The 52,622-nt window shown below is 41.1% G+C and overlaps 1 protein-coding gene across 1 annotated transcript; it reads right to left on the bottom strand.

The window, feature by feature from the left end:
- Window positions 1-16,269: 16,269 nt before the first annotated feature.
- vegfab (vascular endothelial growth factor Ab) lies at window positions 16,270-29,274 on the bottom strand. The gene is made up of 7 exons (XM_070925541.1): window positions 28,692-29,274; window positions 26,705-26,747; window positions 25,527-25,723; window positions 24,664-24,740; window positions 22,347-22,379; window positions 17,742-17,885; window positions 16,270-17,177 (listed from the first exon to the last, which is right to left on the bottom strand). Exons 1-7 carry the CDS (start codon window positions 28,743-28,745, stop codon window positions 17,156-17,158), a joined length of 570 nt encoding a protein of 189 aa, XP_070781642.1. The 5' UTR covers window positions 28,746-29,274; the 3' UTR covers window positions 16,270-17,155.
- Window positions 29,275-52,622: the final 23,348 nt, after the last annotated feature.

Here is a 52,622-nt window from a genome sequence, read left to right as displayed (position 1 = left end):
CAGGTACACAGTCAGATTTGCTTTATCTTGCTGCCTCTTATTCCTTTTCGGTGACTGCAGCTCACCCGAAGAAGTGGAAGCACACTGATGAATAATTTGCAAGATTGTAACACGTTATCAAGGCCGTTGCACTCTGGTACACTGTTCAATTATTGCCTTAACTTGCCTGCGACCTCAGATCAAAAAAACAATATGAGGCCAGGCTGTGTTAGAAATACCTATAATAAGTACCTTAAAGTGTCAATAAGAAGATTGACGTTACGCAATTTTTAAAAATACATTTTTAAATAGTTTTGTCATTTAAATTTTACTGGGTATATGCGTTGACATGACCTCCAAGGTCATTTGCATTTGCCCCATGACCACTGGGGGGCGGTAGGGTATTGCCTGACCCATGATGGGGGATCTGGTCCCCAATAACTCAGGTGCTTTCCCCTCAAAGCTACATGTCCGCTGACTGACTGACCTAAAGCTTCATGAAGGAATGGCATTTGGAGTCACGTCAGTTTTAGCTGACCTTCTCTCCAATGCCCTGCGCTTATGAATCACACTGGAAACTCAATCCATTAAAGCTGTTTAGAGATCATTTTGCCTTCTCTTCCCCTCTGCCATACTGTTGTTGTGATGATCGAAAGGGTATGGTGGTGTGGGAAATGATTGTTTCCTGGAAAGTCAGCGCTCGCTCGCCTCTAATTTGGCTTTTCTGGTCAGAGGGTACATTAGGTCAAACACACAAAGAGGAAAAGGGCGGCAAAGGACACAAATGAAAAGCTGAGATTTAGAAAACTGGAGAGACAGCATGTGTAGATCATAGTCTTCATCCTAGGAGTCCATAAATCACCTGCGGTTGACCCTCTGACCCTGTTGCAACACACCGACACCTCTTCCACTTCCACTGGTTGCTGTTCAGTCCAGCAGTAGCCACGGGGGGAAACATTTTTTCCTCAAAAGGAAATCTCTGATAAGCCCTAATCTCTCACCTTGATATTTTATGCCACCCAACAGCCCATTCTCTCCCCCTCTAGCACTTTGAAGTCCTGAAAAGCAGCCATTGTTTATTTCAGAGCGGGGCGGGAAAAAAAATCTGCTGATCTGCCGCTCATGTGAACGATATGGAAATTTGGGACATGGGAATTTGAGTTTGAGAATGCCACAAAAGGGAATAATAGCTTGGAAATGTGTGACTTTCATGACATGATTTGTGGTGGCATGAATGGAAATATTGTTGTGGGAGGATTTATTGTTGGTTGTGTGTGGGAATTTAAAAACCGGGGGGCTGAGAGAGAGAGAAAATATGATAGATTTCATTTTTTATCTGATGCTGAGTTTCCTGCTGTTATGGTTTGCTTGCTGTGTATGCATGAATACACACACACGCACGCACGTGTGCTTACAGTATGTTTACAATCAGTTTAACATACAGTATACATACAGTTTAACACCAAGTAGCTGGATAGAACAACAGCTTTGTTTTCAACATCTATGGAAAATATGACCACGGCAACTCACAAAACTACCTAATTACGGCCAGTGTCAAATATTTGACTTTGTCATTACAACCACCTGTCTCTCACAGACACACACACACACTCATACTTGTTTTTGTCACATAGGAGGACGCTGCATTGAGTTATGTTAATTCCCCGGAGACTTTGGTTTTGGTTTATTATCATTGGTTTAACATATCAGACTTTGTCAAGGAAGTTTTGGATTTATTTCCATCCTTGTTCCTGGAATTCCCACAGTTCATCAGCCTTTATCAAGACGAAGACGGGTCTGACATTACGATATATTCGAAACTAAGAACAAGAAAACAGTCATATCAACAAGTGATAAAATCTTTTCCAAAAGCAAAAGTATAAAAGACACCCAAAAGCGTTAAATTATATCATAAAGACAGTCATTGTGAAACAAAGATCAATGAAGTACAAGACAGATTATAGAGAGTATATGAAGATCTCAACATATATATATAAAGGAGTACTATCTAGTAGTAGTACAGATTTATGTTTACTACACTGGATCTGGTGTTATGACTGTATGGCTTCCCCCTATTCTTAAGATAATTGTATAAACCACAAAACCACTGTGGGGACCTGCTATTTGTCCCCAAAAGGGAGGTGAGTCCCCATAACGTTGTCTTGACTTGTGGATTGGTCTTGCACTTACCACATATAAGCCATTAGTGTAGACAGAAGCTGAAGCTAAATAGATGAAACACAAACATTACACAATCAAAAGTAAATCACATGCATGACATAGCTTCATATGTATGTCCTACATCCTCCTACTGAGGTAGTAACACATCAGAGAAGATGCCAGTTACAGTGGTGATGATGATGATGACCACTGAACTTTACAGCCTGAGCCAACTCCATTACCGAGAACCTGGTGGATATTTTAGACGGCAACTCTCACCACTGCAGAATGTAGATAAACACATACCATTTAAGTTCCCTGTCATAATCCTACAGTCAACAAACCTTCCCTGGCAACACTGCCCCGCCAGTTTACAATGCTAAGTCACAATTACAGTACCCCTAATTACTGGGTTACCTCTGTGTATGCATGTGTGTCGGCATATGCGTGTGTGAGAGCACATATCTGTGTTTCTGCCTGGCCAGGCCAGTGTCTGCAGGAGAAAGTGGGTTGAGGATGTGGGTGGGGTGGGGGGGTAGGTGGAATCCCTCAGCTGCATTACTGCATGGTTCTCCTCAACCTATAAAAAAGTATTCTGACCAGAAAGTCTCAAAAATAGTGTACATGCTGCTGCACACAAATAGAGTAGATGGAGACACATTCTTAGAGTGGAGCTGAAAATCAATACAAGGTGAAGAAATGACACAGCAGAGATGAGGAACGTTTAAAAATGTTATATAGCCTACTGTAGCCCTCTTTCTAAGAAACAGCTTCTTGCTCTCACTCCACATTCCCTGCCACAATTCTGAGTTATATTTGGCCTGTGCTGCGCCGCTCTGCCTTTCTTTGTAACTGGCCTTTTCCTGCTGCCTCACCAAGGAGATGCAGAGAGAAACAAGTCTCACAGCCACGCTAGCAGCTGTGTGAGGCTGCACTTACCACAGTGATTTGATTTGAGCTAAATGCTAACATGCTCGCAGTGACGACGCTAACGCGCGGGAGTTGGTCATAAACTGTAATGGACAAATTTGAATTTTGACCTGACGATGGCGCTAGATGAAAAGTTAGTCACTTCAAACCACAAATGTCAATCTCATGGTGGCACTAAAGGAAAAGTGAGGCGATCACCAAAGTCAGTAGACTTAACGACGATGAATGTCTGCTCAAAAAATTAATGGCAATCCATCCAATGGTTGTTTAGATAAGTCAAAGTTGTGGATCAACCACCAATGTGGACAGACTGACACTATCATCTGTACAGCCATGTCGTTAGAGTGGCTAAACAGCAGGAAGCTTTGTGACTCTGCAGGCCAGATTTACACTGACGTCTAATTCAATGCACAGTTTCAAAAATAGGAGGTTGTAGGTAGAACAGTAATGGAGAGAGTGTGGAAAAGAGTGAGCACAGAGGGCAAGAGAAGGATGGAGAAATTGAATTATTGCTCAACGAGTACAAGTGGGGTGGAGACATTATGTGATAAATGAATCGATAAAGAACAGAACAACAGCGGAAAATGACAGGACAAAAGAGCAATAAAGGAAACAGCTAAACAGAGAAGTCCTAGCAGGAAGTGGGTTAAAGGAGGAACAAATCTGGGGGGAGCCAAAACAAAAAAGGATGTGGTTTTAGTGTATCATTGAGAGGAACAGGAAAGAAAATTAACAAAGAGGGAACCAAAGTAATGGTGACGATTCAATTTCATGGTCCTGCTCTTATCTCTTCTCTTCCTCATGACCTTTTACTGTATATTCCCTCTTAATGTTGCCACTCCCAGTGACATTTTGTGGCACACACTTATGGAGCCAAGGCCATAAAATGTGCGTGTTTAAATCTTGCTCTGCGTGCCAGGAAAACAATGTAAATGAAAATGTATGCATTTGCAAACGCTGGTATTGCACAACAAACACGCTTCCAATTTGTCACACATAAATGCAGAGCGGGTATGTTGCACACATGCTTGTCCTACACTTACACATATATTACACGCACTCAATCACACGCATATATGCACCATACACAGAGGCTGTCGATGGCTGCCGTAGTTGGAAGGGCTGAGGCACACATCGTCACTGCCAAGAAACGTCTGGTTCCCCCGGTGCCGCTTTCTTCTGAAACCCGAGAAGCAACATTGACATTATCTATGGGCAGAAGTGTTGGAAAGGAGTGACAGGGGGGTTGCAGAAAAACCAAAGCAGTAACACCTGTCCAACACTAGACTGTAGATCAACCTGTGTGCACCTCTGTCATACAGTTGCCTCTGACAGTAGATGTACCAGCTCCTTCTTACACTGTCAGAAACCTCTGGGGAACTGCCTCCCTGTGAATCCTGGCCTTACAATTGACTTCATGGTGGGGTTGATAAGCTACAAGCCACGACCTGTGGCTCACCCACCTTGGCCTCCAGAAAGCCCCTGGTTTGTAGTTGTGTGGTCGGCGTCCCTTAAGCTGCCAATTGGGAACACATGCCATTCCTAAGAACTCTGCGGGACTGGGGGATCTGGTGACAGCGGCTCTTGGCTTACAGATAGTCGATGCTAAAATGAGATACACTTATGGGCAGGCAAGTGGAGTGGGTGGGGGCAGGGGTGTGGGTATGAGAGGGAAAGGGGAAAAGGAGACATAGTGGGCAGAAGAAAGAGAAAATAGTAATGTGGGGCTGCGATGTCAATAGCCATGTTTCCATTCAATTGTCAACTGAATTTTAAGCAAAAAGAAATGCGAATAAGGCGCGTTTCCATCAACTGGTTTGGAGCGAAAAAACTAGCCTTGTTGCAAAACGTAGTTTTATCAGAAGTTGGCTGTATATGTTAGGCTTTACACATGGCTGTAATCTGCCAGCAAACAGAGTAGAAGAAGTAGAGGTTGCGAACCGGAAACAAAACTAATCGTCTTGGCCATCTAACCCATCTACGGGAGGTCCTCAGGAATTTGTTTCTATTGGGCAAGTTTTAATTGTTCTTTTGTGTCAGTTTGTGTTGGCCATGTTTCAGGAAGACAAATGAATGCATAATGGTTCAGCGGCCATGTGAGTTAAATGTTTGCTACATCAGAACTTATTCGGCAACAGCGTTTCCATATCCCATTTAGCGCGTCGACTCTTTTTCGACAAAGGCAAAAACCACCTCAAGCGAGTGTAAAAGCTTTTCGAGGAACACATTTGAGGAAGATTTATCGAATTTTCTTACTTCTTTCTTTGCTTTTCTAATGTGCATAAAAGGGTTAGGGTTAGGGTTGGGGTTAGGGTTAGTTTATGGAAACACAACTAATTACTTATGTTTGTCCCTCCTTTCTTCACTTCTTGCTTTACTAAATCCATTGCACTCTTACCTTTTCTATACTATCACCCTGGCATAGAAAGAGTTAATGGTAGGCTACTGGCTTTCATCTCCACTTGATTGAACATTGTTTATACAGTCTGTGTACACACTGCAGGAAGTGAAATCCCATTAGGGCTTGCCTGCTTCTTGATAGGTTGGTTACATTCACAGCACCTGACATGCATTCATAATGGGAGAGCTTGTTATCACTGAAAATGCCTTGTGAAGTTCACATAGGTACACCTAACTGTACAAGGGTAATCTATATATATATATATATACTCCCTAAGGTTGAAATGAAGAGGAGCTGGCATGCTGAATGTAGAACATTGACTTTAATGAATACTGCATGGGTTATACAATATGTTTCACTCTTCAGCAGGAGTTTATATTTGAGGCAGTGTTTCATTCCTTTCTAACTTTTCCCTGAATTTGATAAATATTTGATTTAGTCTTGGAAACTTGTGTGAGTGTGTGTATGTATGGTCAGTGAGTGTGTGTGTGTATGTGTATGTGTATGTGTGTGTGTGTGTGTGTGTGTGTATGTGTGTGTGTGTGCGCGCGTGTGTCCTCTTATCTGTCTGTCCTTGAGCTTGAGCCTGCCAGACAAACCTGGGTGAGCCTGCAAACAGCGAGTACAGAAGCAGTCATGCTTTTCCAAAGTAAGAATTCGGCAGTATTTCTTGGATATATTTACCACCTATATCCAGGTGAAATCCGAATGTTGAATAGAGATCTTTCACTGCGCTTGGCTGCCGAATATAGCAGGCTTTTAAAATGAAGGGCTACTACGACTGTAATACAAGGGTTCCAAACTGTTTCAAAAATAAAACCTTTTTCCTGATCTTACAACCCTGTGGTTTAAGGTTTGGTTGGGTTAAGGCTCCAAAACAACTTGTTTAGGGAAAGATCATGGTTTGGATTAAAATGACTTCAATAAGGTTAGGGGACATTCATCGTCATGGTTACAATAATAACCACTTGGTTATGGTCGGTGAATGACCACATGACCGTGGTAATGGTTAAAAGCAACCAACGTTCACTGTAGGTAGGAAACAGAAAACGAACAGTGGTCTCCAACGTTTGATTGATCCATCCAACCACCCAGACTGCCTCCCTCTGTAGACTTCCTCTGTGGCTCTATAACAATATCAAGAGTCATAATTACTATGGCTGCTAGAGGGCTTCGTCACGTAAACATATGTTTTTGGGCATTTGCTGAAACAACTGATGTTTTCGTTTTTCTTGGGAAGACAGTCTCAGTAATAGTTACTTATTTGTGTCATGCCCAGATAGACATTTGGACTTCCAAGGCACCAAGGCACCAAAAAGACTGTTGCAGTGATGAAAAAACATTTTCCACAAAGAACATTGCTTTTTACATATAGCATTACATTGTAACAAATAACTATCTTTCACTCAAGATCTATAAATAAAAAATGCCACAACAAGGATCCCTGGTCGGAAGATCACAGCTCAAGGCTTTTATGATCTTCTAACCAGAAGGAATCACCAGAGACGAGAGACATTTTATTAGAAAGTATCGTCTTTAAATCATCATACAATGAGCAATAAAACACAAAATGGACTTTAAGTGTGTTTCGACGCACCTGGAAAAGCAAACATGAAATATTCAAAATATTGCAAAAAGGTTTTTATACTTGGCTGAGGTGGAAAAGTTGGTGCATCGATGAAAGCAAAATGCAACAAAGTGCTATGGGAACAAAAAATGGCATCAGATGACAACATCAGATGTGTGGAGCGATGAGGAGACTGTGACCTTCCTCAAATTAAACATAAAAGCCATATTTCTGTCACGTTTTCCACATCGTTTGATGTTTGAGCTCTTAAATTATGTTATCTAGTTGTGCTCTCTTAACGCCACCAACTGTTTAACTTGATGAACTAACTCCTAATATTCACTCAACAGTAGTGGATGGATGGATGGATTAATTCGCATTTTCTTTTGCAGATTTTCTGCCTACCTGTTTCCATCGCTAATGACAGTGTTCCTTTCTTGTTGGCTGGCAGGTATCAAACATAGCTTGAGTTTTCAGTTATCAGCGCTGTTAAACTACAGGAAATCCTAGCAACAGAACTGTTTCTCCATGCTAGGTTTCCAGTTAACTCACGGGTGAAGCAGATCTAATCGTGTTAAACTGTCCAAGTCCGGTGATGCAACAGTTTACTCTGCAATGCAGCCAATTCCCCCAGTGATGTAACAGTTGGTCGCATGCTGCAACAGTTCACTTGGTGAAGCAGCACAGCGGTTGGGCCTGTGATACAGCTGTTTGTGCTGTGTTGCAGCAGTGTGTTTAGTTGTACATCAGGTCCCTTCTGGAATCGTTGCATGGCGCAGTGGTTCCTGTGATGCAGGTGTGTGTTTTGTGAGGCAGCAGCTTACATCGTGTGGCTGCTGAGAGCGATGGGGTGAGATTTCCTGAACACGTTTGGCAGTAGCTATCAATCCACGTATGTGAAAATCCTTAAATATGGCACAGTAAGCAGATTACACCTAATCTACTTAGGGTTTTAGATTATTACCCTAATGTATAGGCAATATACTGTATGATCACAATATGAGACGTAATGCGACAAGGTCACACACTATGTCAGTCCATTAAAAATCAACAGAGCTTGACGAAGGAGGAGGAGGAGATCCCTCTCATCGGATAGACCGACACACAATAGATGTTGTGTGTACAGACTAGACCAAAATAGTAAAAGTACAGTATGGACAATCATGATGACAAAATTATAGATTGTAAACATATATACACAAACAAATGACTGACTATTGGCCTCACGCTAAAAAAATAGAGACCTGGACCAGATCTTACATTTGAACATGAATGAGAATGCCATGTTTCATTTTTAGATGTCATTACTTCAATCAGACACTTAACATAACTTGAACTCACCATTTCCCCCCACATGCAATTTAGTCGACTGGCAAGGGTCAGCAAAGTGAAAGTAATCACATGTAAATGATTTAAGTGGTCAGAAATAGGCGGATTTCACAGAGAACATGCAGGGAATGTCTTAATCTCACTTTTTACTGGCCCCTCAAACTGCTAATCCCTCAGAAATATCTACAGCTCCTGGACACCGTGTCTCTGTGCTACACATTACCAACAATTAGCCATGGCTAATTAGCAGCACCACTGGTCAGCGTGTACAATAAAACAATGAGGCATGGCTGAGTGGCATGTGGCTTCATGCTGTTATACACATTATGGTGACTCTGATTTTTAAAAGCAGCCATTAATCATGGATAGCTAATGTATAGTAGCATAACACTTTTCTGAAGCCGGAAACTGACTTTATTGCTCATATCATGTTGCAAATGCCTATGTGTGCATATGTGTCCAGAACATAGACACAGGCCTTTTTTCACTATACTGTTTAAATCTTAAACCTATTTTAACACAAGGAATACCATCACATATAAGTGATTAATCAAAATAAATAATAGTGTGTCTCTGAATCAGAGGACAATGTATAAAGTTTTTCCTCATTATTTGAAAAACGTTTTAATTTATTTACCACGGTTCCCAACCTTTTTGTCTGATATACCCACAAAGCCCCTCCAGATGCGCTCAAGTACCCCTCACCATTTGACGTGTTGAATGTGCGTGTGTCAAAAGTGGATGTTGTTTAACTCTACCACTTACATAAACTGTTTATCTGTTACGTTTAGCTAACTATTTCAAACATTTATCCATTACATTGATTTCATTATTTCAAAAGTTTATCTATTTCTTTTAGTGTAGCTAACTATTTCAGCTATTTCATCCATTTCTTTTACTATTTCAACTGTGTATCCATTACTTTTAGCTAACGATTTGACGTTTTTATCCATTACGTTTATCTAACTATTTCAAGTGCTTATACATTACCTTTAGCTTAGCATTTAACGTTGTTGTTTTGTTTTTTTTTTTCAAATTAGCTGAGCTACCCCACAATCTTTCCATGTACTCTAGCAACTGCAGAAGTATATCCTGGGGTAAAAGTAAGCCGGTTTGAGAATCACTGTTTTAACCCAACAATGAACTACATACCAGCACAGTGAGTGAACTATCGGTGAAATGTTATCCAGTGAGAACAGTACGCGAGAGGGACAGGAGTTTGGCTCATCATGGGAAAAGTCAAGGAGACACTGCACAGCATGTTTATTGTCTTGGGCGCTGATGCCAGTGAAATGTTCTGGTCAAAGTTTGTTGTGGTCATTCAGAAGAGAAGAAAAAAAAAGATCCCTGCGTCTGCCCTGAGGGAGTGAGATGAGAGAACTGAGTCATAGAGGAGAAAGAGCAAGAAGTGCAGGAAAAAAGTAGAAAAGGAGGGAGAGGTTGACAAAGAGTAGGCATCAACTTTGACCGAGCGACTGCAGCAAAAGCTCAACTCCTGTGACGTGGCAGTATCGAAAACACTGTCAAACACAACCGAAAATCTGGAAAATGCAACCTCTTTTAAGAGAAAGAAAATAGATGGCACCGGTATTAGGGAGAAGGTAATCCAAATGAAAGATAAGAGATACACATCACATCATTTGTCATTTCTATGGCTCTTCAGAGCACCTTGTGAAGGAGTCGACATACAGGTCAAATGTTATGGAGGGTAGAGATGCTAGATTTACAGTGTATGGGGGAGAGAGAACAAAATGTTTACATTGTGGAGGGGTCTGCAGTATGGAACTGTATGGGTGTATTTATACAGGCCTGTTATGTACATTTTCTTATTTAAAACAAAGTCAAGCAAACTTTTATTTATTGTAGAGTCATCTATTCAGAAATGAGCAATCTGCACTTAAAATACTGTGGAAAGGATGAATATATAGGCTGCTGCTTTTTAATGTTTCCAAATTTGTAGATTAACAAAATAACATAATAAATATACACACTATTTGTTGAAGTTCAGTTACAGTAGTGCCAATAATAAAAAGCAAAATGTAGCAGAATTGCATAGGTGTTATTGTATTTTAGGATATTACAGTTCTACTTGAATTCAACTGGAGAGTACATAGCAGAGGGATGTCAGATGGATGTCAGGTTTGACATAATGGGATTCTGATAAATGGTCTTTAAAGGCCTTTTACAACCTAACAAATTAACACTGAGTAAGACAGATAAGAAGTCAAACAATAACTTGCATGCACGCACATGCACAGAGATGCCGTCAGAACTATCGTTTGGACTTTGGGATTATAAGAGTCAAGTTTCACTATCAGATCATTCTTTTAGCCACCGTCAACAAAAACCTCCTCATTTGCCAGCATCCATGAACCCTTTAATCACTGGTTTTCTTTTGGGTGAATGAAAGAATAAATCAGTGTGGCTCTTTAACTTAATCCTTAAAATTTCATGCTTTTTCAAGTCAGCTTCCTCCCCTGCTTTCCGAGTGATTTGTGGTTGATCAGGAGTTGGATAGTTCTGCCAAATTTTAACACTGAGCCCTTGTGGATTCTCTAACAAGGCCGGGCCTGTCTAATACAAAAACACAACACAAATCCAGCTCCTTTCTGCCTGATCTGCGGTAATTCCCCCCAGCTCACATCACTTCCGCACTTGCAGATCTTGCAGATATACACAGCAGAAGTATTTTAAACTACAATGCCTTCAAATTACTTTACAAAACAGCTGGAAAGTGGCATTGCAAGTGCCTTACAATTGGGGTTCAAACATACTTGGCCTATTGTTCCTGAAAGAGCATTTCCATAAGGAGACGTGGGTTCCTGGCCGAGAGTTAGATGCGAAGATTGATTCCACTCTCGAATCTGTCCATTAAATATTGCTGGTTGCCTCCAGACTCCAGGAAGTCATTGCATGCTCATGCTGGCAAAAATAGATTTGTATCGTGCACTGAAGCTGCAAGCAAGACTTGAATATAGGACACAAAGAAAGAGAGACAAACAAAGTGAGAGAGAGAAATTTAGTACAAAGGAGTTCTTTTGGTGTCCAGCTGATCAATAAACTATCATTGGCGAGTGCATGAGAACATACACACATAAATACACACACACGCGAACGCGAGCACACTCGGACCTACCTGGTGAATGGTAATGCTGTGGTAATGAGTGCAAGCTGGACTACACCCATGTGACGGGTGAATGGGTGCAGCCAGGCTGGCAAAACCACAATCGACCAGCCGACTTCTGTGCTACAGAAATGTCGTGCAGATGTAGCATGTTTCAAGATGTTTTACATGTCTGCAAATCTGCTGTTAAATAGTTTCCCTTGGCACAGAGTTTTACAGCCGTTTTGAATGGGACAGGAGAAAGCGTAACGTTACACCCTCGCATATCAGTTTCTCTATCACTCCTTTTATTTTTCTTTCATTCACACTCACACAATCAGATGAACAAGGAGACACTGCATCACTGTGAGTCCACCTCCCTCCCTTCCTGCACCTTATTCCTTCTCAATCATGCTCTGCTCCATCCCACTTTTATCCTCTTTACTTCTCCCCCTTCAGCTCAATTAGTCTCTTTTCCACCCTGCTCCACTGATCCCTCTTTAAACTGATTTCAGCCTCATTCCCATTCCCTCCCTCCGTCCCTCTCCGGTTCCCTGCCTCATGACTCACGGAGGATATTTTTCAGTGTCACAATCAGTCGGAAACTTGGGTAAATATAGATCAGAAGCCTTAAAGACGTAGTACGTGTGAGTGAGCACATATCGCGCCTGACTACACTGTGGACACCCATCAGGGAGGGATTTTTTTGCCGAGTCGTGATTTCTCTCGGTTTACATGAGCAGTGTGAGGTGATTTACCTGCCTGGGAGCACGTTCGCCCGCCTCAGGTCTTAAAGCTGGCAGGATTTAATCATACCTGCTTCCATTGTTCTACATTTCCACTCAGTCCCTCTGCTCTTAGAGTGTTCTCGAATCTGTGTCAGCTTGGACCTCAATCTTTATTACGTTTCTCAGTCAGAGACATTGTGTCTTTGTACATCTGGATTTGTACCTTATATTAGAAAAATACCTGTGAATTGTGCATTGTGACTTACATCCCTTTTGTTTGGTAAAAGAAACACACCTTTAAGGGAGACGAAGTGCTAAAAGAAGAGTGAATATTACATTCGCTACACAAACACGACTCCAAAAGAATGCTAATGTTGCTCCGATTTTGCTGAGTGTGTAAGTAGGCAAATGTTTGCTAACAGCTTCACCATCTTAGCTTTGTAAGGTGCTAATGTGTCAGTGATACAGCTTATTTCCGCTGCCTTCAAGTGGCCAAAAAAATCAGTTAATGCAGGTGTAAAGATTTTATATTTCACAATCTGGTCTTATCGCTCTAATTTTGGCCAGTAGACCTCATACCATTGTTCTTGCTGATGTAACAATTTGCTGGAAACAGTTTTACAACAGTCCAATGAGGCCTAATTAATATGAACCTCAGGCAGCTTTTGAAGAGTCCAACCTTAACCAATATTATATTACTAATGTCTTTCAGATTGCAGAACTACTTTTGGGTTCAACTCTTTGACTTTGGATGTTACCTGGCTTACACAATTGAGTCCTGCAGAATGAGAAGTCGTGATGGTTTAAATAAAGGAAAACATTCCCAATAAAAGTCTGTAATATGGTTGTAAATTTCAATTCAAGAGAAAGTTAGAAAAAACTGTGATGCGGTGTCACGATGACAGGACCAACAGTATCTCTTATCTTGTGGTTCTGTAGTTGCGTTAGTCACTCTCATTCTGTAATGTTTTGCAACTTGTTTAAATTTAAAGAAGGCAGAGTTGCATCATCAGCAAACAGCATATGGCTGCAGATTACATTCAAGTCTTTTCAATTAAACTTTTGCCAGATAAGAACAAAGACTCTGATAAATCCTATTCTATGTATAATCTACCACATGTGACAAGAAACTGTCCAACGTCCAAATGGGAGTTTAGGAGTGATAAGACTCTTTTAAATTGGAATTGAAAGGAAAGGGAAGCAGCCTTCCTACACAAACACACAAAGTTAAGTTAATATACAAGTATATTTGCCACTGCAATCTCTGATATGAATGATGAATGATTTTCTCTTTACTCTTAAAGGGTCAGAATATTTTAAAGGTTACATAAAATAAGGATTAATGTACTTCTTAGTTTCCCATAATAACACTCAACTGTTCTCTGGGCTTGAAGAATCACGTTATATATTTATACGTTAGAGAAATAACCCCTTTAAATATTGTGAAAGGCAAATTAATTCAGGGGAGTGTGTTGATGTTGGATTTTCTTTAACCGTTAATTAACTAAAATGACAGATTGTGTGTCTTAAAGCCTCCTCAAAATATATGTATACCTTTTTGTTGGCATCACACAACAAAAACAATGAGTAATTGCCCCCCTTTGATGCTTTCTGCACGTCAGATCCTAAAACATCCCAAACAGTCCAAACTGATGTTAAATCAACACAGTTTAGCTAGCGGGCTAGACGGGCTGCAAGCTTGCTTGCTGGGTTCTGGGTTCTTGGTAAATCACAGATTAGACGGTTTATAACATTCTTCGGGGTGTTTTACCCAGTGAAGGGGGCCCCACAATTTACAGGGATTATATGGTGTGCTTTATATTTAGGTATGCACATAAAGAGCATGAGTCAGGGAGAGCAGGGCAGAGCATTAGCGCCATGCAGGAGCTAATCCAGCAGGAAGCAGCAAGCAATGGGGATAAGAGGGAGCCAGTTTCAAAACAAACACGGCCAAAGATCCAAAAACCTCCACTTAATCTACATCTCATAGGGGTTAGATTTGGTCCGGGGGCCTCGAGATCAGCTACTTCTACAGTGTCAGAGAACAAATCACTAATCCCATGCTCTAGTAGCTAAAACTACTCTTTGTCCTCCCTGGTGGACTAAAGGAGGACAGGTGACGTGATAATCTGGTAAAGCAGAACAGAAAAGTAGCCTGTTTCCATAAGGAGGTTACTGGTATCGCGTCTGTGGTAAAATACATGCACAATGTGGGACCGTGGAAAAAACAGGTCTAGTGAGATGGCAGGTGCTCCAGCCCATGTACTGAAATTGGAAACATGTTCCAGGGACCTTTGTTCCAGGTACTGTTTCTGAGTTCCTAAAAAGGTTCTTGGGTTCCTAGAAAGGTTCTTGAGGTGGAACTGTGCAGTATTATAGTAGTATATAACACTATGAGGAAGGATTTTACACTTAGTCTTGAAAGTCATTATGGCAACAATCATTTTATACTCCATCTTGACAATTGTAATCTACCAGGATGTTTTTTCTAGATGATGTTGCGGCCAAACTCGAACCAAGTTCAACTTTTCTGCTGTAGCAAATGTGTTTTTATGCTTGAACCTTATGCGTCAGCACCTTCTCTGCATCAACGCAGTGGTTTCATTGTTGAATTTTTTCCAACAGTACAAATCTCGGTAATGTAATTGAATGAAATACAAAATTTACCCTAAGGTTAATGAGCATTCAATGTGGATAGAATTATGTGTTTTTATGCAATTATGGGCAGAGATGTCCTACCCATATTCTTAACCTAACTTTAACCACACCAAGCCGTTACTTAAATCCAACTATCTCTTACGTTAAAAACAGTATAACAGTTTTAAACTTGATCTTCAGTCTCATATGTAAACATAGCATTTAAAAAAATAACCAAGCCTTCCAATGGTAGCCAATCACAGGTGCTTTGGCCCATAATCGTGTAGGAAAACATTTGAAGAAATTTAAAACATTTTCATGCATCTTTTGTTAGTTAACCGTTACCAAAACCTAGTTCCCTTTTTCTTCTCAGAAACTGTTGTCATTTTCTCCAGCACTCCTGAATGGTTATCTAGAGTTCCATTTAACAGATGAAATTACTGCACACTGCTTCAAAGTGCCACTTTATTCATAAGGCTGAATATCTGTCTGTCTTGTCATGAAAAGCGTGCAGGAATTTCTTATTTCTCTGTAGGGATTCTTGCTAGACGTGTGAGCATCAACTTGACGCACAAAAACATGGAATACTCATGTTGCCTAATGAAATCTCTTGAAAACACAGCATTCACAACACAGCAACCTTTTCCTTATTTTATATAAAAACAATATAATTTGAAAATAAATATGCTTTACTGTTTTACATAGACACAGAAAACATGTTAATAGAGTAGAAGAGACAAAAAGAACTAATAATGAGGGCTCTAAGACTGATGGCAGAAAGGATGCAGATTGTTATCCAAATTTAAAACGGTGGTGGGGTTGTGGTGGTGTATGCTGAGCTGCTAGCAGTAGTTTATTTGTATTTGCATCTTGCAGGACGGACAAAAACACAGGCCTGCTACTTATTTAAATACTAACACCTACACACAGGTGTGCACACCGGCAAATGCACGTGAATACACACTCATACGCGCACATGTACACAAACACACAGATATACACATGTTAAAGGTCTACACAGCACCCACACCCTTAGATAAGAGGGGTTGAAAGATCCAGAGGAGACGTCATGAGTACACCAGTACAAATGATCCATTTAGGGAATGTTAACAAATCACTTTTGATTTGTTTTTCTTGTTTTTTCTTGTTTCTTGTTTCATAGAAAAGCACAGAGAGTCTCCATGCTGAGAGTAGCCATCAGTGACCTTACACATGGGGGGGGGGGGGGGGGGGGGGGGTAGCTACAGGTACATAACACTGCATATATAAATAGACCAAATTAAATATGGGTAAAAGACTGAATACTGAAAAATACTCTATAACATTATAAATTATCTAGAATGGACTATGGCATAAAGGGATATTAAGTATGTACAAGTTCAGAGAAGAAGACATGTAATCAATGGATTCTGTATTCGAGTTCAACAACTAACAAAACTACTTTAACAATCCCCTCTCCTGAAAAAGGAAACAAAAATAATTTAAAAAGCACTCGAAAAGATTTCTCAGTACATTTTGTGAGGCACAGTTTTTTCAAATGGAATCAAACTACAGTATAGGATGTTTTCAGTGGTTTTCATGTAGGACATAGCGAAACATGAGATGCTATATTGATAACCGGTATCCCTTTAAAAGTATATGGCACTCCAGAGTCTCTTCTCCAGCAAGCTGATCACAACTGTGACATCGTTAAAAGTCCACGTCAGTCCTGCAATGTCCTCACGGGAAAGGAAGCGAGACAGATTCAAGATTTCCATCAGCTGTCCTGGCTGTCCTGCTGTTGTACTCCAAAAGCAAAAGCAGACATAGGCCGACGAAAATCCATCCATCATTTTTGAAAGGAGAGCGCTCCCATGTCGTCTTCGGCCTCACCCGCTGTTTTAGCAGTTAAATATATCTTAGATTGAGAGGTTTTGCAATTTATGATTGACACACAACCACAGTAGACTCATATCCAGTGAAGTAATTGCATACAATGAATTGACAACAAGACTACACCTGCACTGCAAGCCTGTTAGAAATGCAAAACCACATGGCGGCTATTTGCTTTTTGTCAAATGATGGGTTTAGTTATTTGTTTCTGTAGCAGCATAACAATTCTGTACTCTTTTTTTCTTTTATCATGGTCTATATACACACACACAGATATACAGTGGGAGGAAACTTCAGTTCAGTCTTTCTTTTTTTGTTCTCTCTCAGTCAGTCCAAGGGGAATGCTTTCCACAGAAAAGAAGAGCTTACGGTTCAAAGGTCAAAGTGCTGTGCTGTGAAATATCTCTACAATATTCCTTCATCTTGTACATCTGGTGCTCCCACCTCTCTCATCTCCTTGGCTTGTCACATCTAAACAAGAAGAGAACAATAAACAGTTACAAGAAGAAGAAACTTTGCAGCAAATAGGGAAAAGTGTTTTCAGTTCATTAGCATTTATTTATTCTCTGTTTTTGGTCTCCACCAACTCCTGACGGAAATATCTGGCTCTTTAGATGCTAAATGCTCCACATTTTTTTAGTTTGGCCCATTTCCCATCCGCTAACATGGAGGGGGCGGGGTTTATGACCTACACTGCAGCCAGCCACTGAGGGGCGATCAAGATGTTTTGGCTTCACTTTTGGGGAGCTGTCATGTCGTTCATCTTTATATACAGTCTGTGGTCTAGATAAATGGGCTGAACCACACAAAAATACTGTTGAGCAAAGTTATGTTGTATTTTTTAATGTCTATATCCATCCAATCTTTGCTTGGGACAATTTTGCTTTTATCATTGCAGATAGACTGTCGAGATGTGACAGGAAACAGTCTTAGACCCTTGGCCACCAGGTCACTGCAAGGCTGGGGAGATTTTTTTTACTTCTGAAACAGAACTTATGGTTTTCTTCTTTGCCTCTCGTAACCAACAGCACTTACTTGCAGGTCCTCTCGTTGAGCTCTTGCTGGCGTTCTTTACAGTATTCGTCTGTGTGTTTGCAGGAGCACCGGCAGGTTGCAGGATCCTGCACGAACAAACGCTTTCTCCTCTCTGAGCAGTGATCACAACATGGCTCACAAACACTGGACAGAGACAGACAGACAGACAGACATAGGTGGGGAGGAAGAGGGAGAGAGGCAAATTATCACAGTGTACAATTACCGGCCATAAGAAATGCCGCCCTTACGCCAACCCTTTCGTATGCTCCAGTTTGCTCGGCCAAGCCACTGCCCAACAAGTTGTACTGCATGTGACAGTTGGGTAGTATTGCACACAAGTTCCCACAGAGCAGGCAAATATTCAAGCAGTAAAATTACCCTCCCCCACGCCCCCCAGACCCTCCCTCGTTGATTGGACCACTCGCAAATGCCTTGTGCGTGATAGACATGCAGGGAACGCAACACAGAACGACACATATTGGCTTTGACAGCACACCTCTCGCTCTCACTCTTACAAATGGTCAACTCTTGATAAAGAAGACTCAAGGGTCTGCTTGGTGCTGCATTAAGAAATATTTCATTTTATTGAGTGAAAACTGAAGACTATGTTTCCCACAGAGAGACATTAGATTCAGAACAGAGGCTGAAAGTGGTTTGGATGACATTTCTTACAGATGAAGGCTCAGATTGACATCTCAATATACAAATTACAAATGAACACACAGACATGTATTCGTTCACAGTTTGAGCACTGAAGAAACATTTTAAAATAAAATGTGGCTGCTTTTGTATAGTTTCAGAAACAAAAGCAGGCAAACGAAGACACAAAACAGTACTTGCTAAACAATTTACTCGTTTACAAATCCCCCCTAGCAAAAAAAAAAGAAGAAAAAAGGCAATTGATAGCCATCACTCATATCTTTACATTACATAAAAAGTACCAGCATTATGCATGGGACAGCAGAACCTGTTTGTAAAGATGAAAAGAACAAAGAGTGGAAAGGAGACGGGTACGAGACACAGCAAAGCGGCACAGACTCAACACTGAACACAGGACCGTGATTACAATCCTGGTGATCCCAGCACAGATACCAGAACAGTGTGAGCCGGTCTGCAAAAGCCATGCTGGTGGAGCTGTGATCTGTTTCAGCACAAGGTTCAAGTTACAGCTAACAAGCCGATCTGTTTATTCCAGCTTCTTTAAACATGTCCATTATCAATCACAAAACTAGCTATCTGACAAGATGTTAGGAGCAACTTGTACCTCAAGTTTCTACTGTTTTTCATGATAAGCTACTGTATTTCATCCAATCCACCGTCCCAGTCTCATCCATAGAGGGGGGGGGGGGGGGGGGTTGGGATGGGATGAGATGGGTTATGGTTCATTTCTAGAGAGGTGGGATATAGCAAGTCTGCTGTACTTCCCTGGTTATCGCTGTTATGTAAAGTTTTGCTAAAGCTACGTTAGCAAAACACGTTAGCAAACAAGGCAGTTTATACACTGATATTCTGAGTATGTGGAGCATGACTGACGAGACAAAGTTAGGACAATGCACGGAAGCAACATGCTAACTGATGTGGCTAACGGGCAAATTAAATGGTGCAAATTAAAAGGGGCAAAGGAGTTCCTCCCAAATGAGCTTAATTATGAGAAGCGCAACACTCAGGTGCAGGTAGGTGGAGAAGGCGGAGCTGACATACGCATCGTGAATTGTTTTGTCGCGGTTTTTCTTTCGTTTTCTCTTTTGGCCTTTACCCTTGCCTTTCCGGGATTTTCTGCAAGAGAAAGAGGACAACAACGCAGAGAGATGCCTGAGAGACTAAACTGGTGATTGCTAAAAATCCAACATTGATTAATAGCAATCGTTTTTTAATTTCTATGAATCAAAGAGCCAAACAATATGTCATTCAAAACAGATTATTGTTGAATTTGATTATTGTTAGTCACTGACTTGTTTGGGATGATAATTTATATCATCATATTATGAGAAAGGCATCAGACAGTGTTCACAGGAGTGTATGTGATATGTCTAAAATGTACAATTTCCCATGTTTGTCAGAGAAGGATGACATGAATTCAAAGATTGCAGCAAAAGGACTTGACTGTTGAAATTGACTAAAAAATACGTTTTTAAATGAAGAAGCAACCAATGAAATGTGTCCTGATTTGTAATGGCACGCCCACTGTAATTGGCTTACTGAAGGGGGTTTCCACACATCCTGTAGTTTGTGAATGTTAGGAATATCAAATGTACCATGTAAAAACCCGCTTTCTTGTCCAACTGGGGTTAAAAAAATTGTTTTTGTAAAACAGTACAATGTCTTTGCAGACTGTGTGAGCGATTAATAGTTTGGCTCAGCTGGCTGTTCTGAAATTTCCCAGATGGATTGAGAACAATGAACTTGGACTTCACCAAAACTGCATCTTTCAACCGATCTGGGTCAACTCTTTATGACTGATTCAGCTTGTTTCAGACCACAGCACAATGAGAACAAGCTTGTGAAGCATACACCTGGAGTTTCACAGGTGCAGGCTGGATTAAAATATCGGGGTGTGTGTTCAAATACAAGCTGGGTTGCACAAGCCTTTGCTGTATAAGACGTATAAAACTTTACAGAAAACTAGTCAAATAGTCAAATAGAAATGCAACAATTTTGTGACATGTCTCTATGGACATTGATGGCAATGGTAAAAAAAAGCTCCTTTTACCTCACCATGATTAGTTTCTGGCCCGAGCTGGGGTGCAGGAATGACATGTTCAGCAATTATTATTTGTGCACAGCACATCATAGGGTCAGACCTAGCCCCATTTGTGACCTCGGCACTCATACGTTAATCTGGGATTCGGTCACATATAGTGCTCCCTTTGCAAATCCTTAAGGAAAAGTCAAGTCATTTTTTTTTACCTGTTATCAAGCAGCAGCTTGCATCTTTAAAGGTATTTCTGTGATCACATAGATGTCAGCTTTCCACTTGGAAAGAAAATCCAGTATTTCTACAGACTGTGCTGTTCTGGTCTTCTTCTTTGCTGGAACGTACATTAAGTTTGCTATGCAGGCCGTGGAAGGAGCCGGCTCAGTCTGAGGAAATATTGGATTTCAATGTTGGTTTTGCCCTGGGCAAATAGAAACCGCTACTGGATAACAGGTAAAAAGACTATAACAGACTAAGAAGAGTCTACAATTTAAGAACAGTCTTGCAGCTCTCTGAGGCTATACTTGGGCACAGAGGTGATTTGAGCTAAATGCTAACACCAGCATCGTAACATGTTCACAATGACAATGCTAACACGTTAATGTTTCTCAGGTATATTGTTCACGATGTTCACCATCTAAGTTTAGTGTGTTAGCATGCTAACATTTGCTAATTAGCATTAAACACAAGTATAGCTGAAGCTGCTGGAAATGTCATTAGTTTTGCAGGTATTTAGTCATAAACCAAAGACATTTTGACCAAATGATGGAGCTGAAAGGCCAGGGGGATCAGTCATTACAATTCATCCTCTCCAGACAATGAATGTGTTGACCAGACTTCATAAGCTGATGTGTCATAGCTGAGATCACAAATGGTGCTAGGTCAGACCCAGCTGGGATTGGTAAATGTAAGAATTTCCTCTTTTGGTTGTTTGGACATCAGGTCCAGTTTCACAGTGGATGTTGACAATTAACAAGTTTCACAACCTCAGCAGGATGACTCACCCTAACAGACCCGGAAGACCTGTCACTACTGAGAGGTCAGCGGCCAATGTTAAAACTAACATGAAAGTATGAAAGCATCAGAAACAGGAGTTGAATGACCCTAAGACCATCACTTTGAAAGACGCACGCCAACAAAGCCGGACTCATAAACAGTTAAAACAAGGTTAAAGAGGAGGTCTCAAAACTAGCCCTTATCTATATGACAGACGACCTGACATAAATCCAAAATACAACCAACAACCACCCTGCAATAGAAAGATATTAACGACTGTTCACAGAAAGAGGATTAAAGAGTTTTCATGACCCTTAGCACACTGACTTCTGTTGCATGGGAAGGGGAGAACACTTAAGCAGGGACCATAAACACAAAAGTTTAACAGGTCTTCAAAAACACTGTTATCTATATCAGAGCAGCCAGTAACAGGAGTAACAGAAGTCAATTGGATGTAAACAGTAAAGAAGAGAGGAGAGGAATGTAAAGATGAGATAGAAAAGGGAGGGAAGGTGTAAAGGACAGGTATAGGGAGGGCAATGACCTTGTGAAGTATCACTCATTCACCTGAATGGATTTAGCTGGTATTCCCCGTGTTTATCACCTGAGAGCTGCATGTTAATCTCATGTAGTCACTTGTCTGCTGGAATTTTAATGAAATATTATCGTTGTGGGGTGTTTTGTGTGTTTGAGTGTGTCTATGTGGAAGGAAATGGAGAGACAGAGGAAAAGGAAGTGAGAAAAGCAATTAAGCAAGAAAGAGCATGTGGGGTAATGTCAGCAAGGCTGAGAGTCGCAGAAGACTGAGAGCGGGAGTCTGTTTGCAGAGGAAAACAGGAAAAAGATCAAATCTCAAATCCCCATTGTTTCCCCAAAAAAACCCAATCTCCACGCAGAAAGAGTGCTGTACTCACTTTTCTTTCTTTTCTTTCACTTCTTTCTTTAACCTGGAAGGCAGGAACAAAACAACATGACATTAGATCACAGCACGCCATTGTTTCCTGGTAAACAGATATATATCAAGATCATCAGAGACCAGAGGCTCATTATCAGCATGTGCTGGCCTCCATCAATCTTTTCAAATCATGTTACGTCATCGTCCTTTACCAGAAACTGCGATAAAACTGGCTTTCACTTTCAAAGCTTGCTTAGCAAATGAACCAGATTTTTTGGGAAATAATGTAGTGTACACACTCAATAGACAGGCGCACACAGGGGTGTGTTCACTGATGGATACACACACATACAAACATGACTACAATAGCAGGTTGTCAGGCTTGTTTCATTTCTCGTCCATGTGACGACTCCTGCAGATAACAGGAGTGTGGAGCAATACATTTGCTGGCAACAGTTTGCAAAATATGTTAGGAAACAGTGTTTCATTCAAACACGGCCAAGTTACTATTTGAAAGACAATAACTGTAGATCCCCTGACCTGAAATCTGTTTGAAAGGACTCAGGTCCTTTACTTACTAAAGTAAAAGTAGCAATACTTTACTAGCAAAAGTACTGAATTCAATTATTCTTTAAGTAAAAGTACAGTAGCTTTAACAACAAGCATTAAAAGTACAAGTACTAAATAGGCAGAATGACCCTTTAAAGAATGTTAAATTGGATTATTGTTACTCATGCACTGATGTAGATGGTTTAATGAATAATCCTTAAAATGTTCATGCAACCAAACCCCGTTTTCGATACGATTTGATACCATTATATAGTGGTTTTCATTGTTAGTGGCGGAGTCCGCCATTCCCAGGAAATGATGCAGCATGTGGTCCAGCGCTACTGTGTGTAATTGTATCTCACTGACATCAGTCTCACTGTTTACTGTTCACTCTCCTGCAGCTGTATCAGAGCTATATTAAGTTATTGCTAATTGCAGTACTAGCAGTAATACAAGTACCTCAAAATTCTACTTCCAACACTTGAGTTAACATACAGCACTGGTTAAAAGTCACACACTTTGGTAGTGACTTGGCCTTCTGTTAACAGCACTTGAAGCCTGTATACCATTTCCAGAACAGCACAGTGGAGTCAAAACTTTAACACAGTGCTAAATAGATTGATCACAGCCTTTAAACTTTTATAGAGGTGCCTTAAATGTTTATAGCTACATCTAAATGTTTTACAGTTAGGCACTGTGTCATCACAGACAGCAGTGAAAGTGGCATTTCGTCACAGCCCCTGGCTCTACAGTCAGACTGGTACAGCCTCACTGAGGCCAGTGGGACAAATATATTTCAGATTTGATGGCTCAGAAAAGAAAGTGACAATAAGTGACAACAGAGCTTGGTTCCCTGCCAGTAGTCCTCCCTACAATGTTTGCTTTATAGATTTCCCGTAAACGTGGAAGGATGATGCCTGTCCCCTCTGTGTTGTTGTATCCTTGTTTTCAAGTTCATGTCACACAGCTCAAATCTCAGCCACCATAATGATCTGATTCTGACAAAACATCAGGAAGGGATGCACCTCACCACTGCAGCTTTCAACAGAGGCCCAAGAGCAAAGAAAACGTGGCATACTTGTTAATGATTGGCCCGGACAGTGACATGATCATTTGTGGAAGATGATATGAAGACGAAGTGTTTTACTTTTGGGGAACCGTCCAATTCTGTCGCGCCAGGCGAGAGAAAACTTTATAACATGTCACTAATTCAATCCACATGTGGTTGCAACACTTATCTCTGACTTTACAACAGGCTTTAACTGATTACATCAGCTGCCTATCAAAACAAAAAGACAGAGCAAAAAACTGACCCATAAAAGGTAGAACTCATTGTACCCCATGTCTAACCAGAGGAAGTTACCTTATTGTGAGTAGAGGCCACAAAGAGGACACGCAGTACTTATCTAAGAGATCAATAACTAAAGCTATCACACCTATGTAGTTCCAGGAATGACCACTACGTGCCACAGAGGGAAAACAAAGGATTAGGTAGCAGTGTACTCACACAAATGTATCTCCTTTACTTGGGCAATGTGATGGAAGGAGGATAAACTAAAGCAATATGGAGGATGTCTGATGGGATGTGCTTGAACCTGCTCAGGTCTTTTCAAGATTAGTGAAGTAAAAGGAGCAAAGATAAGGTGTGAATCCACCTGATATGCATCTGTTAAATGTGTCAGAAAGCATGAGGTGTTTGGTAGACCTCTGCTCTGCTACACAAATGTACAGTAGTTAGTATTTCGTTTACAATGTGTGTGTTGCAGTGTGTGGTCGGGGTTTCTTACCTACACTCACATGCGCTGTGTTCTGTAAAACTCATGAAAATATCATTTTGTTGCCTTTGGGGTTTTATTCTTTTAATCTGTAAAAAAGAAAAAAAAGAGAAATTGTCAGAGATTTAAATGAAATATACATTCATTCCTAAACTTCTTGTTCTCAACTCTCAAGGATCAAAGAAAGCTCAGAAAAGTCACCGTGGACAGAGGGGTTAAAGAGGTTCTGTTTTGATGTTAAACCAAGAGCAAGAGGGTCGACATGCATTAAGTTTCAGGTGAAACGATTTCAGTTTCACATCTAAACGTAAAGTTAAGTCAAATTAACATGTGAAACAAGTCTTTTAATGACGTCATCTTGTCGCGCCCTCTTCTTCTGCAGTGGTTTAATGGCACCCGACTGGAGGATTAGCACCTAAAACTGCTTATCTCAATATGCCCAATTCCTTGTATTTGCATAACAGTACTGGATGGAAACATGCGTTAATTTGCATTTTCTTTTGCTGGTTTCTGGAAATTCTGTTTAAATTGGGACACATCTGGATGGAAACTTGACTAACTGAAAGAAATGAGAAGGCTGGCTCTCGATGGAGCAGGGATGAGCATTTAAAAAGGGGCAAGTATAGTGTTGATTTCTGCCCAAAGGTCACACCTGAGCAGCCTTTGAGCAAACAGCAGGGGCACTGGATTGACAAGAAGGGCACTTATGTTAACCAGAAGGGCACTTGGAGGGCTCTGGGCCAATCAGAGCGACACTTATGGCACAGACATATAAATAAGGGTTTAAAATTGGTCATTTTAGAAGAAAACCTCCAACCCCTGTGAACCCCACCGCCCAAAACACCCAAAGTATTGCATTTGTAAATGCTGCTGACCTCCATTGTAATGTTATAGCTGGATGTGGGCATGCACTGCAGCATCTCATCGTTGCAGCAGCCGGCGCAGCGCGTCAACACCACGCAGGACGGGATGAAGATGTGCTCCACCTCCTCCGGATACTCCTGCAGAATCTCCACCAGCAGCTCCCGAGGCTGACACAAACTCTTGTTGTACACCTCCATTAAAGGGATCACTGGGAGACAGAGTCACAGAGTGCAGGGGTTACAAAATGGCAGCGGAGCTCTAGTCTAAACCACTGACTCTTGAATACTACAGTGCAGTAACAATAACACACACCTAAAAGGAGACGTGGATTAACAAAAAAACGCCGGCAGGCTCACAAGGGAAAGAAACACACATACATGCACACACACGTTTACTTATTATTATTCCATTGAGAAGCACTTGGTTTATACAAGTAAAGATTTACCTACATTTACGCACACACTCGCAATTTCCCATTGGAATTAACTCTATCTGTATCTATTTATCTATCTCGACCCCATTGGCTGCATCAAATAACTGCTTTTTATAGCTCTACTTCTGCCCCATTGTGATTCAGTTCACCTACAGCTTTACAATAAGAGCCAATAGTCTGCTTTTTCACCTTCAGTCTACTTCCCCTCCTCTGCCTCTGTCTTTGCAGGAGTTCTGCTCTTGAGAAAGATATTAGCACACAGGCAGGCAACACCTCCAAAATATCACTCCGAGCCTAAAACAACCCCAGCCTGACAGTCCTCTGGGAAGCCAAACCAAATACACTGCGTCTGAACAATATCATGAGAGTTCAGCTTCTGATTGTCCAAATTAGATTGGGCAACGCTGGGATTGTGCAAAATGAAATTGTGGGCCAAGAGGGTGAAATTCCATTCTATAAAAGACTCTGGTCACCATAACATTTCCCCAGCTTAACCTCAAACAAGAAGGAATGCTGCACAGGATGAAAACGTCCAAGTGTTGAGATTTAGGGGTGAAACGGCTCTCATTTACTAAAATGGAGAGTTTCGGGGGGAGAAATCTGGACAGGGTCAAGCTATGCAGTTGTCCACCAGGAGGCGATAATTTCCCTTTAATGTCAAGGTGCACCTCAAACCATCCCTTTTCTATTTGGCTGTGTGCCAGCCAGGGAGCCCAGTGCAGACTGTATTCCCACGGTGCCCTGTGGGACACCTACCGTCATGCGGACCTCTTTCTGTTTCCTTCGGTATGTGGGCACTCTGCAAGGAGAGGGGAAAAAAAGCCAAATGTTAGTAACAGTAGATTGTGCAAGAGCTCAGAAAAAACACTGCCCAAGCTTATCCACAGTTGCGCAAAAAATATATTTACATTTTGACATTTCTGTTGACCACTGACAGAATTTGAAAACCACATTATGTATCTTATCTTGAAGCTAGCCTATACACAATATAGAGTGCAATGAGAGACAAATGTTCATACTATGTCTTCTGTAAGCATTGAAAAAATAACATTAAGATAGTTTTTAAGAGCATGGATCTTCGACTACAACACATCTGTGAACGTGTTCATCAATGTCACACTTTTGAGGAGTTCAGCCAAGAGTTATTAACAAAAACATTTAATTAAGTTACTTCCTTAATGAAGTTCCCTGTATGATAATGATAATATAGTTCGTTATATGTGGTGTATGAAGCCTTATATGGCCAAATATTGGACCAGAGGTACAATGTGCCAAACGAGCTGACCTAAATTCAACCACATCAGCTACGTGACAAAACTTCATCGCCGGTTTTGTTTCAGCGACCAAATCTTTAATGTGTGCCTCCGCTGCCTCTTGGCAACGCGGATTAATAACAGTTGCCATTAAAACCGGTAAGAACTTCAGCCTGCTACTTTCCCTCGCAGGGGTTGCTGTCACCACACCAGTCGGATCACAAAGGATTTTTGGCAACTTTCCATCCGCGCGCGCATTACGCACAACTTTCTCTCGCCTCCACAGGCGCGCGCAACTCGCGCAATATCTCGCCAATATTGCGTGAGACCCAGTCCTGTAGCGCCGGCTTGTATTCAGTGAGAAACTTCTTTTCATTCTTTACAGAAAAGTTTTTTTTAAAAAGGGTCTGGCTGTGTGGGTGCCGCAGTCTCCACCCCTTCTGGTGGCGTGAGAGGGTCCAACCTTGTGGGCTGAGAGACCCCAGCCCTCCAAAACACTATATACTGTATTATTAATGGATGGGTGTCAAGCTGCGAACACCGGCCCCTAAACCGAGTGATGATAGGCCGACTGATCATGAGCAGCTGAGACAGCGTCCTGATCATGTTCAGCGTTGATTGGGTGGCTTAGCTGTCATTAAATCTACCAGTTAGTTAAATAAACACTTAAATTGACTCTGGATGGCTGATATTTCATTAACTCAGGGGTGAGATGCTCGAGGGGGAACGAGGTTAACAACATAAAACACCCCTGCTTCCTTTAAACTAACCTATTAGAAATAATCCTTCAAAGTCCAATCATGTCGCTGGAAAATATGCAGCCTCCTGTTGAAGTGCTGTGTTGCTGCATTTCTTTCTTTCACCTTGAAACCTTTGCTCAATGCCTCCCTGGGCACACTGCACTTGATTAATGATTATATAGAAAACGATTTACAGTGCGCTCTCAAACAGCCATTAAAATTCCCGAGTCAGCCTGATTCATTTGTGAAGTAATACTTGTTTTGTTTGTTTGTGAGAGTGTGAAAGGTGGTATTTCTTCTTACTGAGGCGGGCTAACCACGGGAGTAGCCTCGGTGCCAGGAGTGAACCTGCTCACATGTCCTAATTCAGAATGAATGCCACTGCGCCTTTAAAGCGTAATAATATCTCCAAGGTGGTTTTTTAGAGCAGGCCTGCAATCACCCAGCGTCAAACTTCACAACATGATTTAAAAATCATCACATATGCCGCATTTGCGACAGAAAAAGCGCACCACCCACGAGCGTGTGGGCTAGGTTTATATAGTGTCGGCTTTGCGTAATGTCTGTTTAAATCTCCCCAAAGCCACTAAACATTTCAGCTTGTTTAAACACGAGCGGTGACCTAGCCAGGGGAAAGACAAGGACGAGCTACACATTAATGACCAGTGGCTACAATTCGCAAATGGAGGTCGATTGGTGTTATGTTTTTTTGTTGTTGTCCAGTTGGCTCTCTGGGAACACTCGACTCACCTTGACAGCTGACAGCGTCAAAAATAATAGTGTCAAACTGTCAATAAAGTTCATGGTGTTGGAAATCCAATCGAAAGGCAGGCGACGTTTTAAAATTCAAGGGGCCAATGTGGCGATGGGTTCTCAAACAACAGCAAGTACAACAACAACACGAGTGGACCGGCTAAAACTTCTCTAAATAAGGGGCAGGGGGTTGTAGTGGCAAATCCATGTTGGTCCCGGGGTCGGAGCATACAATCCTTTGCGCATAACTTCTTCCGTCTCAACTGTTGCCAATGATCTTCAAGATATCCAGAAACACGAGAATCCAAGACGCATAACGCCTCACATTGTTCCGCAGCAGACCTTTATTTTCTTGCAAGGGAATAGCAATCCACATTACAAAAATAATCCCATGCTTGTTGCGCCAGCCGTCTCCAAGTGTCTGTCCATTGGAAACTTGTACTCCTATGTGCAACTTGAACCCATGGACGTTCAGTGAAAAGGAAAACCGCGCTGACAGACAGATACTCGTCCCACAAAACTTTATGTGCTCTGGGTTTTTTTTTTTAATTCTTCTGTCACTGCGCAGAGGAGTCGGCTGTCTCCGTGAAGACAGAACGCGTCCACCCCTGTCTCGGTCTCTCCATACTGTGGCTGTAGTGGCGACTACTAGCCGCGGTCCGGGGACGCGGATGATTGGTGGACCATTAAAACGGGGTAGGTGTGTCCTCTATGGGCTGATATAGCCTACAGCCCTGCGCGCTCCTCTGAAGTCTTTTTCAAAAGTTTCACCTATTAAACGTCGTCTCATGTGACCACATCAGCAGCAAGCTATTAAAAACGCAGAGCTCAGTTCAGAAGTGCCTGTCTATTTTCATTTTTTTTATTTGAGAAAAATAAAAGGAATGAGGACATCCCGGTATTGTGATATTTTATACTCGTGTCGCCGGCTGAAATATCATCCCGTTTCCAAGCTTTTAATCCATTTCAGCTCCACACTGCTTCTGCGCAGCTTTAAACGCCCTATCGAAGATGCACAAGCTAATAATATACATCAGCTGCACTATGGGTTGTTATTGTTGTTACTTTGTATACAGACGTCTTTAAATACAGGCTATATAACTCGGTCTTTGTGAGGAAATTAGCGGTGAACACATTTTAGCGCACGGATACTACAGACACTGTGACCTTGGATCCTCCTCTTGTGTGATTTTCAGTTTCCTTTGCGATAAAATATTGTATAAAAAAGGGTCAAATGTGTGTGTTAACTCTGGCTAAGGTGAGGTGAAGCCACACCTTCGTATTTTCTAGTCTTGTGGCTACTCGGGGTTGTGTGTGCCCGGACACGTAGCCTATAGCCCTGTATGCGCCTGTGTGTATGTGCATGTGTGCGTGCGCCGGGCAACGTTTCAGTCCGTGATCCGGCATCAAGTTGTCGCCACATCTCGCCGGTCAGTGCGCGTCAGCACGCACACACACACTCACGGAAAGTAGGAGTAGGCTCGTCGTGACTGCCTCCCCGTCACCTCATTGACGGAGAATGGGGTTTCTGTGTGACGTCCCGGTCAGCAGGAGCCACCTGACCGCTCGAGGCTGACCGCTGGTCAGGCTCTCTCTCTTTTTTTCTTCTTCGAGCAACAGCTGAGACATCACGACGAGGAAGGGGAGGGAATACAGCGGAAAAGGGAGTCAGAGAGAGAAGAGAGACTGTCAGTGAAGCACACATGCTGATTGATAAAGGAAGTGACTATGTGCTGTGTAGTGAAGCAGCTTCACACAGCTCCTCTATCATGATGATGAAGACGATGTTATTAAGGATAACATAGATTGTATTGTGACTGAGTATGTGTTCATGTCAGTGGTGGAGAGGTATTCATATCATTTATGTAAGTACAAGCAGCAGTAGACCAATAAAATGTCCTCCATTCAACATTTAACTAAAGTGATGAAGTTTTAGCAAAAAATGTACATCAAGTATCAAAAGTAAAATGAGTCACTATGCAGAATGGCCACTGTTATATATATATATATATATATATATATATATATATATATATATATATAATCATTATTGATGCATTAACGTGTAAAAAGTCTGCTTTATGTAGCCGGTTGACATGGAACTAATTTTAACTGCCTTATATATTGTTTCGTCTATAGAAATGCATTTTATAATTTGATCATATATGTTGTATGTAAAATCTGAAACTATCAGCAACATCTGATCAATAAATGTGGTAGAATAAAATATGAAATAGCATAAAGTAGAAATACTCAAGTAAAGTACCTCAAAAGTGGACTACTTGGATAAATGTACTACTTACTACTACTGGTACATGTTGAATTTATTTGGCTTAATGAGGGGAAAATAGTGCTTCATTGTTTTTTTTCTTCCTCTGCTTGTTGTTGGTTTAAACCTGATTTTTAAATTCAGTTCTCTTCCAGAGGCAAAAGCTTACTAAAGTGGGAAAATGACATTCAGTGAAATGAGTTTAAAGACTTACATTTAAGTTACAGCCTAAAAATATAAAAGGCAAATGTGCAGGGCCATGTTTAATATCTGAAAAAAAAATCTAAAGTTACATGTTTTTCTTTAACAGCAAGCCAATCTCAAAGCTTTTTGAGTTGTAATATTTCTAGATAATATGCTTGTGATGGCTCCACATAGTAGTGATGCCCTCTGCTGGAACCAACAGGCGGCTGCAGGACTACCAATGTTTGTCTGTCTCCAGCACACTGACAGATTGATAGACACCAACGAAGTGGAAAGAGATGATAAGTAGGCCTATGACATATGTTGGCAGCTATGTGCCTGACATATTAGGCTTGCTTGCTACAACTCATACCTTACCGTGCATATAAATGGAATGAGGGAGAAGGGAAAAAGAAAAAAGACAATGAGACTTCACAGCGGAGAGTACTGAGGCATGATGGAGCAAGAAAGAAGAGAGGCAGAGTGAGTGATAGATAAGGAGAAAGAGAGTTTTTAGGAAGAGAAGGATTTGGCTGTCACGTAACTGGAGCAGTGCTGAGAGGAGTTCCTTGCTTCGGTACCCATCCATACTTTAATTGAAGAATAACACTTGGGTTCATTAACGGTGTCACCAAGCTCCTATTTCTGCTGACTCAGAATGTGTGTGTTTGTCTGTGTGTATGTGTGCACTCAAGTGGGCAAGGTTACAGTTGATACAGTACATGTATGTGTGTGTGTGAGTGTATCCTGGTTTGTGCTGACTAGATACATGCACATGCATAAACACACGCACTTTAATAAAGTGGTCCTTTCCTAAACGTACAACAAACAGCCTCCCCTGCATCGATCTGACGTCCTCGTGGTACCAGGACGTCTGGGTGATTCCTGTCTGTGCTGCGGGGACGTGCTTTAACCCTTTCACGCATAGTGAAAAGCTGTTATTCAAAAGCTGTTTTCTTGTATATGCATGGGTTTTAATGGTATAGTTGCACATCAACCACCACAGTGGACGCTAGTGCGTCATCCCATACACTGCCACTCACTGGCCAGCCATTGTAAGCGCAACACAAATGTCTCAAAACCAAGATGGCCAGCGGAAGGCCAGAAATGCTGAGCAGCACAGGAATAACTTGCCAATCCTTCTATAGTAGGAGACCCTTGCAGGTAAATAAAATTTGGTAACATCAAGTAACAACTAAGGAGTAATACAATTGTTAAAATTTCCATTTTATTCATTGGTGTGTTAAATACATATTTCTTCAGTTGAAAACACAAACGCATGCTGTCCACCCGAGTGGACATGTGAAGAACTTTGAAAAATGAGCGTTTGAAAGAAATGAAGTTAAATTGTTTTTTTCATGCCTAAAGAGAAATAAAAACACTTAGGAAAAAAATCCTGACTGAGGCTGTCATAATTCATGCATGAAAGGGTTAAGTACTTTGGCAGAGATACAAAAGATGAAAAAATGACTATGTCTCGTTTTGAAGATGCATTTTCAGCACTAAAATAATAAGCAATAAAAGCCTCCACGTGTTTCACCAGTTTAATGCTTTTAATGTGAACTAGCAGCAGTGAGAAATGTTCGGTAAGTAACTTTATACAGCTCTCATTTCAGAATGGAAATACATTGGACTGATATTGCTCAAAAAAAAAAAGGCAAACTGTATAAAGTATAAAGGGTTTGATTTTAACTTTAACTTTAATTTAGTGCTCAGATGGCATATCAAGTTTTATTTTTATTCTTTATTGTGCTTAAACTATCATTTTCCCCTGCAGAAACAATACTGTGTGTGTGTGTGAGCATGTGAGGATGAAAGTCACGTTGTTTAAATGTATAATGTAACAGAGGCATTCCATTACCAAAAGCCTAATGGCTGACTGCCACACTCTTTTATCACCTGGCGCTAAATTACACATTCTTCCTCTCTGTTCCCTTTCCTCCTTTCCACCATGCACACTCCCTTTTGTGGGAAGCCGTAATCTGCAGGCAAGTCTGTGGAAGGGAGTGATTTGCACAGCGAGGTGCTTCTGACCGAGTTATCGAAGCCGACCTCTTCACCAATCTTATATAAATTATCCAGGAATTAACCTTCACCGCGTGCCCCGATAATGTGTTCTGATAACATTCATTGTTAAACACCATGTGACCGAGCTGCATACGCATGTGCACATTTACACATAGGAGCATGCCTGAAACATTAATGAGGTGGATGTGCGTGACCTGTGTCAGGCAGGCTGTTTTGGCGCCTAGCAGAGGGCCCATTATGTGTGTGTCTCTCAGATTAGGCTTTAAAAAAAACCTTTCAGGAATAAGGATGCAGCTCCTAAAAGCATCTTTGTGTCTTATCAAATCCCAGGGACAAAGCAACTCTGTCTGTTTTAGTTAACATTTGCCAAATGTCATTCCATTCCTCACAGAAAACGTCTAACGGCCATTTGGACGCGATGCAAGGCACAGGTGACTTCGCTCACTCCTGATAGCGGCGGTATAAATCATCAGCCAATCAGTGTTGCGACCGTTGACCCTGCCCAGCTGTGAGGAGCGTGCCGCGCAAAGGCAGCACACGTCCACCCGACCTTCATTACCCTCCTCCATCCTGCTCTCTTAGTAGGATGAGCAGATAAGTAGGAGCTTTTAGATGAAGTAAGAGCTAAAGTTCAAGTACTTAAACAAGCAAGAAAAATGGCTTCCCCTTTTCTTCTCTTGCATATTCTTCCTGTTCTTTAGAGGAGCTGTATATTCCACCCCCTCATTACTTATCTCTCTCTCTCTTCCTTCTCTTCAGTTTATCTCCTTTGGTCAGTTCCAGTAAGTGAGTTGGGTTTTGTGTACTTTCAGTCAAGCAGTTCAAAGAGTTCATAAGCCTATTTGGTCAGCGAAGAAGAAAAATGAAAGGAAAGAGCGAGCGAGCGAGAGAGAGGAGAATATACTGTACTTTAACCTGACCAAAGGCTAGACCTGTCAACATTGATCATATTCCAATATGTCGGGACTAGCGTTTGAAGGACCACATGTTCAGGAAGTCGCACGGCAGAAACAGGCCAATCTGGGAGCCTCCTTTAAGGGAATTTTCAGTGTGCGGGCTTAGTTACCAGTTTTAATTAGTTAGTGCAACTGAAGAGAAGAAGACCTGCACAGCGTGGGTTCAGGTCAGTCTTCATGAGTGAAAATGCATCTTTAACAGCTTACTTCAAATGTCACTGCAGTAGCAGCTCTGTTGAGAGGCAGGGATATACACTTTTAAATGTATGCAGTTTTCTTTTTTCAACAACAAAACAGGCCATACTCAATGTCCTTCAAACATGACACATGTCAATAGTTTCTGATCTGCTGTCCCAGTTCCTAAAGTATGGTTAAAAGAGTAGCATTGTCCTCCTGTGACATTGTCGGACTCACAATGGACAGTTCAGGATCAAAATTGATGCAGCAGAACCAACGATATTTTAATTCCACACAATCTTCTTCCCTGTAAGTGCAATATTCACTCTCCGTCTAACTCTTTTTTGTTTCCATCGACCCCTGAGAAAACAATGAGCTAAAAGATGCTAAAGGTTTCATAGAGACAAGGGAAACTGCAGAGATGGATGAAAAATATCTGTGGAAATGTCACTACAAGTGATGCCTTTCACCTTACATGTAGTCATTTATTCTATTGTAAATGAAAATATATTGATTACTGCAGCTTTAAGGTTAAAGAGAGATTGCTCGTGAATAAAGAGAACCAATGTTGACCGTTGGTAGGAGACAGGACACAAACCCTGGTCTCCATTTGTTGAGCTAAGCAAAGCTAATCTCATTGTTTAATCTCACTCTGTCTAAATAGTACCCAGAGAAGTAAAATTCCTCATTGAGAATACAAAGTAAAATCTTATCCAATTCTAAATGTCAAGTCATTTAATGAATGGTATTTGCTGAGGATGTTTTCATCTTTTATCTCTTGTGAGAACATCTCCCAGGTGTGTTTGGGAACTCAAATTTAAAGTCCCTTTCCTTGCGCACACACTGTCTTATCTATGACCACACAGGAATCCTCACAAACATAAGCCCAAACACAAACACACATCACTTACTAATCAGAATGCACTACTCCTCACAAACACTGACCTGTGACCTCAGGTTTTGACCTCAAGCTAATGCATTGTGAAGCTGAGATGAGTACCAGCTTATTGAACAACCTAAATCTACCTGGACCATTTTAAACCTCTACATTTAGCAGATCACAGACCACACCGTGTCACTGGATACTTTCCACCAAAGAAATAGTCCCTATGAAAACTGTTGACAGTGTGTGCTATGGCTTATCCAGAGTCTGCAGATGCTTTTAGCCATGCTAGCACCACCAGAAAGTTTACATTTTGTATTTGAGTGAAATGTCTCGACAACTATTGGATGGATTGCCATGAAATTTTGTACAAACTTTCATGATCCCCAGGGGATGAATGGTAATAACTTTTCAGCCCCTGACTTTTCATCTTGTGCCATCATCAGGTCAAATATTTAATTTATCCAATACTTTTGTTTGTATGACCAATTACCCGCAAAACTAAAGACATTCTCATCAGTCTCAGCTTTACTTAACTATACCTGCTAAACATCAGTATGTTAGCGTCATTGTGACCATGTTAGCATGCTGAAATTAGCATTCAGCTCAAAGCACCACTGTAGACTATTAGTCTTGTTTGAATGTAATTCTTTTATTGGGGTGGAGGCACATTTCTTAGAGGTGTATACCTATAGAGGTATATCTCAAAACACATACCAAATACTACTAGAGGTAATAGTAGATTTATTTAATAGTATTTTGTTTGAACTGGCCCTTTAACTATGTTTCTACTGACACATTTTTGTTTATAACAAAAAGCTACATTGGCTACTTCTGATACAAATTACCATTGTTCATTTCGCCTCACATGTAACGATGTGCAACATGAGTTGACTCGTGTGAATGAGTTTTGCTTTTTCCAAGCTTGGAGTTCAGCAGCATGGTTTGCTATGATCTGCCATGATTCCAATTGTAGATTTGTCCCAGCTTGTAATGATACCCTCAATTTGCATGTGTAACTATGACTTTTGGCTCCTAAAACCACATGAAGAATATTGTAAGGCATGCCCTCAATGAACTCACTCCACAAGTATTTACTCCCCTGACATCAAAAACGGCCTTACCCATAAAATGCAACACAACACACAATTGTATCTTGGCCCTCTTGATTCATAAACTGGCTCTCTAAACTCCACAGTGTTATGATGCCCCACCTAAAGCATTTTATTGATTGTTAATCAATGGTGGGATTAATGTGGCATTGATGTGAGGCGCAGGACTGTGTATGTTGTCCAAACATGTTTACACTGCATTCTGCGGCGATTTCAATAGGTGTGTGTCGTTGCTTCACTTTGTGTGTTGGAATTCCAGGTGATCAAAAGCATGGAAATTCACCCGCAAGGTAAAAGAGGCAGGTAGAGTACACCGCAACCTTGCCCCCCCCCACCCTGGAGAAAGCTATTCACTGCATTCCTGAGCACAAGAGTGTGAGATTAAAACACACACACATTCAATGTAAGGACACACACATTCACATGCACACCAATATACACATAGATATTCATGGGCACTGATCCAAAACCACAGTCCAAAGGGCAAAGCTGAAGACAATATGATCTACAGGGCGACACATTGGGCAGAGACTCACTTGTACATCTTTGAAAACCACCTTTATACATATTATATCTCTACACAAATGTTGTATTAGACTATAATGACATACCATCTCTCCCTCCCAGCAAAAAGTTTAGGTCTTAACCATAATCACAGCACAAGACATCCTGACGATAGGACAGGGCATGATGTTTAGCCAGGGAGAACCCTGCCATTAACAATGAACATGTCATCACACACTTTGTCACATGCTCACTACCATGTGTCCAATCTGTGTTTGTTTAGAAAGTGAAATCAGGAGAATATATGACCCCTTTCATGTGTTTGTAAGGCTGCACCTAATGAGTCATTGGTGTTGGTGTTGTGACGTAACATTCAGCCTAATTGATGGGGGAAGGTACTAACATTCTCCGATTGGTGCGGTGGCTTTCTGGTCATGGGAGGATTCACACCTACAGGCTTGCACGCACACACACGCATCACAAAGGCATTCATCCATTTTTAAAAGGTTTTCCTCCTCAGAAGGCACGGACGAGCTTTATCAAGTTTCCAGTCCTCCCTACAACAGCAAGTACTTTCTCTCAAATAGGAACATCTGGATGTTATTTTAAGAAATTATAAAGGAGTTAATCCTTATTTTATGTAACATATAAACGTCCCCACATACCTAGAGGCATTTATAGTGAAAGGATAAAGAGATGAAGATAAGTTGCATAAGAAAATAAGTTGAGTGTCTAAATACAAGTAAGCGGGAATCTTCCAAAACCCAAAAAGGCTTCCAAAGAATTCCTTGTTACTACATGCCCTAATCAATCAGCCAGTGGGGAAAAAATAATGAAGCTCCTTCCTGCAACATGTAAACTGGATATGCGCCATCATTGAAATGTTTTCTCCCTACACATAATAGATGACCTCAGTTCAAGAGTCAAGATTCACAGTTATACTAAAGGGATTGTTGAGGTCATCTTATTTCTCCACTTATCTCCTCTTCTAATCCGACTTTACACTTCTGCTCCAGAAGCCCACACTCTCTCCATGGATGACATGTCTGACCCTGTGATCCAGGCGGGGAATTATGGACCCGTCCAAAGGGTGCGTCAATGATGAGAAAATGATGAAGCTTCGAAACTGGAAGTGTTTTTTTTTTTAAAGAAACAACGGCTTTGGTTATTAACAAGCTCCTTTATTGTTTAAAATCGTCACTGGGTTGATTCCTGGAAATCCTTCCCTTCCTTTCTTGTAATCATTACTCTCAAGAATAAAAAAAATAATTTCCCCCAAGACACAATAGCAATACTGTGTCCCGAAATCTAATTAAAAACTGATTTCATTTGCTAAAATCTACTGATTTCCCCTGAGCTGAATGACTAATTTTTGGAAAGAGAGTAAACCACAAGGCCCAAATCCTGGAAGAAAATGATACAATCTTAAGAATAAAAACAAAACATGGATGAAACGTCTGTCTCAGCCTAAAACTGAAAGTGAAAAGACAATCTAGTCATCCTGGTTACAAACACTGCTATTTTTTGGTATAATAGAGAAATTGGGATGCATTTATTGCATTACATTGAACTTGTGTCACATGATAAAAAGAAGTAAAAGTCCTCTTCATTTTTTCCATAGACAATGGATCACCAAGCTTAAGAATGTGGTATGTGCGCAGCTAACGGTGAGCAGAAGCTAAAGATTATGGTGTTGAGAAAACTGATGATAAAATCTGCATTTTAAATCAATTCACTTTTGGATTCTGGGTCAGTTTTGCTTTAACTCAGCAACAATGGCGCCTTATTTTGTCCTCAAATTCAACGATGAAGCGTTTTGAATGTGCTACTGCTCTGATTTTCTCATGGGTATTGTAGTATTTAGAGCTGTTAAATAATGTTAAAATAATAAAAACTGGTGTCCATGACATCAACCTACAGTACAGGGTAGTTACATTATCCAGGAGAGCCCTGTCTTTTATATGTTAAGTAAAATTGAAAATATTGTTTAAAGAAAAATTGGAAATGGGAATACAGAATGGGTAAAACAACCCAGCAACACTTCGCAACTCTATATTGTACATCATGCATGTCATGAGGGGATCAGGTTGCATAAAGTTGTTGTTTTCACTAGTCACAGTGGCATCTTTTGATTTGATAAGGAAGTGTATCGTCTATAAGCTGGTCAATGTAACGTAATGGACAGTAACTTCAGAGATCAGAGATACACAGATATCTGAAGGTATAGCTTGGTCTCAGCTTTTCTTTTGGAGGTAATTTCTTTTTGTTTGTAAATTGCACCAATGTTCGTTCCCCTGGTATATGTTATAATCTGTCCTATGTTGGTGTACTCAGCTACATATTGCATCATGGAAATTTGGTAACTTAATTGTTAATAGCAATCATATTATAACACATTTTCTCTGGATATATATTGACCTACTTGTGAGGTGCTGGGTAAAAAAGATGCAATCTTGCAGCTGACATGTTTTGGCCTTCTTCGTGTCAGAGGTCAGGATCACTTACAGAAAAAGTGCTGCTGGAGCTGGAAGGGATTGCTCAAGGCCACTTCAATGGAGCAAATGCCTGCTGAGAGAGGAAACTAAAGAAACATGATCGCCACTCACACCTCTTCAGATGCCCTGAGGAAAGGACACATGGGGTGAAATATTGTCTTGTTTTTGGCTTTTCAAAGAAGAAAGAAGAGGTCAAGTTTTAAGTGAAGAGAAGTTTTAATTTTCCTCGGTCTGTTTGTCTTTTTGGCATCAGTGCACCACAAGAGAGACAAGATCATTTGCATTGCTAGGGCATTAATTCAACCTCACAATATAGGAAACCCATGTCCCTTAATGTTCCTACTCAGGGGTTCAAATAAGTTCAAACAAAACAATATTCCAAAGAACCAATGCGGTCTGTGTTCATATTTATGAGTGGTTTTCTCACCAGTGCCAGTAACTTGGTGCAAAAAAGTCCTCTGGGACAACTTGCCTGGAAGTTTGTGAGTGTGTATATGTGCTAATATATTTGTATGTAAGAGATTGAGCCAAGTAAAAGACAATGTGTGCATTATGACAGGCTTTCTTTGAGTAATTGGCAAAGTTCCATGAAAATGATATTCAAAATACAGTTCATGTTCACCGTGAAACTTTTTTCGACCTCAAAAATGGACTGATTGAACTAAAAAAATCATTGTTTGATGAGGCAAATGTTAATTCAAAGAAAATAAAATAGGAGAGAGACTAAACACGTACAGTTTGCGTGTGTGATTGAAAGCAGAGGAACTTTGCAGTATGTGTGTGTGTGTGTGTGTGTTCCTCTTTCAGGTGGCTAAATTGCCTTGTCTTTGTTAGCGCTGCTTGTTTCACTTTGACTGAATCCACAGACTGGTAGTGAAACCCAACACTCACTCTGGGAGAAAAGCCTTTCCCAAAAGTCGGGCTTGATTTCTTTACGAGGTGCAGTGTCACACTAGGTGGGCCCGCACGCTGGGGAGTCTGCAAAACCTGACACTGAACACGCCAAAATGAGCCCACAGCACTTAAAATTTACCCAAAGAAATTAAGACGCTGTGTTTTTCCAGAGCAGGATGCCCGGGTTTCTATACGGTAGATGTAAATCAAAAAGGAAGAGAAAAGAGACGTGGAGAGAAAGTGGAGTGGATCAGACAACATTGACCCCTGTTCTTGAGGGAGGGTTATTTATGTGAACAAGGTGAGAGATCAAGTTGGGGTTATGAGGAGGCTGATTTCTGGTGTTGACAAGAAACTTTGACACTTGGCGTAAAACTGGGGTTTGCTAATGACTGAGAGTTGTAGTGTTTCAGAAAGTTGTGTTTTCCCGGAGTAGATTCTTTTTGGCTGCTCTGATAATAATGTGAAATATGTGTTTTTCATTGTTGCAACAGTAGCAGCACATTCATTCGACATGATTTCGATCTCCATTTTCCTTATTTAGAATCCCCTTTTCACATTTCTACCTGTCCCATTTTCATCATTTTACATCTCGATCCATCTCATTTGCCATCCTCCCTGTATCACTCCTGGCCTTTCACTGTCACTCACCGTATCAGTGCTGTCTATCAATGAAACACCCCGTCTACACACCAATTCTTTATCTCTTTTAAATCACAGATCGTCCTCAGTTTGTTCATCTGGCTGCCAGACATTAAACAATATATGAACTCGTGTTCTTTCTCACCCCTCGTCCCTTTGCTCCCCTGAGGCTAGCGGCTGTAAATCTGAGCAAGCTGCTAACTGTCTTATCTGCTGTGTATATTGGCTGTCTCTGCTTTGCCCAGGCGGAGTTTTAATGAGGACACAGACACCCTCGCTGGCTCTGTGTGGTCCACTCGCAGACTTAACGATATAACACTGCACTCTATAAACCTCAGGAGGCAATATGATCAGTTTGGACTTGATGCTAACTGGCTTGTGCTAACGTGGTGACGCATATGTCTGAGTCAGACAAAGCAGCAGAAATAAGTGAACCCACTCTCCTTACAAAACTGGAAAGAGGGAGCAATTAGCCTTGACTGAACCCTTACTTTCTTTACATGTATGAAGTCCCCGAGCCAGTGTTACAAGCTGCAGTGTGCAGTGCGGAAAGATGATTTGAGTTATTTAGGCTTAACACCTTTACTTACCACAGCTGGTTAAAGGCCAATAGCTACAAGCTGGAGACACTTCTTGGAAACGGGGGGGAAAGATCCGTGGGTGAGAAATGTATGACCCAAACTGTGGTTTTATTAAAGGATATGATTATGAATGACATCACTAGCTTAAGAAACTGGGAAACTTTTTTGTCCATTTTTAGTCACTGTATGTTGAGAGGACGTGACTGGAATTTGTTCACATACAGAACTCATGCAGTGGTGAGTCCTAACCCTACGCTCAGTCCACAGAGAAATGCACACAGCCCGTATTCAGAAACTGTGGCTTTAAACAAGCCGTCAGGACTTCCGTAAGGTTGTGATGTCACAACTTTACAGTCACCACACTCAGCCACGTCAGTCTGTCGCAGTTATTCAACCACTCCGCTGAGGACTACTTCAGGTTTTTGGGGGTGGTTCAGTTTGTCTAGTTTGTCTTTCAGACAGACGCTGAACTGAGGGGCTGCATGAAGGGCCAGTAGAAGATAAATAAGAACTATTTTGAACTGTGAATCATGCAAAGCTACTCTAATGGGGTCCCAGAATAAAAATATAGAGCTGAAATGAGCTTATATGGGGCCTTTAAATACAGTAGGCACATTTGTCAGAGCTGGGCTAAGTAAAGAAAAGTAATGTAAAGAGTAATTAACTAATTACTTTTGCTGATGAGTACATTTTGTGACGATTAAGTAATGAGTAATTGCAAGTAACTGAACCAGTGAATACACAGTATTACAGCTGACACTGACAACCCATTATTGCTAAGAATGTCATATAACTGAGAATTAAGAATCAACGAATCCATGACATTTATCAACACCCGCCGGCAAACAATAGGATTTACTGCCTGGACTCCATCAAGCAGTGGTGTTGTGTCATTGACACAAAATCACATAGTCAAAATAGAGATAAATTAGTCACAGCAGCTTAGCTTGGAGGAAATTTCCATGAGCAATAACAAGTAGTGTTTGTAACTGGAAGATTCTGCATATATGTTTGCAGTACCATCCTCCACTGCTGAGTTTGAAATATGTCAAGTCTAAACACCTGCAACTTCCCAAACATATGGTCATTATGTGCTATGGGGCAATGAAAATCTTAGTTACTACCCTGTTAAATTCATTCATTCAAGTCTGGGTGATGGGAACACGTGTAGTAAAGCAACAGCAGGAGAGAATCAATGTGTTTTAGTTGAATCCCAGGGCTGCAAATAGGAACTAAATGACGGTAAACTGGAATGAAAACAAGCACAGAATTCATGGCCAAAACACAATTCAGTGTTAGGTATAATACAACACATATCAACCAGTGTGCACTACACACAAACACAGCCCTGCTTCTTTCTGATCTGTTGTAGTTATAAACCAGCGACCTTTTTTAGTCTAAGCTTCCCACGTTACTTTTACAATTGAAGTTGGAGTTCACCCTACCGTGGAAGTTGCTGATGCTTCATGACGAAGGCTAATACTTGAGCTTCTTTGAAGATGACCCACATTCTACACATGGCTGAGGACACAGCAGGAGAAAGGACTACTTTCTGACCCTGCGCTTTGCTGTCCTGCGGATGACCTCAGCTGAAGTAAGGAAGGGATCCCTTCAGTGAACACCATCAACCAAAACACTGACCATTAACATGTCAGTTTTCACCAATCAAAAGGGCTGGCCCATGAACAAAGGCAGTGTCAAACAAAGGTAGAACACATATGTTTTAGTTTGGGCATGTTTTCTGATTAAGAGCCAGGGTCAAACAACATCATCTGACCTTGATTTGGTGATTCTAACTGATATCCATGTCTCTCTTCTATCCAAAAAGCATCTGTGTTACCAAAACATCCTCTGGCTAAGCTATTTCCACCAACTTTAGTTTTTTAAAAAAATGCTCCAAATGCCATAACTAGATCTTCCTGTTTGGAAAAAGGAAAACATTTTGTGCAGGTAAACAATGCAGGCGGAAACAGCGGTCACGTTGGCCTCGGACCTCAAATATTTCATCAAACCACTGGTGGTTTAGGAAGTGCTCAAACACAACCAAACCATCAGGCAGCCTGGTCAGCATGATGGATGCCTGTTTTTACTCTCCTGAGGTAGTTCAGCACACGAGGATGTTAACTTTACCACCTACAGCACACACACGCACTTGGAAAAACACATGATTTTGTACCATCATGGTAAACGTCTGAGGTAAGCCACAAGCTTTCCTCTCCTCTTGACCTCTTTAAGTGTAACCACTCGGGTGTGTGTGAAATGCCAGGCTGGGTTTTTAGGCCACGGTTTCCTGTAAAAATACTAAGCAAACCTTAAACACCACAGGGAGCTCTTACTCTTACCAAAGCGATAAACAGCCGACCACAGTGAGATCACCACTCTTACACCAGTTAGCCACGAGAAAAACAAAGCCAGTGAATTGCACTGTTGATGTAGCATCCCCTAAATCTACCTGACTGATTTCTCTGCCTATAGCAACCAATTAAACTCACTATATATTGTAGGTAATGTTAATATAAGATAATTTCTATTCTGGCAGTCTGGTATTTCTCTATGCTCGTACAAGTACTGGCTGAAAAAGTGGAGGTATTTGGTTCTTAAAGTTGCAAGTAAACAGCAATGCAGAGATTAGTTGTCTTCAGTTTAGGTGATATTTCTAGTTGAAACAGGATGTAACATGAGAACAGTAAGATCCTAATTAAAACTGTACAAATATATTGCCTTTATTTAAATCATTGAATAAATATGTTTTACACAAACATCTTTGTACTATTCAAATTGGATTCACTGTAATACAGTCATGATACATTAAAATACATATCATAGTCCTTGCCCTGAACACTGCCTGGCAGGTGGAGCTTCCTGCCAGTCTTAATGCATTACCAATTAGTTTCACAATTTGGATGTTTTTTTAAATGTTAAAAGTAAGTATTAGGGCCATTGTAGGTAATTCTGAGGTTTTTTTTTTTACCCCCTCCTTGGCTCTGTATTACTAATTTTTTTTAAACTACAATGGCCTCAATACGCTGTTGCATAAAAGTCAATAGGGTTAAAGTTATGTTATGACTAGTCTCGCATAGCCAGACCTATCTGCACACTTATCATTCGCTCTGGCTTGTTTGTTTCTTTAAACCAACCATAATCGTCTTGGGTGGCGTTAAGCCCAGGATGCAGCGACAGTGCCTTTGCTAAATGGTAACACACAGATATCGGAAGGAGAGGAGAATTCCCACTGAAATAGTCGGCCAATGGCAGACTTATTTCAACAGCCTACATCCCGTGAGTCTGACTATGTTATGACTGTCTACCAGTCCTACTGTGGTAGGACAAAATCACACTTCTCATTTGAAAGTTTAGAAGTCACAAATTTTAAAATTATGTAAGGGATAACTGGTAAAATATGTGATGGTATTATTCATAACAAAGTAGTCAAGCTTGTGCTTCTATACCTCTTTTCCTTTTACAAATTACCATGAACAGAAGTGTCACTGAACAAGAGAGAAGAATCAAATGAACACAATGTGAGCAAGGAGAAGAGGAAGGCAAGAAGTCAGGGGAAAACAGGGGAGTGTGTGTGTGTGTGTGTGTGTGTGTGTGTGTGTGTGTGTGTGTGTGTGTGTGGTTTTGCTTGCCTGCACCTCTAAACAGCCTGCTGGGGCCAGGTAGGGATGTGAGGAATAGCTGTGGACACAAAAGACTGCGCTTTTTGTCACCCGGAGGAAGGCTGCATGCCAAAACTCGTACGTGATGTAGACAGACGACAGGCCTGACAACACTGAGAGCATATGGCCTGAGTGTGTTTATGTGTGTGTGTGTGTGTGTGCGTGCGTGTGTGTGTTTGTGCGTGTGTTTTCGTGTGTGTAATTTGTGCATACACAAGGCACAGTGGGCCTCAAGAGACAGATTTCTCCGTTTGATTAGTCGTCTTTCTCAAGCCTTAAGTCCCCTCCTCCAGCTGCTTAGCGGAGAATACATTTAGAAGTACAGTCCATTTGTCTGTCTTATAGTTTATGTTTCCCATTAATCAGCTCGCAATTAGTGCCAGATATTTCAACACTTACTCATTTTCCTAATTTCTAAAATACTTTACAGAATCAAAGGTATCTTAGTCAAGTTTATAAGATAACATGATGGATGAGCAGAGTACCTGCAGCCTTACTCATCCATCCTCAGATATTCTCTGGACCCACCGGAGGTCTCTGAATTTGTTTAAGCTTCGTGTTTTCTGTAATGGATGATCTACTGTAGCTAGGGCAGTTTTAAAGTCTTTGGATGTTTTCTTTTTGCTCTGCACATAAACAAATGGCGGCAAAAAGCTTCTTCTGAAGGGAGGAAAATATCTTACTATGTTGACATTGAGCGCATGCCAGTTTCAATGATGTAAAGGCGAGGGGCAAAAAGTCCAGCAGAAACCCTCAGAGAACACACTTACAACTCTCTCTCTCTCTCTCTCTCTCTCTCTCTCTCTCTCTCTCTGGCTCTTTCTGTCTCTCTCCCACCTTGCTAGTTTTGGAGAAAGTCAATATTGACCTTCAGTCATAAAGCTGCGTCTCAGATGTAATTTACTGCAAAGATGTAAGGGAGAGAGCCCCCATGCACAAACACACACATATATGTGGATGATTGTTTAGATTTTCGGTTACGTTGCGACAAAAGCTGTGAAACGGAAAAGATGTGAGGAGGAGGGGAACTTTTCTTGGAGAGGGTAAAGAGAGGATGATAACACAACATAGAGGGGCCTGGAGGAGGTGTTAAAGGCCAGTAGGTGAGAGAGCGTTTAGGACAAAAGAAGAAGGCTACAGCTTGAGAGCAGTGCTGGAGGGCAGTGAAGGGGAAGAAAGAGGGGAGACAGGAGGGGTGAGAGGAGTTTCAGGGTGGCAGTGAAGGCTACTGAAGCTCTGCAGGAGTTTGGGAACCAGTGAACCTTGCTCTACCCCCCACCACCACCCCACCCCTCCCCTTCTCGCCCCCCTCTCCATCAATGTGAGGAAAGCCTCCTGGCGTGGCGCCGATGCGTTTCCCATGAGCTTTAACATGCGGCCCATTAACCCTTCTCTGTAATGTCCTGCACTGTTATTATTCTGTGTTCTGTGGAAAACAGAATAATATTTTGCAGGACACAGAATAACATTTTAGGGAAGAAGAGGGGGATTAAGATAAAACAATAGAACGATAATGGTCAGTTTCAGGACGAGGACACAGTGGTTATGATTTTCAGGAATTTCGTCAGTCCATGACCTTTCGTACAATTCATGGTCCCCAGAGGATGATTTGTCTCCTGAAGTGTCTCGACAACTATTGGATAGACCTATTGGAAACAAAAATGTCACTATTGGACAATTCTGCAAAACAAAGTTTTTGAATACTAACTCTACACAATATCCACATGGTAACTACGGTATTAAGGTCAAGACAAGATTGTTACTATGGCAAATAAACTATGGTAAAGTATTGTTAGTGTTTTTTTTATAGGCATGTTCCCCACAGGATGAACTGCACTGACCTTGGTGATCCCCTGACTTTTCTAGAGTCAAAATTCCTCTGATATTATGGTTTATGACCAAATACTTAAAAAAACTAATGACATTCCCATCAGCTTCAGCTTTACTTTGTGTTAACTTGCTAAACATTTCTTGCTAAACAGCATTTTAAACTTGCTATTTTGAGCATGTTAGCCTGACAACCACTGCTATTTTCACATTTACTCTTCTCTTTCTCTACTCTCTACTCTTTCTTACACGACTGGTAAGGTTAAAAAACAAAGTTTGGACCTCAACTTTGATCCATTTTACGATTTGGTTTTCTTTACAACAAGCATTACAGCCTCACTGAGCAGCTAGCGTGGCTGGAGACTCTTTGTCTTGTTACTTTAAAAGGTTGTCAGTGATAACCATGGGTTAATTGGGAATGTGAGAACACTAAAGGCGGAATAAACACTGAAACACAACAATTGCCCCTTTCTAAAAATCCCTTTCTATTTACTATACAGTGCATTATATTTACCCGCTGCCATTTTATTTGCGTGTCTGAATTGTGAGTGTGAAATTTATGCACTATATATTGTCCCCAAAATTCCCACAACGTAACAAAAAAAGTTTTGTCAGTGCCATGTACACTACTTTCAGCGAACAATCCTACAATGCAATACGTTGTTTCTCATGGCAAGTCTACACAGGAGGCGTTTCAGCCATGTTCTTCTGCGTCTGTCTCAACAGACGCACTCCTATCGCAATCAATCCAGCTGTCGCAGGCCGTGTAACGTCTTGTGCTTTATGCTTGCTATGCAGCACTGAAGCGGCTGCTGCTGATCTGCTAATGTGCTGCTCAGGCAACGCCTCCTGTGCAGACATGGTGTCATAGCTTGGACAGCACTGCACCTGTCTGAGATGACATAAGTGTCCAAAATTTCTCCGAAGTCACTGCTCACAATAGAGTAAACTGTTCAGTGTCTGTTTTACAGGGAGAAGTATATGAGCGAACAAGGGAGTGATTTCAGACTCTGCCTTTTTCACAGAAGACATTTTGACGAGTCACAGTAGGAAAAACATGTGTAAATAATAAAATGAATGACGGCTGAATTCGTTATTATTGACACGTGTGCTTTTCCTATGACAAGTCAAACCTGCGATCTGGTATTATAAAGGTCAACCTTTGCTCATCAAAATGTATTAATCCACATATTCATACTCTTTGAATTCTTGTTTTTGTGGCGTCACGTTTGAATAAAGAACCATTTAGGATGAACTATTTAATAAGATACAGAGTAAATAACAGTTTTGCCAGGTGGATTGTCACAAATCTGACGCTTAATATCTCAGAACCACACTAGTAATTAAAGATTCTTGTAAATAGTCTCATAACAGATGGAAAGACTTGACTCCCCCCTAAGAAATAAGTGACACTTATTTGTGAATCCACTGAGGACTTCACTGTGTGTGTGTGTGTGTGTGTGTGTGTGAGTATGTCTATGTGTGAATAGGCAGTGATTAGATTCAGTGCAAATGCCCCTATATCACACACCCAAACACGCAGACGGACAGCTTTGAGCTAATCCTGCAGAATATCAAAGAGAGTCCACACTCTTGGGGGAGAGAGAGAGAGAGAGGGAGTAACCGCGGAAGAGAGGCAGACAGATGAGGGAGAGAGGTCAGGAAATAGGCAGGGGAGTTCAAAGAGGAGATGGAGGAAAAGAAAAGGAGAGAGAAGGAGGGTCTGGGAGAGAGTGAAGAGAGTTCAAGTGTAAAATTAAGAGAATAAAACCCTTTGTAAGCTGCTACTTGCCCAGTGGCCGACCACTGGTTAGCCATTGCTCGCTGGATCTCTTAAATCAGATAAAGCTCTGTAAGCCTTTTCAGATTTACGCAGGGCTTTTCAAAGTCTTAAAGGTCACTACAATCATTTTATTGTCAGACTCCAGCATGCATACTGCCAGAAAAAGGAGTATCCAGCAGCACTTTTACATTTGTCTTGCCAATGTGCCACATAAACTCCTGGAATTATTTTATTCTTGCATTAAACTTTACTCTCTGTCATTTCTCACTATATGCAGTGGAGGAGTCCAATGTGGAGTGTGTTTTGTCTGAGCGGCCCCCAAAGCCTGGAGCTGGCCTGCCTTATCAGCCTCCTCTTGTCCCGTTGCCCCTGGCGACACATCCCACCTGGAGCGAGGCCAGCACCCCATTAAGGAGATCAAAGCTGGGCAAAGTGGATGAAGCTCCGTCTCTGTTTTTCTTATTCACATGTGTTTACACCTGACATGCTTTTTTCTCCCTCTCTCTGCAGTTTGTCTCCCTCTCTCTCTCCCACTTGTCTTTTTTATCGTTGTTGTGACAGAGGGTCAGTGGAGGCAAGTGACAGGATTGGTTAAGAATTATCATCAGTGACAGTTTACAGATGTGGTTGGCTACTCTGGCAATGGAGCCTCCCACGCCATCAACCTTATGTTTTCAGGGATTAATATTTTCCTCCCCAACTCTTTAGCGCCGAGGCTAATTACACTCAACTGTCAGCACTTTGTTCAGTGAGCAGCACTTGAAAGAAAAAGTCATGTTTCTACTCCCCAGCAACACCCACAGCTACTTCAACCCTTCATATTCAGCAATGTTTGGTTGCATTGACAAAAAAAAACATGTTCCCAGTTTGTAGTTTTAAACATGAAACTTAAATAATGCAGCAATGACAAAGCCATCTACAGAAACAGTTGGAGAAGTAAGACGACCTGGTAACACAAGCAGAGAGTTAGTGTTACTCCCACATGTCTCCGCACTCGTTTGTTGTCTTTTTCGGAGCAGCAGTGAAACCGTGAGGTTGTCTTGGACGCACTCGTCTTCTGTTCACTCCGGGGTGAGCATAAAGTGGAAGTCGTCTGAAAGGAGGCCAACTTCCAAGAGTGAAACTTTTCCAAAAATAACTCCATTACTGTAAGGGGTAGTATACAGTAAAACAGATTAGAACGAACCGGTAATTCCAGCTCTTGCTTTCATAGTTACAACAGGGCCAACAGGGGAAGTCAGCCTTGTGTAAATTCCATCATCTTTTCCCTCCATTTCCCTTTTTTTAAAAAAACAAAGGAAAATAACATCCCTGAACAGCAAATAAATCTGTATGTTTTATTCCAGGAGACAGTTGAGTTATTTGGCTCGTGTTTCCTGAAATGTTATCCAGCAGTAAATGTTGTAGCTATGTATATGTTACATACAGTCCATGCATAACGCCCGCATGTCCCTGACACGTCTGTCAAACAGTATAACATAAATTGACGACTGGCAGCTGTTGCAGCTATTAAACAGAGAGACACGTGGTGAGTGTCACAATCCATAACTATTCGTCTTGTGATTTGGCAACTTGTCCACCTGTAACCTCTTATATTAGACACTTGTAAAGTAAAACTCGGTATACAGTGGGGGTGAAGAAGTAATAATACCATATGTGAATGATGCCATATAATGGGCTGAAAACTGTGTTCACTCACATCCGCATCTCTCTGCTTCTTGCTTTCTGTCCTGAAGCCGTCTCCTCCAAGGTTTCAGCGGTCTCTTCCTTCATTCTTTTTTTTTTATTTTTTACATAACGTCTTCAAAGCCAATGCAATATTTCTTTTGCTTCTCCCTTGGAGGGTTTGTTTAAAAGCTTTCGGTGCTTTGTGTAAGAAAGAGGAATTGATACTGGAGGGCAGACTAGACCTGGCACTGTAGAAGGAGAGGAGACCAGATGGAAACTTTGGAAAGGAGCAACTGGTTATTGTTACCAATTGAAGCAGATGAAAATAAATATAGCAGTATCATAGATTGCAAGTATTATTATTAGTAGTAGTATTGCAAGAAGCATCAGAGACGTTTCCCCTTCAGCTTTTGAAAAGGCAAATAATATGCAGACTTTGCACTTAACAATTGCCAAAACAATCCAGGAAGACATGAACGTATAATAAATGCTTGCATTCATGCAGTTAGTTTTAGTCTAAACACATTTAAAGTAGTACATTTTCTTCTCTTGAGAAACTTTTTTGAGACAATAAAATTTCAATTCAAACAGGTGAAATAAATAGTGTGTAAATCCTGATGTTTCTGACCAAAAAAAGTGAACAAAATGAATACACTGCTATAAATACTTCCCGGAATGCTAATTATATTTCCCGTACTGAATAATATCTGTGACTTAAACTCACAAAATGGATAATTTCATCAAAACAACACACTCATCGAAGGTCCAGGTCCTACATTTGTCACATCACTGAGAGGACACAAAGACGCAACACAATAACGTGTGGCCTGAGAGATATGATGACATACAGGGTATAGTATAAACTACCAGTGTTTTAGGCAGTCTGGGATGGTTAAACCATGTTGTGATTTGATCATTTACAGCCAGATGATTACACTGTGCTCATTTTGCTAAGTGTATACTAACCTCATCACCTTATGCTGCCTGGAACAGAAATAATCTCAATAAATGCTTTTACCATATGCATAACCAGTTGCTGCTATAAATATCACTGCAGCTGATCCCAATGTGTTACTGTTTGTCACAACAAGGTATCAAACTGACAACCTGATAATGATGATGATGATGTACAAAATGAAAGAAACATTTCATATAACTAATATGCTATTATTTTACAGATAAAAAATGCTCATAGGTCACTATTCTAGACTCCGCAGTCACTTTGTATGTGAACTCGTGCCTGAGTTACTGTACAGTCGCATCACAGGTGCAGTCTCGTTTGTGTGGGAGAGGAATGTGCAGATGTATCTGTGTGTATTCTACAGTATGGACAAACGCATGAGAACATGATGCCTCCAAAAGTAAGGATGCCTTACTAAGAGGCAGGAAGGACTGTAAAGTAGCAAACAAAGTAGCATGACTTTGTTACTGTACCTAAGTAGATGTGGGCTTTGCTTGTATGTTATTGTTTACTTGCACACTGTTCTGACTCTGGCTTACATCAGTCAGCCCCCCGGTTATAGTGAAACAAGACAGCTGTGCTGCTCCCACCAAGAGGAGGCTAAATGAGTAAATCCACAGGATCCAACAACTGAAAAGAAAGAAAGAAATAACTTTTTCCTGGTAGAATGTGATGCAAGCTCTGAATGCTTCCATACAAAGAAAAGTCCCCATCCATCTAAGAAGCATGAGTAAAAGTTGGATAAAGTCCAAAATGGACACAATGATTATTACCACAACTGGATGGCTGCATAGGTGAACATTCACACGTAGTTGGCAGGTGTGAATGTTAACGGATGCGTAAGCGTAAGGAAGATCAGCTGACAAAAACACTATCATTTACAGTACTTCACAAAAATTTAATTTGAAAAAACGTTTTCAGGCCAAGAAGAGGACTGTGTCCAGTGGCAGTGTTGGTAAGAGCATGTTGCTACAGGCACTGGTGAGAAGATGCCTGAAAGTTCTGTTGGAGTTCAAATGATATTTAAAAACTGCATAGCAGTTTATAAAACTATCAGGCAGAATTTTACAACTATCAGAAAATGGAGATTTTTTGCCAGAGGCTTCTTTTTGGATGCTGTGCTGATGTTGGTCTAAATACGACCAAAGAATCCGCCTTCCCTCCAACACAATTTTTCCTCCAAGTATGGCCTTCACACTTATTTCCATTTAAAATCGGATAAGAATTATTTAAACTGTTCCCTCACTTTTAAGGTTTACTTTTATGGCATTTGGAAACTTTTTCCACCACTGTGTAGTGGGAA

The sequence above is a fragment of the Enoplosus armatus genome, chromosome 19, assembly GCF_043641665.1.
Source record: "Enoplosus armatus isolate fEnoArm2 chromosome 19, fEnoArm2.hap1, whole genome shotgun sequence".
Lineage (NCBI taxonomy): Eukaryota > Metazoa > Chordata > Actinopteri > Centrarchiformes > Enoplosidae > Enoplosus > Enoplosus armatus.
The sequence above is the reverse complement of the archived record's forward strand: the minus strand, read 5'-3'. Positions and strand labels throughout refer to the sequence as shown.

Bases quoted from the DNA above. Each gene is read 5' to 3' on its own strand.
- vegfab (XM_070925541.1), bottom strand. From the start codon at position 28,745: ATGAACTTTATTGACAGTTTGACACTATTATTTTTGACGCTGTCAGCT. The intron at 24,741-25,526 runs GTCAGCAGCATT...TCTTTTTTACAG, and splicing joins GCTATAACATTACAATGGAG to ATTAAAAGAATAAAACCCCA. The intron at 17,886-22,346 runs GTGAGTACAGCA...GTCTCTGTCCAG, and splicing joins GTGAAAGAAAAGAAAGAAAA to TGTTTGTGAGCCATGTTGTG.